The following is a 57,150-nucleotide window of genomic DNA, read 5'->3' as shown; positions in this document are numbered from 1 at the left end:
GGATCCCTGCTAGGCAGCATGGGCTCCATCACCCACCACACATGTCAGGAGCCCAGACCTGTTCCCAGGAGAATCTCAGAGGCCCGGCACCCTCTGGCCCAGCAAGGTCAGGGGCCGTGCCCTGGGGTCTGGCTAGCTCTGCCAACACATCAGGGCCACCGTGGGGCGGAGAGGGATCGGGGCAGAACCCGAGGGCCTGTGTCATTTGCCGAGCAGCGCCGCGGCTCCTCCCAGCCCACCTTGGGCCCACTCATCACCAATGTTGGCTTCCCCAGGTGGCGCCGAGCGGCCCACCTGGGGTCTCCGGGGACCGCGGCCCCATGGTCTTCTGTGGGAACCCATGCGGTCCCAAGGAGACAGTGAGCTCAGGGATGGGGTGGGCAAGGGCTGTAGACGGAAGAAGGGGAATCCAGGGGGTACTGTTGGCTCGGGGAAGCGGCCCTTCCTCAGGCTCCCCGTGGATGGGGGGCTCCCGGTGGGAGAGGGGGCTGGGAGGGCCCAACAGGGGGGGCTTCACTGGAAGGGGCCACAATCAAGCTGGACAGGGGACTCGAGCGGCGCCGTCTAAACCCCAGCTCTTTGTGCAGAGGAGAGCGGGGGCGGCAACATCAGCACCATCGGACAGATGTCCGAGGCGGGCTGGGGGGTGAGCAGGCAGCTCCTCGGATGCGCTGTGCACCTTTGAACGTCATACCTGTGGGTTATACCCGACGGGATTTCTGTCACCAAATGAACAAACCCTTCTCCACGCGTTCCCGACAAGGAAGAAGAGAGAGATGAGACCTACCACCGGCCTAGTGGCCTGTCCGGGCTGTGCTTCACTGCCGGACCAGTGACAACACGAGCCCAGGACGCTCAAGGACCGTGGGGCGGCCAAACCTCAGTACTCAGCAAGTGACACGCAGCGCTCTGACACTGAGTTCTCGGCTTTTCTAGAAATGGTGCTGCTTTTGCTCTCCCATGGGAACAAAAATGCTCAGGACATACTTTAAAGACAGGGGGGTTGGGGGCTCCTAGCTGGCTCAGTCGATAGATCACACGACTGACTCTTGACGTCAGGGTTGTGAGTTCAAGCCCCGCATTGGGTGTGGAGCCTACTTAAAAAAAAACAACAACAACAAAAAGACCAGGGGTGCCTGGGGGGCTCATTCGGTTGAGCATCCGATTCTTGAATAACCTGTGGTTCATCCAAACGACAGACTATTACTCAGCACTAAAAAGCAATGTGCTACCGAGCCAGGAAAGGACCTAGAGGAACCTTAAATGCTGAGGAACCTTATTACTGAGTGAAAGAAGCTGGTCTGCAAAGGCTCCAGGCTGTGTGACTCCAAGTGCCAGGCACCCTGGGAAAAGGCAGAGCTGTGGGGACAGGACAAGGACCCAGGGCTGCCGGGGTGGGGGAGGGACGAGCAGGCGAACCGTCCCCGCACGAGGCTTCCGACAGCACCGTGGCGGGTACGTGGGCAGGCTGTGCGCGAGGGGCGGGCACGCGGACAAGCTCCGGACCTTCCCGGCAGTTTTGCTGCGATCCTGCAACTGCTCTAAGATGTAAAAAGTTGATTAAAAAAGTGCTCAGAACGTTCACTCCAAACCCATGGCCCAGCTTTCCGGTACGTGATGACCAGAGCATAAGCTTTGCTGCCCGGGACCTGAAGCCTGGAGCTTCAACTCCGCACTTCAAAAAAAGGCCAAAAGATCCGGGGCGCCTGGGTGGCTCAACTGGTGAAGCGTCCGACTTCGGCTCAGGTCATGATCTCACGGTTCGTGGGTTCAAGTCCCACGTGGGGCTCTGAGCTTCCGACTCTCTGTCTCCCTCTCTCTGCCCCTCCCCCGCTCACGCTCTGTCTCTGTCTCTCTTTCACAAATAAATAGAAATGTAAAAAAAAAAAAAAAAAGCCAAAATATCTGACAGCACGGGCAAGATGTGCACACAGACGCTCCCCGTGGCTGCCATCAGAGTGGCTGGGACCTCCAGAGCCTCCCTCCCAGCTGTCCTGCTCCCACCACCGGCCCTCGTGCCCAAATTCCAGCTACCAAGCCTCCGTGTCCCCTGAGCACACACAGCAGCCACCCCTGTCTTTCTGTCGTGTGGACACCTGCTCGTGGCATCACTCAGCTCACACAGCCAAGTTGTCCCCTCTTCAGAGGGGCCTTCACTGACCCCCCAAAAAAGGCTAAATTCACTGAACATTTAGTCGCTGTTTCCGCACTACAAGAAGCTAGATTCTCAGTGGTTTGTTTTTTTTTTTTAATGTTTATTTATTTTTGAGAGATAGAGACAGAGCACGAGCAGGAAAGGGGCAGAGAGAGAGGGAGACACAGAGTGTGAAGCAGGTTCCAGGCTCTGAGCTGTCAGCACGGACCCTGACGCGGAGCTCAAACTCATGAACCACGAGATCATGACCTGAGCTGAAGTCAGATACTCAACCGACTGAGCCACCCAGGCGCCCTCTCGGTGTTTTTTTAATTGTGACAAGTGAGTGGAGGCTTGAGAACAGAAGACGTCAGCATCGAGCAGCCTTGCGCCAAGCAGTTGGGGAGTCTGTGTCTGGAATTTGGAACGTGTCCCACGTCAGGCTCCCAGGGGTCCCGGCTACCGTCCCAGCCACGAAGCAGCCGCCCAGCCTGGCCTCTGTTCCCCAGCGTGGCCACGCGGCCCGAGTCTCCCGCTGTGGGCAGCAGAGCCCGACTGCAAAGCAAAGGAAGCCGATTTTGCTGTGATCTCTCCAGCTCTGTAGGCCCCTCCGGGCGGGGAGCGGTTAAGAACTGTCAAGGGGAGGCTTGCAGGGCCCAGGCACGGGGGCTGCCCCTGAGCAGACCCCCCACCCCGCTTCTTCTGCCTCTGCCTGTGCTTCAGGCCCGCCTGCACAGAGAACTCAGGGCCGGGCTCCACCCGCAGGGAGCTAGCGAAATGGGGGACTCAGTGGCCAGAGGGGCTTCACCCAGGCTCAGACACAGCGCCTGCTGCTCCGTCCGGGCCCCTGGCCGGGCCACACCGGCCACAGCTCTCTCCCGGGCAGGGCCACTGAGGCCCCCCGTGCTCTGCGGGGCCAGGGGGCCGCAGGGGCAGGGGGACGTGGGACAGCCATGGACGCTGGCCCTGGGATGCTGCCCTACTTGGACTCCATGGCCACTATCAGGCCATGTCCCAGCCTGCCGGGCACTCTCGCTGCTGCCATGCCTGTCCCTCTCCAGCATCTCTCGTTGCATTTTGGCCTGATTTCCAGGCATCTCCATGCTGGCAGCCGGAAACCCCAGCGAGGTCTGTGCGGTGTCCGGTCTTCAGGAAGGGAGTCGACTTCTGCCGAAGCCCACAGCGGTGCCCCCTCACTCACCGCACCTGCCACAGGGTGCCTGGGAGGCTGCCTGCCGCCCGCACAGGTGTGCTGGCCGTCCCTGAGCGCCCAGGGCCGCCCCGCGGCGCTGGCCACGCCGAACCTGGTCTTCCCAAAATGCTCAGGGTTTCGCGTGCGGCAAGCTGGACCCCTTCGGTTAGGGTGCGGGGGGTTGTGCCCCAGCCACCGACTGAGCGGTTGAGGAACGCGGCTTGGTTCACTGTTACTACTTGCTGAGCCATGAACTTTGGCTGAAGCACGGTCCGCTTGTGGTAAATGAAACTGTTCCGAGCAGAGGATTTCCTTCCAGCTCCCTGGGGTCGCAGGGCGGTGGGAGCTGACCCATCTTCCCTGCACCCCCAAGCCGGAGGCCCATGTCCCCTTGCTCCCTGGTCCAGGGTCAGCAGAGCACGTGGCGGCCACCTGGGAGGGACGAAGCAGAACCCTTCCCAAGGGCGCACGCGGGGTCGCCTTCCTCCTGAGTGTCAGTGGACTGGAAGGTTTACCTTGCGAGGCCTTCCTCCCCCAGCCTGCAGCATCCAGACACCATCTCGGAGGACTCACGACCTGCAAACCAACACGAATCCTTTCTTTCATGATAATATTAACTCTTCCAGAAAAATCATAAACAGGCACATCAGGTCAGAGGACCGCTACGAGTCTACTTGTAAAGGGGGTGTGTGTTCACGGAGAACGCTGCCCACGAGAGACTCCAGAGGCTGCTGAGAGCCTGGGAGGACTGCGGGGGCCACGGAGACCCGTGCTGGGGACACCACCCCAGCGACAGCCAGGCCTCCCACTCTGGACTCATCCCGCCACCATTCTCTCTACAGGCACCCTGAGGCCACGCGCGTCTCCCCGTGGTTTTCCTGACAAGAGCATTTAGCAGAATCTATAACCGCGAGGAAACAGCCAATACACGTTGAAAGACAGCCTATAAAACCACTGGCCCGGAATCTTCAAAAAGATGGTGTCAGGGGCACCCAGGGTGGCTCAGCGAGTCGAGTGTCCAACTCTTGATTTCGGCTCGGGTCATGATCTCACGGTTCGTGGGTTTGAGCCCCGAGTCAGGCCCTGTGCTGACAGTGTGGAGCCTGCTTGGGATTCTCTCTCTCTCCCTCTGTCTCTGCCCCTCCCCAACTCACTCTCTACTTGTCTTTCATCAAAAAAGATTTTTTGGGGGCGCCTGGGTGGCGCAGTCGGTTAAGCGTCCGACTTCAGCCAGGTCACGATCTCGCGGTCCGTGAGTTCGAGCCCCACGTCAGGCTCTGGGCTGATGGCTCGGAGCCTGGAGCCTGTTTCCGATTCTGTGTCTCCTTCTCTCTCTGCCCCTCCCCCGTTCATGCTCTCTCTCTGTCTCAAAAATAAATAAAAAACGTTGAAAAAAAAATTAAAAAAAAAATTTTTTGAACAATAAAAAGTACGTAAATAAAGAAATAATAAGATGTGGGGGGGGGGAGGGGCGGGAAATGGACACTATTCCAGAATAACTGGGAGACACGAGAGACCACTGCAATGCATAATCCCCATCAGATCCTGGTGCAAACGTTTTAAAAGATTTTAAGTCTATTTTGGGATACGGGGGGAAAATGGAATAAGGACCGTGTGTGAAGTGATCATTCTTAAATCCCCTTGTGTTCAGGTTCTATGGGAGAATGGCGTTGTTCATAGGAGATGCCCATGGAAGTGTCTGGGGCAAATTGTCATATCTGCAGAATTAGTCCATATCATTAATTATTACTGGTGTGGGGAAAGAGAACAAATAGGGCAAAATATTAACAATTCTTGAATCTAGGTGTCTGAGTGTTCATTGTGTTGTCTTGCAATTCTTCCATAAATTTGAAATTTTTTTAGTGTTTTTATTTATTTTTGAGAGAGAGAGAGAGAGACAGAGCATGAGCGGAGGAGGGGCAGAGAGAAGAGGGAGACACACAGTCTGAAGCAGGCTCCAGCCTGTGAGCTGTCTGCCCAGAGCCTGATGCGGGGCTCGAACTTGTGAACCGCAAGATCGTGACCTGAGCGGAAGTCGGACGCTCTACCAACTGAGTCACCCAGACGCCCCAAGTTTTTAATTTATTTTTGAGAGAGAGAGAGAGCATGGGAAGGGGGGGAGGGGGGCAGAGAGAGAGGGAGGCACAGAATCTGAAGCAGCCTCCAGGCAACTAGCTGTCAGCATAGTCCGATGCGTGGCTCGAACCCACGAACCGCAAGATCGTGACCTGAGCGGAAGTCGGACGGTCAACTGAGTCCCCCAGGCACCCCAAATTTTATAATTTTCTAAATAAAAAGTCAAGAGAAGTAGGCACACATACAGGAGACGTTCATGGTCAGGCAACAGAATTACGGGTGATTTTTCTTTGTCTTTTCCTGTATTGACTGGGCCTGCAAGGTACTACTTTTACAGTTGGAAAGTTGTTTTCCATCTTCAAAAGCATTTCACACATTATGAATACTTCTGCCCCAAAATAGGAGAGCCGAGTTTTCTCTAGTTTACAGGTTGAGGAAGGACAAGCAAGGAGCTCCGTGATGAACCCCCAAATGTAACAAAAACTGCACCAGGGTCAGCCCCAGCACCTCCAGGAGATCAGGCTGAGTAGGAGCTCAGGGACACTCTCAGCAGGGTCCGCCCTGACGCCACCTCAGCTCTGAGCCAAGCCTCCCTCCAGGGGGACGCGGGAGGGGGGGGGGGCAGCCCGCGGAGCCCCCGCCCCCAACCCCCCTCCCTCGCCCCTCCTCCCTCTGCGTTGCGGTCCCGCCTCCCGGAGATCCTCCCCAGCAGGTGGTCCCGGAGGCTTCCAAGCCCACCTCCGCTCTCGGCTCTACCCTCCTCCCTCCCCACCTCCCTCCCCTCCCCCGCGGGCCCTGGAGCCAGCTGACCGACAGACAGACGCAGGTGCTCCGGAGGCGGGGCAGCGCCAGCAGCCAAGGAGTTAACGGAGGGTGCTAGCGGGGGCTTGGCGGGGACGCAGGGGTCAGATGACCCTCTGGGATGGGGACGGGCACGCCCGGGCTGCTATTCCGGGGCTCAAATCGTGACCACCTATTTATAGTGCTGGGGGGGGGGAGCCTTGGCCCGCCCCACACGGGCAGCAGCGAGGCTGTCCTGCGGCAATGTCAAGGCGGCCGCGGCGGCGGCGGCGGCGGCGTCACGGCTGCTGCAGGCTGCCGGCACCTGTCACGGCTTCCGGAGGAGACAGAGGGGCCGCAGCCCCGCAGGGACCCCAGCGCCAGCGGGCACTGTGCGAGGCGAGGACGACGTGGCCGGCCAGATGGGCAGCACCATGGAGCCCCCCGGGGGCGGGTACCTGCACCTCGGCGCTGTGACGTCCCCCGTGGGCACGGCCCGCGTACTGCAGCTGGCCTTTGGCTGCACCACCTTCAGCCTGGTGGCCCACCGGGGCGGCTTCGCGGGCGTCCAGGGCACCTTCTGCGTGGCCGCTTGGGGCTTCTGCTTTGCCCTCTCGGGCCTCGTGGTGGCCTGTGAGTTCACCCGGCTCCACAGCTGCCTGCACCTCTCCTGGGGCAACTTCACGGCGGCCTTCGCCATGCTGGCCACGCTGCTGTCGGCCACGGCCGCCGTCATCTACCCGCTGTACTTCACCCGGCTGGAGTGCCCGCCCGAGCCCGCGGGCTGCGCCGCCCGGGACTTCCGCCTGGCAGCCAGCGTCTTCGCCGGGCTCCTCTTCCTGGCCTACGCCGCGGAGGTAGCCCTGACCCGGGCCCGGCCGGGCCAGGTGGCCAGCTACATGGCCACGGTGTCAGGGCTCCTCAAGATCGTCCAGGCCTTCGTGGCCTGCATCATCTTTGGGGCACTGGTCTACGACAGCCGCTACGGGCGCTACGTGGCCACCCAGTGGTGCGTGGCCGTCTACAGCCTGTGCTTCCTGGCCACGGTGGCCGTGGTGGTCCTGAGCGTGACGGGCCACACGGGGGGCCTGGGCTGTCCCTTCGACCGTCTGGTGGTGGTCTACACCTTCCTGGCCGTGCTCCTCTACCTCAGTGCCGCGGTCATCTGGCCCGTCTTCTGTTTCGACCCCAAGTACGGTGAGCCCGGACGGCCCCCTGACTGCCCCAGAGGCGGCTGCTTCTGGGACAGCCAGCTGGTGGTGGCCACCTTCACCTACGTCAACCTGCTCCTCTACGTCGCCGACCTCGCCTACTCCCAGAGGATCCGCTTCGTGCCCCCCCTGTAGCCCTGTGGGCAGCAGTCCACCCACCTGTGCTCCCCAGGGACTCCCGGCACCTCGGGGGGTGGCCCGGATGAACCCAGACCCCCAAGGAGCAGGCTGGAGGGAGGCAGGCAGGACAGGTGCTCCTGGACCTCGGGCAGTGCTCTGCAGCTAGGCTTGGGGAGGAGGGAGGGAAGACAGACGGGCTGGCAGCCCTGAGCAGGACATAGGCGAGGATCCTCCCCGAGATAGCTCCCAGCCCTCTCTGTCTCTTTCTATCTCCATCTCTCTCCCTGTCTCCGTCTCTCCGTTTCCTGGCTTTCCCTGGCTCAGTGCTACCCACTGTGACACAAGAAGCCTTTGAAGTGGGCGCTGTGGTGACCCACTTTAGAGATGGGGACACTGAGGCTAGGATCTTGGAGGCAGCCTCACGTGCACGTCAGCGTCTGGAGCTCACACTCAGGCTGTGTGACCTAAGCAGAGTTGGAAAGGGGACAGTTCCTGCAGGTCTGGGAAGGGGATGGAAAGGAGCCCAGGAGAGGGCCAGAGCTGGACCAGCAGAGGGACAAGGGGACCTGGCTCCTGTAGACTTGAGGGAAGGGTCCCCAGAGCCCTGGAAGGAGGCTGTCTCCGCAGGGCCCTGCTGGGGAGTCAGTGTGCGCCAGCTCAAAGAGAAGGAGCCAGGACTTGGGGCCCCACCTTGCCCACCTCCACGCGGTCATAACAAGGACAAGGGCCACGGTGTGGTCACACAAGGCAGCCTCAGAGGCACCACAGTGAGCACAGAATGCTGGGGGGCGGGGGGCGGGGAGGTGGGTCCCCACCCAGGGAGGGGGTGCCCGCCAGGCGCTCACCATCAGCCCCGGGCATCAGCTTCTGCAGAGCTTGCGGGGGGGGGGGTGCCCAGGGAGGCTAGTCTGGAACCGCTGGGGGAGGGCCCAGCCCCTCGGCCACAGCACCTGGGCCCCGGGTCCCTCCCTGGTACTCCCAGGCCCGTGACCTCCACTCAAGTATCCGCTCACCTGGCCGCTGACCACCAGAGCCCATCGGGACTGTCACCCTCCACGCTCTAGCCAGCTTCTCCTGCTCAAGAGCCCAGACGGGGCCACCCCAGAGTACAGCAGCCCCTTGGCCCAGCGAGGGGTCTAGGGCCTCGAGCAGGAAATAAACGCCAATGTTGACCCGCATCCTGGCTCTGGTTAGCAGTCTCTGCCCAGGGGACAATGGCCAAGGGCACCTCCTGGGCCATCCCTCCAACGTGAGTCGGAAGAAGGGCTGAAACTAGGCTGGACTGAGGGAGGACGTGGCCGGGGGACAGCCTCTTGGGGAAGAAGCAGGCAGTGTCCTCCTCCTCAGTGGGCAGTGGGAGGGGTGAGGGTGCCGCCAAGATCGTCTCCCCCCTCCCGGTGGGGCTCCGGGTCACACCGCCCACACTGCTGCCAGGGGCTGCCAGGGGCACAGCCTGGGGCAGAGGGGCGGCTGTGCCGGGGCAGCCGAGCCCGAGCAGCTTTTAGGCGGGCTTCCCAGGGTTCCCTTGCGCTGGCGCCGGCAGAGTGTGAGACAGACGGCTGACAGGACAGGGGTCCTTCACCTGGAGGGGCGGGTGTTAGGGCTCAACGGGGATCCTCAAAGGGGCCAGGAGCCTCTGTGTCCTGGAGTGTCCTGACGGCCCCCACGGGCTGAGGGAGAGTGAGGGAGAGTGGGGGCTAGATGGTACCCTCTAGGGTACATCTCCGGGTGACAAAGGAACGTGGGGGCCACGTCCTTCCTGGCCCACAGGGAGGCCCGGACACCGACCAGTCTTCCCTCCCTTTCTAGCCACACTTCAGAAATGGTCATCTGTCGCCAACTCCCCAATCTCCTCACTGCCCAGGGGCCTTGTGCCCCCAGGGCACCACCCACCCTCAATTGCAAAGGTCCTGAGAGGGAGACAGAGGCGGGGAGGGATCCAGGACTCAGCATAAGCATGGCGGGGTCCCCCAGGAGGAGCCTTGGGATGTTCTCCCAAGAGTCGCCCCTGGGGCAAGAGGACTTTCTCATTTTGGAGGAGGGAGTTATTTGTTTTTACCACTTGAAAAACAGTACTTTCCAAAGGAGGGGGTTCTGTCCTTTGATTATACAGTCAGGCAAAACTCAGCGGGACTGCTGGGTTTTCTGTGTATGGGTTTGAGTCTGGGCCACCCCCAGACAGTCCACGGGGCACAAGAGGAGTGGGTTCAAGGGGCAGATGTCGGTGGGCGGGAGTCAGGGTCACATGGGTCCTGAGGTAGGGGTTCCGAGGGGTCAGAGGTGTGGTGGGCATGGAGCCTGGGGGCGCCGACTGGGGAAGGGTTCCTTACGACGGCCCCTCCCTCAGAGGGTGAGGGCTAAATGCCCAGATGCAGGCGTGCGGAGGAGGCCAGGAAGTCCACCTCGCACACACGGTCAGCACACAGTGGTCTGGTGGCGTTATCGTCAGTCATCGCTCTGTCAACAAGAACTCACAGCCCTGCTTCCGAGGCACGACATCAGGTGAGGCTGAAATCAGGTTTTAGAGCAATCTGTCACCATTGAAGATACAGAACTGAAAAAATAGAGCAGCTCACCCCTTCCCCGGGGCTGGGGGCAAGGACGGATTGTCAATGATTATAACTTCTTTTATTCGTTCATTTTTTTAGAGGGAGAGAAAGCTGGGGAGGGGGGCAGAGACAGAGAGAGGGAGAGAGAGAATCTTAGGCAGGCTCCATGCTCAGTGGGGAACCTGATGTGGGGCTCAATCCCTAGGATCATGACCTGAGCTGAAATCAAGAGTCGGACGCTCACCCGACTGAGCCACCCAGACGCCCCAACGATGATGACTTCTTACTTTGCCCTTAACTCTGCTGCTGACTGAGACCCTGGACTATCCTGAAACCCAAATGCAAACTCAATTCGGACGAGTTCTGAGCGAGTCCTCAGGGGAAAAATGACTCGTTCTTCCAAATGCAGGGCCAAAGATGTCAGGATTTCAGGTGACCAGATGTCAGGAGACATGGGGGTGCTCCATGGGAGCTGGGGGAACACTATGGGATCTCATCTTCTATTTACTGGTTTATCACCACCCACCCGAAGCACCTGTGAAGCACCTGTTTGGAGCGGTTTACATGGTAACTGGTCTATGGCTTCTGTCACCCCAGAGCCCTAGAGAAGACTCCCAGAGAAAACCCCAGTTGGGAAGAAGAGGGTCTGGATGTCAAAGGGGATTGACCTAGACCTCCCAGGTGCCCCTTAATTTTAAGAGCCCAAAAAGGCTTAGGCTATCCTTTCCAGTTTCCAAGCTTCTTGGTACATAGAGAAATTTTTGCCCTTTTTTTTTAAGTTTATTTATTTTGAGAGAGAGAGAGAGAGAGAGAGAGAGAGAGAGAGAGAGAGAATGAGCAGGGGAGGGGCAAAGAGAGGGGGGACAGTGGATCAGAAGCGGGCTCTGGGTTGCCAGCAGAGAGCCTGATACCGGCCTCGAACCCACAAACCACGAGACCATGACCTGAGCCATAGTCAGACATTTAACCAAGCTCCCCTACAATAAAAATATTTTAAAGCGACAAAATACACTATCAAAATTGTATGCTTTAAATGTTTCCATCTTGCAAATTGTTTTCAACTCTCCCACAGAACAAAAAACAAAAACAAAAAACAAAAACCGGGACAAAAAAAATCCCTAAGCAAACAAGCAAAACTGTTACACGGTTGGGCGTCTCCAAACAGGATGATCCAGTAGCAGCGATCAGCCGCCGCGCCACTAGGACACCAGCCTGGCGTGCCCGAGCTCGCGTGGTCCACCCAGGCCCCGCGTGCAGAGCTTCCGGCCGGGCGGACCCGACGCCCCAGGCCCCACGCGCAATCGGGGGCGCGCAGACCCGGCGCGCGGGGACCTCGCGGGGTGGGCGGGGGCGGGGGCGCGGGGCAAGCGGCTGATGCAACCGCCCCTCGGCGCCTCCCGCGCCCCTCGATTGGCCGGCGTCTGGCGGCCGCGCTGCCGATTGGCTGCAGCTGCGGAGGCGGGGCCGGCGGGGCCCGGGTGCCGCGTGGCGGGCGCGGTTCTGGGGAGCCGGGAGACCTGTGCGGGGTAACTGGGTGAGCGCGCGCTGGGCTGGGGTCCTGCGGGGGCGGCGGTGCAGGGAGGGGCTGCGCATCCGCACACCTGCTCGAGGAAGGGGAGGGGTAGCTCGGACGTGGGGAGCTTCCGGGCCCGATCCGTCGCCCCCCGCCCCTCTCCGACCCCTTCCGGAGGTCGGCGCGCCCCTCCCTGTCTCCTTGGTCCGAGACCCGCGGGAGCAGGTCGGAAACGGCACCGTGGGCAGGGAGACTGGAGCAGTTACCACGTCGGGGCTGCCGGACAGCAGAGGGGAAAGTTGGACCAGCTGGGATGGAGGGGTGGGGAGGGGAATGGGCGCAGGGCCAGCGGCCCAGTGGCCAAGCCTGGCACTGCACACCTAACTTCTTCTTGCTCTGGATCCTGCCCCATCTCGCCCCGCAGCTGCCCCTGCGTATCCGGTGCCAGCTGCGAGGGCTGTGGGCGGGGCCTGCGTCCAGCATGAGCGTGGGCTTTATCGGGGCGGGCCAGCTGGCCTTCGCCTTGGCCAAGGGCTTCACAGCAGCAGGTAGGCTCCTCAGCCGGGAGGGCCCCTTGTGCAGGGGGCGGGTGAAGGCAGGGGTTTGAGTCCTGTGGGAAGTGGCAGCCTTGGGGTGTCTGGGGTGGCTCAGGGATTGCTGTTTTACTCTGAGCGGTGGGATTTCCACTTTCCTTCCTGGGAATGTGAGGGAGGGAGGCCGGGCCAGGCCTTGAGGAAGGAACTCTGTTCCCCGCAGGCATCCTGGCTGCCCACAAGATAATGGCCAGCTCCCCAGACATGGACCTGGCCACAGTTTCTGCCCTCAGGGTAGGTGCAGGGTGGAGGGGGTCAGGGAGGCAGTCGCTGAAGGGGCTAGTCAGTGTGTCTGGGGAGAGTGTGTGATAGCCTTGACCCTAAGGGCCAGGGGTGGAGGTCCCCGCGGGAGACACCATGCCACCACCACCCCCCCACCCCCCTCCCCCGCTCATGAGAGAAGAGCCTTGGGGGGAGCATGTCACAGACCCTGCCTCCTGGCCTGCTGATAGCCCCTCTTGCTTAGCTCTTGGGACCCAGGTGTCGCTGGTGGGGAGGGTGTGCTGGTCTGGAAAGGGGTTCGCCAAGGGGCCTCCACAGGGACTGCGGGGGCCAGAGGGCGGGGGCCAGGTCAGACACATCTGGGGACTGAATACGTTGGCTCCAGATCCAAGGGTGGGTGGGCTCCAGGCTCGAGACTTCCCACCTGGACACCTGGGGGATGGCAGCCCGAGGCAGGGTGGGTCAGGGCTGTGGCAGGGATGCGGCACCCCTCTTCTGTTTGCACAGGGGACCTGTTCCGGGGCCGAGTGCTTCTTCCACTTTGGGGCGGGAAGGGCGGCTGGGGGCCGGTAGAGCTCCACACCCTGAGCCCTCGATCCTGGCCGTCTGCATTTTCAGCAGCGTCTGTGCTGTTCTCTACGTGGGGCTTGGGGAGGACACTGGGTGGGGGGGGCAGGCTGAGCCCACGTCTGCACTCCCCGCAGAAGATGGGCGTGAACCTGACGTCCCACAACAAGGAGACCGTGAGGCACAGTGACGTGCTCTTCCTGGCCGTGAAGCCGCACATCATCCCCTTCATCCTGGACGAGATTGGCGCCGACGTTGAAGATCGGCACATCGTGGTGTCGTGCGCGGCTGGTGTCACCATCAGCTCCATCGAGAAGGTGGGCCTGTGGGTCCAGGCCGGTGGGATCTGCAGAGCGGGTGGAGGCAGATGCTGCCCGGTGGTCAGGAGCTCTGGCTGTGAAACGGGCGCACTGGCCCGGCCCCCGGGGAGAGTGGGGACACGCTACTTGCGTGAGCGCGTTCACACGCGTGCCCGGCACACCCTGCTGGGTGGGATGGACCCACAGCCGGTTTCTCCTCCAGAAGCTGACGGCGTTCCGGCCAGCCCCTAAAGTCATCCGCTGCATGACCAATACACCTGTCGTGGTGCGGGAGGGGGCCACCGTGTACGCCACGGGCACCCACGCCCAGGTGGAAGACGGCAGGCTCCTGGAGCAGCTCATGAGTAGTGTGGGCTTCTGCACCGAGGTGGAGGAGGACCTAATCGATGCTGTCACGGGGCTCAGTGGCAGCGGCCCAGCCTATGTGAGGCCTGGGGATGGGTGGCAGCTGGTGGCGGTGGGCAGTGCGGGGACCTCAGGGCACATCCTCCCTACTCCTCCCTGCTCGGTTGCCATGGGCAGAGCTGCTGGACCCACCGTCGCCTGGAGGAGGAGGAAAGGCCTAGGGCGGAGGTTCAGGCGCCTTCTCCCTGCAGGCATTCACAGCCCTGGAGGCCCTGGCCGACGGCGGCGTGAAGATGGGGCTTCCGCGGCGCCTGGCCATCCGCCTCGGGGCCCAGGCTCTGCTGGTCAGTGTTTTCCTTGACGCTTTGTGGGGGCCACTCCTTGCCAGGCCCGATGCTGTCGCCCCCAGGCGGGTGGGTGGAGAGTGGACGTGCAGGGGGGCCGGGGGCAGGGGTGCCCCCCGCGGCAGCCAGCTGTCTCTCCGGCTGCAGGGAGCCTCCAAGATGCTCCTGGACTCGGAAAAGCACCCTGGCCAGCTCAAGGACAACGTCTGCTCTCCCGGTGGGGCCACCATCCATGCCCTGCACGTGCTGGAGAGCGGGGGTTTCCGTTCGCTCCTCATCAATGCCGTGGAGGCCTCCTGCACCCGCACACGGTGGGCCCCCCCGCCGCCGCCACCTACTCGGGGCTGCGCGCCCCGGCACAGGAGCCCCCGCACGCTGTGCTCAGCCATCGCTCAGCGGATGCTTATCGAGGCCTGGCGGCGGTGCCCCTCACCATCCGTTGTCCTGTGAGGACGGGCTGCCCTCGGCGCCTGGACTCTGCTCCCCACAGTCTCCCCACTGCGGCCCTCAGACCGGGGGGCGGGGGGGATCACATCCAAGCCGGGGAGGCAGGCCTGGGGGAACCGGAGGGGATCCCTGGGGGTCTGACAACACCTTCCTCCTGAGCTCCTCCTCCTGGGGAGATTAAGCAAGTTAGACGGCAGGACGGGCCCAGGATGTGCCTCTGTGCGCTGGCACCGGCTCGGTGAGACCAGGAAGGAAATCAGAGAGGAGGGCGGCAGGGTTAGTATCTTGGCTTGGAGCCATTGTCCCTAGTCTGGATATGCCGGATGGACAGGCATCCCTCTCACATCCCTGCCGGCCGCGGCCGAAACCCAGAACTTCTCCAGGTGCCACAACACGACGGCAGAGCTGGGATGCAGCCCCCCCGCCCCAGCCTTCAGGGGATACAGATGAGGCACACGTCCCACACTTGGGGCACGATGGGCTGGGGTCTGGGTGCTGTTAGTGGATCCGGTGACCCTGAGCTGATCTGAAGGAGGGGTGAGGGAGGCAGATGGCCATCTGGCGGAGGGGTGGCTGGTGGAGGGAACCATGGGTGCGAAGGCCGTGAGGTGGGTGTGACTGTCCAGCAGAGCCGGGGAGGCAGGCGCTCGTCTTCCCCGGGGGACGGTCGGGCTCAGGAGGGAGACAGAGCCTCGGACTTAACCCTCCCCACTGTCTCCTCAGGGAGCTGCAGTCCATGGCTGACCAGGAGAAGGTCTCACCGGCCTCCATCAAGAAGACCATCTTGGACAAGGTGAAGCTGGAGTCTGCTCCAGGGTCCTCGCTGGCCCCTTCCGGCCACTCCAAGCTGCCGCCCCACAGCCTGGCCCCGGCAGGCAAGAGGAACTGAGGTGCCGGACAAGCCCGCGCTGCTCTCCTCTCCTCTTCCCTCCTGGGCCTGGAACCCTGAGGCTGTGTGTTCTTAGCCCCAGGCCTCAGTGTGTCACCGCAGGGGCCTGCCACCCACGACTCTGGTCAGCTCGGGGGTCAGCTGGGGTTGTAACCCGGGATGGGGCACATCACTTCCCAGTGGGAATCTCCAGTCACTGAGGGCTTCCTCCCCAGAACAGAGCTGGATTCTCCAACCTCAGCCTACCTTTCCTTTGCCCCCACACCGGGTCAGGATCACTTCCTCTGGAGCTCAGGAGGCCTGAGCTAACTCCCCATGGTCAGCTGGCTTGGGGCCTGGCCCCTTGCTGAGTACAAAGGTCAAGTCCCCCTCCCCTGCCCCGCACCCCCGACTCCCGTGAAGGCCCAGCCGAGGAGAGAACTTCGTCCCACCCCTGCCCCTTCCCGACCTCCACTTGGGGGGATGCCTCGTCCTCCGTGTGAGAAGGACCAGAGGGTTCAGTCCAGGGAGCAGGACCACTGCCCCTTATCTCCGTTTGGCATTTGAGAAAAGGGCTCTTCGATAGTCCCGACCGTTAAGGCCCCTGTCTCCCATTCCTGACCCAACTTACAAGCCTGTCACTTCTCTCCTGACCTTTTAGGTTAAATACATTAGTTTCCAAGTCAGTGCCTTGATTCTACCTCTGTCACCACGTGTGGAGGGAAGGCCCCAGCTGCCCTAGAGGGTCCTTGTTGGGTGTAGTCTTAGAGGCCATCAGCAGCCCACAGGTCCTGGAGCCCTATTTTTGCACGGCGTTCTGGCTCGGGCGGGGGGTGGGGGGGCTGGGTCTCCCAGTCAGCGGTGGTGGAGGGAGCTTCTGGGGAAGAGTGTACTGCTTTGGGCCCCCATCACGAGGGTTGTGGCCAGAGGCTGGCACCGAAGGCTGGGCTTGGCGGGCCCTGCTCTGGGAGGGGCGCCGGCCTCTGCACCCTCCACATCTCCCAGCGTAGCAGGGGGCACATGTCTCAACCCACGCTGGCAGGGGCAGGTGAGGAAGGAGCCCCCTGCGGAGGTATGTCGGGCTCTCCAGAGAAACAGGACTAGTAGATGTATATACATCTGGGCCTGGAACGCCTGTGGGTCCCTCCTAAGGTGTGAGCCCCATCATAGGCCCTGTGTGTGCAGGGGTGGGCAGTGAGCGCCCAGAGTCACCCCTTCCCTGACAGCACCTTGCCACCCTCCCCCGGGGAAAAAGACGTTCTCAGAAGAGGTGGTGCCACAGGCCTGCCCAGGACCAAAGCTGGTCCCCAGCTAATCCCTTCAAGTCAAGGCCAGTCTCACTGGGCGTCTGCTGTGTGTTAGACACCGGCCGATAACGACGAGGGGCAGTGCTGCCCCCCACCCCCCGCCCCGTGCTGTGGGCCCGAGGAAAGTGAGCTGGTGAGTCTGAAGAGGGGAAGAGGCACATCACGGCCTAGGAGGAGGCACAGGGTTCCAGACGAGCTTTGCAGGGAGGCTTTACTCTGACCCACGAAGAATGTGCTGGGTTCCAGCAGGCAGGACTCGTGAGCCTTCCATCTGTGGTTCTCCATCAAACCAAAAGTTCCACAGGTGGGGAAGCAGGAAGGGCAAATGAGCCCGAGGGAGGGGAGTGGCCCGGGCAGGAAGGCTGCGGAGGCGGGTGAGGCCCCGAGGGTCCTGTGGGGACGCGTGTCCAGGGAAGCCGTTGTAAGCGGGAGCACACTGTGGAGGGGAGCGGGGACGTGTCGTACATGCGTCAGAGCAGGTCAGGGAGGCGGACGGGCTTCAAGGGCCAGGGGCCCACAAGTGCCGGGTGGGAAGCATTGCGGTCCTGCAATGAGTCCAAGCAGGAGCCTTGACAGGGGTCTCAGTGGGTGAAGGTCAGTCTGGCGTGCCTTCCTGGCCCCCGTCACTGCTAGCTCTGACACCCACCACGCCCTGGGCCTCCCCAGATGGGGCAGAGGCTGGAATGAGTTTACTGTCCTTTGCCCAATGGGCCAGGTGAGCCCTGGTGGCAGAGCCACCTCCCTCTGCTTGACCCAGCTTCTGCCTCAGTTTCCTAACTGCAACTCTGCCCTGGGCTCCTTCCTGCCCGGATGGGGCCTTTGCCCTGCTCCTCTCTGCCCGTCCTTTCCTGCACCAGGCTGACCCCTGTCCAACTGGGCTCAGGCTCCAGAACAAACAGGTCAGCAGCCCTTGGCCAGGCAGAGAAGGGAGACGTCCATCCTAGGAGGGCCCTGGTGAGGGCCCATCTCCCTACCTGGACACCAGTGGCAGCAGGGCCGGTCAGTCTGGGTTTGGACACCAGCCACATCCCATATGCCCGGGGCCTCCTCCAAGTGTCAGGTTGGGGCCTGCTGAACTCCAGAAGAAGCCAGTGGGGTCTCAGATCTGCCCACGGAGGGTTCAACCTGGAGGGGGGCTGTGGGGCTGGAGGACATGGGGTGTGGGGGGGGGGGTGCCAGCATTCAGCTGCTGTAGGAGGCAATGTACTGAGGCCCAGAGAGGGCCAGGCCAGGCCAGGCCAGACCAGAGAGCCAGGTCTAAGCGTCTGCCCCCTAGCGGCAGATCTGGAAGCTGGTCAAGGTGGTGCCGCGTGGACCAGCAGGGACGCTGGAACCTGGGCCTGTTCCTTTGCAGTATCACTCCCCGGCAAGGCTGTAGTGCTATTTCTGGGGGACAAATGTCCTGCACCGTGGGTGGCAGTCAGCCAGACTTCTGACAGGCGGGAGCAAGCACGCACTCTCTTGGGGCCTTTAGCTGGACCCTAGTACAGGTGCTGGGGGCTTGGCTATCTTGATCGTTTCAACAGGGCACCTCCTCTCCCTCGGTGGCCTCTCCCAGACATGCAAACAAACCCCCTATCGGTTATTCTGCAGGTGGTCAGGACACTTTTCCACATACTCTCCCATATTCCTGAAGAGTCTGGGAGGGGGGCAGCAAAGAGTCTGGGTTGTCTCCCGGAGCATTGACCTCCCAGGGCCGTAGAGCTGACCCCCATCCCATGGCCAGAGGGCTGACCTCAGGGCCCAGGGCCATCTCTGTGGGAAGCATCCCTGACATCCACACTGTCACTGGCCTCCAGATGAGTTGGGCCCCGATTCGCTTCCCGACCTCTCTGATGGCCCTGGGTGGGCGCATCCCCATGCCTGCTTGTCCCTCTTCCAAGACAGAAGAGGTGGCTGGGTGTGTTCCCAGTGGGGAGGAGGAGGAGGGGACTCCTTGCTCACTTGGTGAGAAGGAGCAGAACGCGAATGACTGATAAATCAGCCTCTCAGTCACCTCCCACATGTCAATGGCAGCCAGACTCCCTCCCATGAGGACTGGGGAGTCAGGGGTGTGGGAAGACGAGTGGGGATTAGCCAGCGAGCTTCCACCCATGGTGACCCCCAGCCCCAGGCCAATCACCGGTGTTTCCTGATGGCATCGTGGTTCTGGCGTGAGCTGGGTGGCACCAAGTCAACCCCATGTGGCCTGCCAGGGCCCTGCTGCGTGGACTGGCTCTTAAGGTCCAACAGTAGCTCAGACCCCACATCCCTGCCAAGTGGGACCAGGAGAATGGGACTGACATCCTGTGGTGAGGAGGCTGGAGGAGCTGGAGCCCACAGGACTGCATTCTTATCCTCAGGGGCAAGCCTTTGTTGTTCTGTAGATTGAGTTGACTTTAAGTCACACCCCTGGGGCACCTGGCTCGCTCAGTCAGTACAGCATGCAATCTTGGGGTTGTGAGTTCGAGCTCCACAATGGGTGTAAAGATTAAAAATATAATCTCAAGGTCCTGGAGTATGTGAGATTCCAGTGGAGCCCAGTACAATGTCACGCCCTGCCCTTAAAGAGCAGCTTGGATTAAGACAACCACGCCCAAACCTGCAACGCTGGTGACAAGGCACTGTGGGATTCAGAGAGGTTACTGGAGGCAGGCAGGGGGTGCTGTGGTGCCCTTCTGCCCCCAGCTTTGGGGGCCTCCTCGAGTGGCCTTCATCAGTGGCACCGAGTTCCCGTGAAGCCCCAGCCACCTGTCCCTCACTCCTCCCTCTGCCAGCTGAATCCCACTGACCCGCCTGGCGGGGTGAGTCACCCTTCCTGACTCTACACACGAGAAAGGAAATCCAGAACTTGGAAGTGGAAATGGGATGGATCCCTCCAATTTCCCCTCTTGCCCTGGGTTGCCTCGTTCTCTGGGAATTTTGAACAGCAGCGAGAAGTCCTTAGAGAAAAGGCAGGCGCAGCCACGGACTCCTGTGAGCTGAGCTCCAGGCAGATGTGGATGGAACGGGAAAGGAGCAGTTGGTGCACCAACTACTCCACACTTGTTTACGGCGCACCCACTCCTGGGCTGCCTGACTGCCCGTCGCTCGGTGTGGGGTCTCGGGCGTTGGGTGAAGCCAGACCACCCTCCCCGCAGGATCCTGGAGGCGGCCTTGAACACGCCTCAGTTTGCCTCCTGGACAAGACTGTCGGGTCCTCCGTGAACCAGGCCGCGGCTACCTGGCAGGGCGGAGGTCGGCTCGCAATTAGGCGAGGTCATGCCTGCAAGTGCCCGCCAGGCAGCCTGGGAAGCCCCGCGAGGACCCTCCTGGCGATGCCCCGGGACCGCAGGTCCGCACGGGTCCCCCGGGCCAGGAAGGCGGCGGGACAGTCCCACGAGGCTCCCCGCTCGAAGGCCGGAGCCTGGCCCGCGGAGGTGCGCGCGCCCGGGGCCAGTCCCGCGAGACCCCGCCGGGGCAGGACGGCGGCGGCATCGCCGGGGCGACAGCTCCGGGCGCGCAGGCGCAGTGCAGGCGCGTCCCGCCGCGGCGGCCGCCGCCGCCGCTGCCGCCGCCGCCGCCGCCGCCGCCGCCGCTCCTTCCCCTTTAAGCCCCGGCCGGCCGCGTCGCCGCTTCATGAATGGAGCCCACGTGACCAAACATCATGTGACGTCTGTGGAGCGGCGGCGGCGGCGGCGGCGGCGGATCCCGAGCCTGATCCGGCCCGGCCTTCCCAGCGCGCTCGGCCCGGCCCGCGCAGGCGGCGAGCCCCCACCCCGGGCCCGGAGCCCCCGCGCGGCCTCGGAGCGCCCCCCGCCCCGCCCGCCCCGGCCTCGGCCCGCCCGGGCCCGCAGTGTGGTGGGTGAGTGCGGCGGCGGGCCGGGCGGGAGGCTCCGGGCCCGGGGTGGGGGCGGGCGGGGCGGAGGCTCCTCCTGGAGGGCCGAGGGCGGCGCGGGCCGCGCGCTCCCGGCTTCGGGTTTGCCCCGCGCCCTGCTGGCGGCCCGTGCCTCGATTTCCCCGCGGCTCGGAAGCTGCTCCCGGCCCTCGCGCCGGGGCTGCTGGGGGTGGGCCGCGGGGGCCGGAGGAGGGCGGGGCGGGGCGTACGCGGGGCTTGCTCGGCGGAGCCCGGGGCGTCCCGGTGGGAGGGGCGGCCGCGGTGGCGGGAGGAAAGGGTGGGGTCGAGCGGGGCGCCTAGGGCTCCGCGGAAGAGCCTCTGGGCCCCGGTTCTCGCTGCTGATTCATCAGGTGTCTGTGTCCGCCCGCCCGGGCGCGGGGGTCCTCGGCGGGCCGGGGCGGGTGGGGGGTAGGGGGCGGCACGTGGCGGGGCCGGGAAGACCCTGCCCGCGGCGGCTTCGCTCCGTCACACGCGTGCCAGAGCCCAGAGGGAGACTTGCTGAGTCATCAGCATGAGGTCACTCGATGCTCATTCTGATGTCTGGGGGGGATTTGAGCAAGGGGCCTGGGGTCTAAGGGGCCGGGAGATAGGCGCAGGAGGGAAACTGGGGAAGGGCCCAGGCCCAGGGACTGGGGCACCGGTTCAAGTTTGGGCTGGCATGCGAGTTGAAGGAGGAGTGGGTGAGGAGACGGTGGAGGGGCCTCGGGATAGGTTTTCTTCCCCCGGCAGAATGTGAAGCCCCTGGCCTGCCCGTCCCCTCCCCTCCCAGGCATTCTCTTCTCAGGCAGCTGGTCCCTGACCAGCGTCTGGGACAGTTCCCCAAACTGGGAAATAGTTCTCTGAGTGAGAGGAGGGGAGGAGCTTAGGGGGGCCGTGCTTGCCAGGCTGGGAAGCAGGCTTTCCCTGTGACTGGTCTGGTTGGCTAGGCTGGGCAGCCCCTGGGCGGGGAAGAAAGAGAGGAATACACCCTGGCCAGAGAGGGAGTCAGTGGGAGAAAGAGGGGTGCCTTTACTCAAGTCCTGGAGGGCAGTGGACAGGGCAGGGACAAGCAGGTGCAGCTGTACCAGGAAACTGCCAATGAGAGGAAGCGGCAGGACTTTGACATCTGGGGAGTGAGGTGTCTGGTGAGCAGGCCCTGCCCCTTTGCACAGCCTGGCTTTGGGGTTTGGGTCAAAGCTGCAGGTGGTGGTGGCTTTGAGGGTGCCCAGCCTTTGGGGCACAGCAGGCGGGCTGGTGTGGAAGGCATGGAGTGGAAGAAGGCGGTTCCTAGTCACCCCCAAATAGTCCTACTTGAGATTGGGGCTCAGTGTCGAGCAGGTGTTAGTAAAGATTGTGGCCCTGATGGATGTTGGGCCTCTTGGGGGGGGGGGGGACAGCCTGAGGGTGGTGTGGCCTGGGCCACCTTTCCTAAATGTATGGGTGCTTCCTGGCCTCCAGGAGGGGGGGTGTTTTGTCTAGATCAGAGCTGAACCTAGGGGTTCATGGCTAGGTCGGGCCGCCTTGTGGTTTGTTTTCAGGGACACCCCCTGCCCCCAACACACACACACACACACACACACAGAGGCAGCTTTGTGTAACACTTCAGCTCATCTTTTGGCTGGAATTTCTTCCTACCTTAGGAAAATGCAAATTCCTGAAGGGGTATTTCTGTAAGTCTTGTCATTATTTATGCTTAGGTGGAAATGAAGTTTGAAACTTTTTTCAGAATCGCTTTCAGTGGCTGAGAGATTGTGGAGAAGGTGGTTCTGAAGGGCAGGGTGGGAGTAAGGCTAGGCTAGGTTGGGGCCACGCCTGTTGGGGACATTTGGACACTAGAGTTTGCAGGCCACCAAAAGGAGCAGGGGCGGGCTGTCTTGCCTCCTGCCAAGGGTCCACATCCTAGAGTTCGGGCCCGGGTAAAGGGGACGGAACTCTCGGAACCTGTTTTCCCATCCCAACCGGCTCTCAGCCTGAGTGGGTGGCTCGGGTACCTTGGTGGTCTCAGACCCTGGGGACTGCCCGTGCCCTCTCCCCAGGGCGGCCCGGCCTCTGGGGGAGTTGAGTTGGGAAGGATGACCAGGCCCCAGCTCTGGACCGGCCCTTGATGGGGAGGAGAGGAAGCTTCTCCTCAGTCCCGTCTCTGGGATACTCCCTGTCTGGCTTCTGGAGGTGGCCTGAGCTATCCCTAGCCATCTATGTCCAAAGGCTGTCTCTGTCACATCTGTGTGTGTCCCCCGGTGGACGGAGGCCGGGCCAGAGGGCCGAGGCCCCGGCTTTGCAGAGGCCTGCCCCTCCCCCACAGCACGCACACGCACACGCACCTTTGACTGGGAGGCGAGCGGCTGTGCTTGTGCTGAGTTCAGGCCTTCTGCGGAGGGCGAAATCTGTCGAGGAGGCACATTTCAGCTCCCAGCCGCCACGCTCGGCACTTTTCTGTGTGATCTCTTCAGGAAGTCACCGTCGTGCTCAGCATTTGGAGGGGAGGGAGCGCGGCGAGTGGGAAGAGCTGGTGGCAGGCCTTTTCCTTCAGGCTGACAGTGGTTGGACCCAGGGCGGTGTCCTTGCACCCTGATTCAGACTCAAGACTGGGGGCGCCCCTCTAGCTCTGCCATGAGGGCTCGGCTTCCAGGGTGGGTTGGGGGCCCTGAGGCTCTTCTGACCTCCAGTTCCTATCTTTTCCATCCTCTGCTCTGGAACATCCCGGGAGACGCCAGCCTCGGGGCCTGAGAGCCCGGATGCCCTGGCTGTGATGAGGCACCACCTGGGGCAAGGCTGGGTGAGGCGGGGGCTCCACCCTGGAGCCAACTGCACCTCCACCCCCCTCCCAGCCCATGCTTTATCTCCCCAGTGGGGTAAGAGACCTCTCCTGCAGCAGGGAAACTGCAGTCTGGCTTAGTCCTCCGGCCACGTCTGACGTCTTTTTCTGCGTCTAACCTGGAGAGCAGGGGGCTAGGGGTGGGGGGGTGGGGGGGGGTTGGCTGAGCCAGAATTGCCAGGATTAGGTGCACATAAATGTCCTTGGCAGGGCTTCAGGAAGCAGAAAGTGAGGGCAGAGTGTGGGAGGGGCAACTGAGTGGGTGCCGGGGGGGGGGGGGCTTCGGTCCAGCCCCCCAGCCCTCTTGTTTTTGTCCCCTGCACTGTGGGCAGTGAGCTCAGGTGGGGGGGCTGGAAGGGGCTGAGCAGGCCCCTGCGTGGCTAACCGGGCGCTCTTATGAAACAGCGAGGATGGGGTGGGGCAGGGGCGCAAGATGCTGCAATCTGAGGCCACAGGAAGGTTGCTTCATCGGCAGCGGAGGTGGGCTGTGTGCGGCCCGCGCCGGAGTGCCTGCCACCTGGAGGGGTGGGGGGCTCCCACCAGTGCTGGAAAGAGTTGAGCTGTTCAGAGTGAAAAGTCTGTGGGCGATTCGGGGCTCTCCTGCATTTTCCTCTTGGCCTGAGTCCCCACTGGCTCCTAAGCCTTCGTGGGGGCAGGGCCAGCTGAGGGGAGGTGGCTGCAGCAGGTAGGACCCTGGAGTGCACGTGTGCGGGGTCGCCGGCCCCAGCCCTACCTGCCGTTGGCCAGGCTGGCCTTCCTGGCCCAGCGGTGCTCTGCTCAGGCTCCGGGTCCCCTGGGGCTGTGTTGGCTGGCTGGCAGCCTTGGGGAGTACCAGGCCAGGCAGGTGAGGGAGCGGGAGCGGGAGCAATGTGCTGAGTCAGCGTGACTGGGCAGGAACAGCCGTGCTCTGGGGCGCACACTGGGGTTATTTTTAAAGCTCCCGGCTTCCTTCTAGGCTGGCCCCTCCTGCATCCGTCTCAACTCTTCCCAAGCCCCTTTTCCTGGTCTCTGCCTTTCTAACAGCGCCTCGGTTCCCCTTTCCCGCCTCAGACCTGCTGGGTTCTCTAGGGACAAGGGGGACGGGGAACAGCCTAGCCAAAGGGTGGCGGGTGGTCTTCGGGGTATTGGGGACGGTCAGCTGAGAGGCGAGGCTGGGGTGGGGGGGGAGGCTGGGCCTCTCCCCCAGGCTCTGTATGGACTGGGGAGGGAAAGCGGGGTGTTCTCCAGGGTCCTGACCTCTGCTCCCTGTTTTGCAGAGTGCCTGCGTGCTGTGCCCCCGGGTTATGACGACCCCCAATAAAGGAAACAAGGCCTTGAAGGTGAGCAGCGGGGTGGATGGAGTCTTGAGGCAGGGGTGCCTCCAGGGTGGGCGGTCCCCCGCTCAGCCTTGACCCCGTGCACTGCCCTGCCCCCAGGTGAAGCGGGAGCCAGGTGAGAATGGCACCAGCCTGACTGATGAGGAGCTGGTGACCATGTCGGTGCGGGAGCTGAACCAGCACCTGCGGGGCCTGTCCAAGGAGGAGATCATCCAGCTGAAGCAGCGCCGGCGCACGCTCAAGAACCGCGGCTACGCCGCCAGCTGCCGCGTGAAGCGGGTGACCCAGAAGGAGGAGCTGGAGAAGCAGAAGGCGGAGCTGCAGCAGGAGGTGGAGAAGCTGGCCTCGGAGAACGCCAGCATGAAGCTGGAGCTCGACGCGCTGCGCTCCAAGTACGAGGCCCTGCAGAACTTCGCCAGGACGGTGGCCCGCAGTCCCGTGGCACCGGCCCGGGGCCCCCTCGCGGCCGGCTTGGGGCCCCTCGTCCCTGGCAAGGTGGCTGCCACCAGCGTCATCACGATAGTAAAGTCCAAGACGGACGCCCGATCGTAGGGACGCGCGCTTGCCCGGGCGGGTCTGCAAGGGGCCATTAGGCGCATGGCGAGTTTGGCAGCCCTGTCCCCTTCTTCCTCCTCTCCTCCTCTTCCTCTCCTGCCTCCTCCCTTCCCTGCAAAGCACAACCTGCACCCCGGGGGCGCCGGGCTGAGCCCCTTTGATCTCGTCGTTGTCATCGTGTGTTTTGTACGTTGGGATTGGTCAGTTCGGCGGTGACGTGGGGTTGCCTCGGCCCCCTTTGTACCAAGGCCGTGCAGGCTGGGAGTCCAGAGTTGGCCCTGTGGCAACAGAGAAAGATCGGATGAGCTCTCTGGGGCTCGCGGTTCTGAGTAGGGAGGGCTGCTGTCCGCTCCTGGGTGGCCCACAGGCCCCGACAGCTGCTGCCTGGCAGGGGGCTGTGATTCACTCTCAGCGCGGCCAGCAGGCATAGATGGGCTCTGCTCCTAAGAGTAGGGCGTCCTTGGGGGCCCTGGATGGGCCTGGATGGGCGGGCCACCAGCCTGGGCGCTACGGCCGCTGGGAGGGACGGGGCGTTATGTGGCTTTGGGCCAGGGCCCACGGCGCTCAAGCCTGACGCATTGCACTGAACAAGACCAAATCACTGGTTGTGAACATTCGTGAAGGGTGTGTCCAGTGTCCTGCGACGGGTCCCGTGTCACTGTTTACATGACCTATCTGTGTGGTTACGTGGCCCTTTATTTAAAAGAGAGGAGTTCCTTTTACGAAGTTATTAAATTATATGTTTAAAAGCTAAAGGAGAAAAAGAGCTGCAGAGTATTTATAAAACTGTCTTTTTAAAAAAAAAAAAAACAAGCAAGAACATTTGACCATATATATGGAAAAGGGAAGAAAGTATAATAGAAACTTTGCTAGTTTAACAAAAGAAAAAAAAAACAGACAAAAAAAATCCCTTTCTTGTAAACTTATGGACAAGTCTTTGTGGCTGTTGGAGTTTAGTTTTTATATACACAGAGTTATCAGACGTTATTTATAAAACTTAGTTTTAAAAAAGACAAAAAAAAAAAAAAAAGAAAAGCCAAGCTGTGGGCGACCACAAGGCGCATCCTGGCGCGCTCTTTGCTATCTCTCTTGCAATTGTACCGAAAGTGACTTACTCCTTTGCCCTTCCTGCTTCCGTCTCTTGCCGGTGCCGTGGTGTCGTCCGTGCCTGGTGAGGTCTTGTGCAGCGTCACGTGCTGGTGCTTCTGGTGACCTTTGACCTGTGGGTGTCACTTCTTGTGTCTGTTATTCCTGTGTTTGTTTTTTGGATTTGGTTGTGTGTTTGCTTCTGCCAGCTTGCCGGCCCGGACTGGGGCGCTGGGCGACTCCCGCTCCGGCAGAACGCGGGAATCTCCCCAGCAGCCCAGCCCCCCGCCTCTGCCTCGGTGCCTGACCCGGGACCCCAGAGGAGCAGACTGGGGGCTCTGCCGCTCCCACCCCTGCACAGCCTTGGCTTCGCATGTCTGTCCTAGGCTTGGGCTGATCCAATGGCCGGGTAGGTAAAACTGGGGGCCATCCCAGACGGCGCCCCTTGCCTCCATGCCCACCGCCTCTGGCCAGGGGTGGCAGATTTGCAGGGACCAAGGAGTCACTAGGGTACCCCCGGGTGTCTTCCTTCTGGCCTCTGGTCAACGTGCTTGGGCTCTGGCCTCCGACCCCAGCTTTGTTCCTGTGGGCTGCACGGGGGCCTCATCGGGACCCGTGGAGCCCACGTGGGGGTCGCGAGGCCTGCTGCCCACGTGTCCTGGCAGTGCTGCTGTGCTGTGAAGTGGAGCTTCCCAGGCAAAACCAGGTGGTTTGAGGACTCACCTGGGGCGGCCCCTTCACCCTGCCCATGAGCCTGGGGGCGGCGGGGGGGGTCTCCGCCGGTGCCAGACAAGGGCTCCAGTACCCAGGGCCGGGTCCTATCTCTCACCTCGCCCTGACTGGGCTCTGGGCCTTCTTTCGCCTCTGGGATCTGTGTCTTCCAGGGATGCGCTGCTCAGCTCAAGGGGTGCTCCTCTGCGGGGCTGAGCCTACCTTCCCGTGGCCCCTCGGCAGAGGCAGCCAGTCTTCCAGACTGGGCTTGGGAAGCTCCTCGGAGGCCTCCTGCGGTGCCTGCCCTCAAGAGGCTACTGCCCCATCTCTGGCCACATGGGCCTTGGCTCCTCTGGGGGCCCCGAACCCCTGCAAAGCACAGAAGTGTGAGCTGGCGAAAAGAAACACTGTGCGGCCTCGCAGGGTGTGACCTCGTGGGCTGCACAGAGGATTTTCATCCCAGAGTCTGACCCCAGTGTGCCCGTGGGGTAGGAGCAGGGGCATGCTGTCGATTTCTGTCGTGTTAATGGGCTTGGCCCTAGAGGCTCAGTCATTCCCGGTTGTACCCGGGTCGGCCTGCGATGGAGATTTTGACTGTTGGCTCTCAATACTTAGTGGCTTCCTGCCCCTCCTTGCTGTCTGGCTTTGTCTACCTAGGGTCTAGATGAAAGTTGTTGACGTTGGTTGTAGCAGCAGTGAGCTGGAATCGCGTCATAAGAGTCACTGAAGAGGGGTCACGTCCATGTTCTCCATATCCGCTTACGGTCCCGACACTTTTGTCCTTGCTGGGAGGTAGTTGTCCATCTGCAGGCTGGAGACGTGGAGAGGAGAGAAAGGAGGTGGGTTTGGAAGTCCAGAGGCGGGTTGGAGGGTGGACACAGACGGAAGAGAAATTGCAGGTCCTTGGTTTAGGTATTGGAAGAAGCTTCTGGAATTACTGAGGCCATGCTGCCCTTCGGAGTTTTTGGATTTGGAGCAGCTGTTCCTCGGGTCTGGGAGTACATCCTGTTCCCATCAAGCCAGCCCCACGGGGCCGCTCTGCACTCTGCCCTTTCCCCCTTCCCCTTGGTTTCTTGACAGTAGAGCCTGTGTCCACATGTGACTGGTTGGTGTCTTTCTGATTCTTGTCAATTCAGTTTTCCTACTGTGAGGGTGTTGTGTTCTTTTTATCCTCGACTTTTCTGACCCAGCGAATAGAGGGCTTTGGCCGAGGCCAAATCTCCCAAATTGGTCCGCTAAGTAAACCATGACGTGTACCTTCCTTCCCATCGGGCCTGAGCCCTACTCCCCCCTCATCCCGACACGGACACTCAGATTTCAGAGGAGAACCCTGTGGGAACAGGTCAGCTCCTGCCCTGAGTGTGGCCCCAGGGAGACTTCCCTATGGCCCTGGCTGCTGTTCTGGGCGGCACCGCTGTTTGTAAAGGTGGAAAGACACGGCTGCTCGGCCGTGTGGTGTACTGGTTTCTGCCGGATACCAGGTCTCCCCGGAGGCTTTTCTGCCCTTGGTCCAGGCTTCAGGTCTGTGTGCACAACCCTGTCCGTCAGCAACAGCTTCTATGGTCAGTTCCTGGGCCCACAGCTCTGATCAGCTGTAGCCTGCTTTCGGATGGCTGGTCAAGCCCCCTCCTGTCCCTGTGGCCTCCCTTTCAGAGGTGGCCAGTTGGCTAAAGCTCCCATCCACAGCTGGGAAGCCCAAGCCACAGCCTGCAGCACCGTTTCCGCTCTGGGATCTTGTAAGTTACTTTTTTAGGCTGTGGTTTGGTGAAAGGAACCAACACAGTAACGATTTTTTTTTTCCCCAGAAGCCACTGAATAATTCTTTTTGGCGCGTTTTTGCCTTCCTGTTGGCTGTCTAGTTTTGGAGCAGGTGGGGAGAGTGGAGGACACACAGAGGCAGGGGTGTGCCCTGGAGACTGATGGCCTGTCCTGCTTCTGGCCTGTGTGTGTTGCGCGTGGGCTGTACCTTTGGGCCGGTCACGCACATTTCCACCCCACGCTGGAACAGCAGCCTTGGTACGTGGGTGTCTGGTGAGCTGGAGTGTTAGAAGAGTGTGCCCCTGATGGACTGCGAGGGGGCGGCCCCTCCAGCACCCTCGTGTCCCAGCCCCTTCCTTCTCCCCATCCCCTCAATTTGCTACTCCCTGAAGCCTTTAACCAAACGGGAGTGGGTACAGAAAGCCTTCTCCTGGCATCTTAGGGCAACAGGACAAGGGCTGCCCAGTGCGTCCAGCTCTGGTGCTCTCCTGGCGCTGAGAGGCTGGGTCCAAGCGGAGTTGATCAGACCCCGCCTGTCCTGCCTAGAGCTGAAACCAGGGGGAGGTGGTGGTACCCTGGGACCTGCCGGGGCAGGCAGGGGTTGTGGAAGATCCAGGTGAGGAGGGGCCTCCCTGGGGCGGGCTGTGGCCTCAGCGCTCACCCCGCCCTGTGCAGTATTTATTGCTAAATTATTGTCCAGGGGGGGCGGCACTGGGCCGGACCCCGGGTATTTATTGCTGTACATAGTGTATGTTTGTGATATATAAGGTTTTCTTTATTTTGTATATGATCAATAAACACCTTTTAAAGAGACCGTCAGGTGCTTCCTTTGCGCGCCGCGCGGGCGGGGCCGGAAGGGCGGGGCGGGCCTTGCGCGCATGCGCCGGTGCACGGCCTGCCGGGAGGCGGAAGCGGAAGCGCGGGTCTCCCGGGAGCGATGGCAGCCGGGGGTCCCAGCCGCTCGGAGCGCAAGGCGGCGGAGCGGGTCCGGAGGCTGCGGGAGGAGCAGCAGCGGGAGCGCCTCCGTCAGGTACGCCGCCGCCCGCCCCGCGCCGCGCCCCCGCCCCGCGCCGCCCTCACCGCCTGCCCCGCGCCCGCAGGTGTCGCGCATCCTGAGGAAGGCGGCAGCGGAGCGCAGCGCCGAGGAGGGCCGGCTCCTGGCCGAGAGCGAGGACCTGGTGACCGAGCTGCAGGGCCGGAGCAGGCGGCGCGAGGGCCTGAAGCGGCGGCAGGAGGAGGCGAGTCCCGGGGCTCGGTCGGCGCGGGGCTCGGTCGGCGGGCCGCCGGGGCCGGACCTCTAGCCGGGCGGGGGCGGGGGCGGGGGCGGGGCTTACGGCCGGCCTCGGCGTCTCGGCAGGTGTGCGACGACCCGGAGGAGCTGCGGAGGAAAGTGCGGGAGCTGGCCGGCGCCGTCCGGAACGCCAAGTACCTGGTCGTCTACACGGGCGCCGGCATCAGCACGGTACGGCGGCGAGGCGTGGGCGGCCGCGCCCCGGCGTCGGCTCCCAGGTCCGGGAGAAACCCGGAGCGCCGGGGGCGGGTGTGGGGCGCCCCCTTCTGGGTGACTGACCCCAGGACCGCGGAGAGCCCAGTCGAGAAGCTCGAAAGGACTCAAACTTCGTTGAGGGCATAAATACGTGTAAACACTGGCAGTTTTTGTGATACCCCGTTCGAGGCAAGAAGGGAAGAGGGTGAAACAGGACATAATACGTTAGTGCCTGCAGGCACCTCCTCGTTTCAAGTCCGGGAGGTTAACTCACTGTCCCAAGGTTATGTGGGTAGAGTGAAGCCCCAGACCGTCTCCTGATTCCGCGTTCGTTGTTATTTTCTGAATGTTGAAGGAAAGTAAGTAGAACGCGAGGTAGTTAGAATTAGAGTACACCAGGTAAAGAAGAGAAAGGCGTTGGGTTTGGGGACATTTTATTGAGAAGCTATCTCGGGCCATTGAACACGGCTAGCTTTGAGAGTGTTACCTGTCCACCTAATGGGTGCCTGTCGAGTGTGACCCACGTGTGGGCCCGGCAGAGGTGAACACTGAGGATTTCTGGCCTCGGGGAGGCCGCAGGTGATGAGGGGATGGCAGTAGCTGGCCGGGCCGGGTTGCCAGAGCAGACATGCAGACACGCCCTCCGCGGTCTCAGAGAGCTGGGACATCCATCCAGCTTGCTTTCTGTGCGAGGCGGCATTGAGGCCGGGCCTTGAAGGTTGAGTAAGGTTTTACAGGAGAGGGCCAAGGGAAGATCCAGCGAGATCGTGTAAGGGGCGCTGACCGTCCTAACTTGCAGACCCTGGTGGTCGGGTCTCCGTCCTCCAGTCATTCTTGTCGTCTCTGAAAGTCCTGCTCTTTAGTTTGCTCTGAGCATCACTGTTTGAGGTTTCTCTTTTCAGTGTGATTCAGAACCACACTGCTTGGGGTGGGCATTTTTCTGAGCCTAAGCCGCAGGGAGGAGACAGGGCTCCCCAGAAGGGATGTCACTCACAGCCTAGGGAATGTAAGACTCCTTGCTCCGAGCACACCTTCTGTCTTCTCTCGTGGTGGTTTCGTTTCTCTGCATTGAGAAGTAGGGACATTCAGGGTGTTTAGCTCGTCTGGAGAGATTGGCTCTCTTCTTTGTCAAGGGAAGTCAGGAAACACCGTATCGGGTGTCAGAACTGGGACAGACCAGCACTCCTACCTAGGGTGCCACCATTTGCTAAGTGTTTCCTGAGCACTGGCTCGGCCCTGGGGACTCACAGATCAGCCTGACCCGTCCTCTCCCTTGGTTTGGAGGACAGATGGGGCTGCAGAGCCCAGTTTGTGCTCGTGCTGGAGAGGCTCCCGGAGGAGGCAGGAGTCCTTGGAAGCCGGAGGGAGGAGCTAGACCGGGTTGGGGCAGGGGTCCGGGCAGAGGGAAGGAGCCACTCCATCTGGGTTCAGGCAGGTTGGACTAGGAAATGCTGAGCCTGTGGAATGAACGGAGGCCAGGGCACAGACGAGTCTGGAACACATCAAGAGAAAAACGTTGAGTTTTCGTTTGGGGGAATTTTGCCAGTTCCCGTAGTGATGCATTTTCACTGGCCTCGTCCTTCTGAACATGCAGGCAGCCTCTATCCCAGATTACCGGGGCCCTAATGGAGTGTGGACGCTGCTTCAGAAAGGGAGAAGCGTTAGGTAAGCAGCCTGATGCAGCCTTCCCAGCCAGTTGAGCAGAGGCAGCTTGGGCCTGACCTCACAGCTCCCCACGCCTTTGCTTCCCTTCCACCTGGCAGTGCTGCTGACCTGAGTGAGGCCGAGCCAACCCTCACCCACATGAGCATCGCCCGCTTACACGAGCAAAAGCTGGTAAGAGCCCGGTGTGGCTAGCTAGTATACTTGCCGGGTCCCTGGCACAGGACCTGGAGGGCCACCTTTGTGCCCACATGGCAACTGCATCATACCTCTGTCCCAGGGACCCCTGGGATAAGTGCCCACAGAGTGTTTTAGACTCTGGTGCTGCTTTTTCGAGAGAAGGGTAGTCTCTCGCGTGAATCGTAGGGCGGCCTCAGGCCAAGAGCCGCTGGTGGCTTTTCCGCCCTGTGTTTCTCTCACATTGTCCCCACAGTTCTCAGAAGCCACCTAGGTACAGGGGAGGCTTGTGGGAACTCTAAAGACCCTCTGCCGAGCACTTTCAACCAAGTAGGGAAGGGTCAGTCCTCTTGGTCCTTCAGCGACCTGAAACATAATGACCCAAGAGAGTGTCACTTCGGGCCCCAGCCCCTTCCCTGCCGAGGGCAAACAGCTGCACTCCCAGCTCACCAAGTGCTTCCGGGTTGGTCGGGGGCAGCTTGGGTTCCCCCCCACCCCCCACCCCCCACCCCCCACCCCCCTAGACCTGCTGCTGGGACCGGCCTGCCGCTCCGGTTTTGCCTGTGAGGCTCCACACGGGGTCGGAGCTGCCCTGGTTTGGGGACTCTGGGCAGGGTCAAGGACTGCTTTCACTACTGAGCACAGCCCCTCACAGGCCACCTGCTGACTTGCCCTTACTTGCCCCGCAGGTGCAGCACGTGGTGTCTCAGAACTGTGACGGGCTCCACCTGCGGAGCGGGCTGCCGCGGACGGCCATCTCGGAGCTCCACGGGAACATGTACATTGAAGTGAGCGGTCCCTCTGGGATTCGCGGGCCTGTGCGGGCCAGCGGCTCCTGCTCACGGCGCCCTCTCCTCCTCAGGTCTGTACAGCCTGCACACCCAACAGGGAATACGTGAGGGTGTTTGATGTGACTGAGCGCACCGCCCTGCACCGGCACCAGACGGGCCGGGCCTGCCACAAGTGTGGGGCCCAGCTCCGGGACACCATTGTGCACTTTGGGGAGCGGGGCACGCTGGGGCAGCCTCTGAACTGGGAGGCAGCCACTGAGGCTGCCAGCAAGGCAGACACGATCCTGTGTTTAGGTTCCAGCTTAAAGGTACGTGAACAGCGCCGCGGACGGGACCGGAGGGGAGGGGAGAACTGCCAGTCCCTGGCCAGTTCAGTGTTAGAAGCTAGCTTCCTGTAGCTTCGTTCGCTGTTGTGCATGTGGTCTTTCTGTCCGTCTGTCCGTTCCTGCAGGTTCTAAAGAAGTATCCACGCCTCTGGTGCATGACCAAGCCCCCCAGCAGGCGGCCCAAGCTCTACATTGTAAACTTGCAGGTAACTTGAGCACCCAGAGACACTTCCTTAGACCTGGGCCTTAGAACAGGAGAACCAGAGAGTTCCTGGATGTTCGTGTCCTGGGTCACAGAGATATGGCAAGAAAGGGCCATTGGGAAGAAGTGAGGTATCCTCACTCGCCTTCCCCTGTCCCCAGTGGACCCCGAAGGATGACTGGGCTGCCCTGAAGCTTCATGGGAAGTGTGATGACGTCATGCAGCTCCTCATGGACGAGCTGGGCCTGGAGATCCCCCCCTACAGCAGGTGAGGGGGGCACGGGTGCATCCCCCCCCTTCCCTGCCCTGTGTGGATGGACCGCGTCTGTCTTTTCTCGTGAACTGAGTGTAGAGAATGCTCTGAGTTGTCGCAGATGGTGTCTGAGGCGTGACCCCAGCTTGGTGGCCTCTGCCAGCAAGGGGGAGTGGCAGAGGCATCAGCTGAGGCCCCCTGGCTGGTGTGACTCCCCATGGGGAGAGAGAATGTGCCAGTGTGTGCCTGGAGAGCCCCCCCTCCTACCTCCGACAGCCTGGACGCGAAGGTGCCTTGAAGGGACGTGGTCTCGGCATCTCCAAACAGGATCTCGGTGCACTCGGTTCGGGGAGCTGGCGTACTTTGGGGAAGCTTAAACTGTACCTTAATACAGAATTTGTGATAATTTAGACGTGGTGTATGTATTGAGTAAAAAGTTTACACTTTCTTTCTCTGTGAATTTTCAGGGTCTTATAGGGGAAATCAATAACTTCTTTTAATCAAAGGGTTCAAGAATTAAGGATCCCTTCACCTTCTGGGCCTGGCAATTCTTGTATGTTATGTTTGTGCTGTTCTGTAATGTGGGCCTATTGTGTACTGTATTTTTTTTTTTTTTTACATTAACTTAGCTCATTTTCTTTATCAGTGCTTATCTGTATCTTAAGTTTATGATATGTGGTTCTACATCTCCGTCAGACACATGATCTCTTCACGGTGTAGTCTGTAGGCCGCGCCTCCCTAGTCAGCTGGCCTTTCCCGCCCCCCCCCCCCCCCCATCAGGTCTGGCAGTCTGGGAAGAGGGAGAGGGTCTGGCCCACCCACCCCTGACCATACAATTGAAAGGTGGGACCCAGAGTTGCTAGTGACCAACCTTGGGCGCGCACAGCCTGCTCGATCACCAGCAAGGACACTGAGTTCTCGGGGGCCGAGCTGGTCTGAATCACTCAGGAACCTTAGCCGTCCGGCAGCTGCTCCGTAGCTCGGGTGTGATGGAACTGCCGCTAGGCAGAGCCTGGCCACAGTTCAGACCCCAGGGGAGGGCAGCAGGGTGACCGCAGTCAGCTTTCCCGCCCTGGGGCAGGTTGTGACTGAGGGGCTCCCAGGCACGTCTGACCCAGCTTTCCCTTTTCGGTAGGTGGCAGGACCCGATCTTCGCCCTGGCGACCCCGCTGCGTGCGGATGAAGAAGGCACCCACAGTCGGAAGTCGCTGTGCAGGAGCCGCGAGGAGCCCCCGCCCGGAGAGCGAGCTGCGCCACTTAGCTCCGCCCCGGTGCTGGGAGGCTGGTTTGGCAGGGGCTGCACTAAACGCACAAAAAGGAAGAAAGTAACGTAACCCGGTGCTTGACGGGAACAGTTGGCACTTTGCAGAGGACGGAACGCCTGTTCGTGGGGGGCCCGGCCAGGACTGCCCCGGGGTCCAGCGAGAACCCTCTGGCCGGAAGCCCCCTTGCACCGCTGTGGGCGTCTCCGGGAGGACGCCTCGCCTGTGCAGCCTCTGCATAAAGCGGCGGCGGCCGTGCCGTTCTTTGGGGACAGAGCTCGGGTCGTTGCACAGCTGGCCGGCCGAGAGGAAGCGCGGCTGCCTTACCTCATTCACCAGGCTAGTCTCAGGGGCCTCAACCCTCTTTCTACTACTTCGTACTGAAACCTGTTAACTTTATAGGAACCTCTTTCCATGTGGGGTTTGCGGCAGAGGGGTGGTTTTGGGCCTCGGCTCTCAGCAGCCCTTTTTATTGTTATTAAACATCTCAGCACTGTCCCTCGAGTGTCCTGTGACTGTCCAGCTGGCGCGTGGTGGGGGGCGGGCGCCCCGCCGGGCTCGTGGGGCTGGGGGACGGGCCAGGACGGGGCGGGGACGCTGGGCCCCACGTGGCCCTGCCCCGCCTCTTCGGCCAGGTGCGCTTACGCTATTGGCCGCGCGGGGGAGACGGACTTTCCGGAGGCGGCCGGGCGGGGCGGGGGCAGGGCTCGGCGGTGGCGGCTCACGCCATTGGCCACGCGCCGAGGGGCGGGGCTCGGTTCCGGGGCGGCCCCGTAGCTCACGCCATTGGCCGCGCGCTGTGGGCGGCGGGCGGGGCGCCGGGGGGCGGGACGGGTGCTCGCCATTGGCCGCGCGCGGCGGGTGAGGCCCGCGTGACGCCGCGTGCGCCGGGTGGGGCGGGGCCGGCGGGCGGCGGCCGCTGGGAGTCGGGGAACCGGCCGGGCCGCGCCGCCGCTGCGGGGCCATGATCCGGAACGGGCACGGGGCGACCCGGGGCGCCGAGCCGCCGGGGCCGGGGGGCAGGCGCGCCGTGCGAGTGTGGTGCGACGGCTGGTGAGCGCGGGCGGCCGGGGCGGGGGCGGCTGGGCTGGGGCCGCCGCCCGGAGACGTGCCTGTGGCCCGGCCTGCGCCCGGTGTCCGGGGCGGCCGTGGATCGCGAGGGGCGGGCAGCGAGTCGGGGCCGACCCGCGCCCGCCCCGCCGCGGACGGCTGTGGGCCACAGCCCCCCGGCGCTGCCGCTCCCGCCGCTAAGCCGCCCGCCCGAATCTTGGCCGGTGGCAGCGCGGGGCGAGGGTGTCCGGTCCCCGCGACAGGAATCACGTTGGTGTTGTGAGGTGCGCCCCCCTCGAAAGGAGCCGTGTGCTGCCCAGGTCGCCTATCGCTAGATCGGAGAGATTCCCCTGGGTTGTCTGGGCAGGGATCGGGGCAGGACTTGCTGGTGTCCCAGACCCCCAGTGAGGCCCCCAGGTCCCCGGTGCCATCCCAGGAGGGTTACAGTGCCCCCTCCCTTCTCTCTTCTGGCCAGCCAGACAGCTGGACTTGTTTCAAGATAAGTTTGGGGCTGTCAACAGATAAGAGGAAGACTGACCTCTACTGAGGGCTTGCCACCTAGAGTGCTTTCTCCCACCTTTACTTAATGGAATCCGAGAGAGGGCAGTCCCCATCCCTGCTAGCTTAGAGCTTCCAAGGAGAGCAAGAGGGGCTGCCGTGACTTTGCAGCTGCACCACAGTCACCCGGGGCAGAGGGAGCTTGGCTTCTGTTGGTGGACTCTGACCTTGGCCCTGGCCGGGCCGGGCCCCTGCCCCAGCAGGCTACCCATGGCCACACGGGCCACAGTAGCTAGGACACAGCCTGCACCCCTGGCCCAGCCCGTGCAGTGAGCTTAAGGACCAGTCGTGCCTCTGGATTTGGACTTTTCTTCCCTCACCCCAGGGCCGGAGCCATGTGACCCCACAGGCTTCTGTGCCGGGACTGGTGCACTGTGGCAGGAGTAGCAGGTGGCATGGAGTGGAAAAGGGTCACCTGGAGAAGCGGGGGCAGTGTCACCTACTCAGGAGACAACACGAAGCTAGAAAGAAACAAAACTCCTGTGGGGCTAACTTGGGGCCCCCAGAGAAACGTGCGGGTTCCCCTCGGCCCACGCGGGGAGCCCGTGAGTCTTCAGCTGAGAAGTTACTCTTAACCAGGCCTAGATCAAAGGATAAGAGCTCTACAACCAGAGGCCAGGGAGGTGGTGGTTGGCCCCAGAGAGCAGAGGCTCGCTGAGTTTCCGGAGGCCAGGGGGGGAACAAGCAGGATTTCCGAAGCTAGCAGTTGCCTTTGCTCACTTTTGGACTTTGTTTTGTGTTGGCCCCAAGACTGTCCACCTGCCTCAGAGTGGAACAGAGTCCAGCCCGCTCCTAAGTTACTGTCAGTTTAAAGCTTAAAGGGCCTGCCTGCCACAGTTGGCGTTTGGATAGCGGAGGGGCTGAGAGCAAAGGGCAGAGCTCCGTGGCAGGTCTGGGGCGCACAGTATGTGCCGTGTGCTCGCCGGCCCTGGGGACCAGCGGGCCTTGTCCCTGGGCACAGTCCGGCCCCTGTCATGCTTGCCCAATGTGGCCCAGGGTGCGGTGGTGTGGAGAGCCGGGTACCCGCCTCCCCCTGAAAGCCCAGGCTCAGCCCAGACCCCGGGGAGCAGCTCCCAGTGGCGGCTTGTCAGAGGCCGCACCCCCCACACCTCCGCTTCCAGCTGCTCACTGCGTGTCCTCAGCACAGGGACTCAGCACCCTGTCCTTTTCACAGCTACGACATGGTGCATTACGGCCACTCTAACCAGCTGCGCCAGGCACGGGCCATGGGCGACTACCTCATCGTGGGTGTGCACACCGATGGTAAGCTGGGGCCGCCGCCTTTCACTAACTCTGCAGGGCCCTGCAAGGGGTGAGACCAGACCCAAGGCCGTCTTTCTGAAGATCACAGCTCAGCATGCTCACCCCGACTCCAGACCCAGGCTTAGCGCCCCCAGGGCTTTCCCGCTGTGCGTCTCACATTGAGCAGTGCAGCCAACGGACCAAGCCTCCGGCTCTGCCGCCCGCTCCACACACACATCCGCATCGACCTGCTTCCCAGGGCCTTCGAGGACTGAGCACCCACTTGTCCAAGGGAGCGCTTGACTACCTGGAACCCGATGAAGGGACCGTGTAGTTGTCCAGCAAACACATCGTGAGCACCTGCGCTGGCCCGTAGAGGACAGAGCGGTGTCCGCTTGGGTGTGTTCCTGCCCTGTGGGCCGAGGGCGCAGTGACAGAGACAGCTGCCCGCGACGGAGCTCACGCGTGGTCAGAGACTGCTCGGTGCCGGGCGGGGGCTCCTGTGGCCCAGCCCCCCCAGAGCTCACGGGTCTCATCCTTGTCCTTTCTCCGGCTCTAGAGGAGATTTCCAAGCACAAGGGGCCCCCGGTGTTCACTCAGGAGGAGAGATACAAGATGGTACGGGCCATCAAGTGGGTGGACGAGGTGGTGCCAGCCGCTCCCTACGTCACCACGCTGGAGACGCTGGACAAGTACAGCTGCGACTTCTGTGTCCATGGCGGTGAGCGGGCGGGGCTGGGGCTCTGGGACCTCCGCACGCTTGGGGCAGCAGCACCGAGCCCTCGGGGGATCTGGGAAAGCCCTGGCTCCTTCCCCACCGGCGAGTCCCTGCGTGCCAGGTGGGCCTGGGAGGAGGGTTGGGGGTCCTGAAAGTCCGCGTGGCTCTGGGTTGAGGATCCTCGTTCCCGCGCGTGTGTTGCCCCTTAGATGACATCACGCTGACCGTAGACGGCAGGGACACCTACGAGGAAGTGAAGCAGGCTGGGAGGTACAGGTGAGCCGCAGCAAGGGTCCCGCCTTCTCGAGGAGTGGGGCTCGAAGCTTCCCCCCGGGCTCTGGCTGCCCGCGAGGAAATTGGCCGTGGCCCGCGTCTAGCGGGCAGGGCCGCAGCGTGGGGGGCTGGCGTGTCGTAGGCCTGCGGCGCCCCACGCGGCGGCTACAGTAGGCGCACGGGGCCGTGACCGGGGAGCGGGTTCTGTCGCCGGTGACTAACCCAGAAGGCCGGCGCGGCCCGGCACGCCCTTGGCAGAGGACGCGCCGCAGGGCGAGACCTGAGAGTCCGGGGTGCGGCGGGGGCCGGAGCTGCCGCCTCCCCGAGGCTGGCCTGCCCACCCAGCGCCTCACGCTTGGGGTTTAGCAACATTTTTCCTCTATTCTGTCATTTCCTTCAGTTGATAAAAGCACCGCGGCCTTCCCGCTCTCTGGTCTGCACGCGGCACGGCGGGGGGCTGGGGTGAGCCGGAGGTGGGGCCTCTCGACCGTGTCCAGGACGCGAGCCCTGACCCCACCTCTGTCCCCAGAGAGTGCAGGCGCACCCAGGGCGTGTCCACCACAGACCTCGTCGGCCGTATGTTGCTGGTGACCAAGGCGCATCACAGCTGTGAGGTGAGTCTGTGGGGGACCTGGGTGGCATCCTCAACCTCCCAGGGCTGAGGACACCGCTGGGAGCGAGGGAGCACCCAGCCTGCCGTGTCCTGACCCCTGTGTGAGGGACAGTGAGTCTTGGGGGTCCTGGGGTTGGTCGTGTCTGGAGGGCGAGGCCCCTCAACATCCTGCATCCTTCTGTTCAGGAGATGTCCTCCGAGTACCGGGAATACGCAGACAGCTTTGGCAAGGTGAGCACTGACGTCCCCCCGCCGGGCCGCCCCTGGGGAAAGGCCGGCCAGGCCCCTCACCCAGCCCCCTGCCTTCTGCGCCCTGGCTGGGCACTGACCACCGGGCCTGGCAAACTGGCCGGTCACAGCGGCCCCTGTCTGGTGGCCTCTAACTGGACGGCCTGGTCCTCTCTCCCTTTGTAACCCCCTCACCTGACACCTGGGAAGGAAGAAGACGCTTTCCTCCGAAGGCTCCTCCCAGGTGACCAGAAGGTGGCCTCAGGGTGCTGGATCCCCACAGGGGCCGCGTCTACCTGCGGGCCAGTTGTCAGGCCCTGGCCTTGTTGGCCGCAGTGCCTGTCGTGACCATGGGGTGGAGCCGTGTCCTGCTGGTCACAGGGACCTTACCCAGCCTGGCCCTGGAATGGACTGGGCGTGGCCCGCCGGGCCCCCACCGTCCGGCACACAGACGGTCGAGCGAGCTGGCAGGCTGCGGCTGGGGCTCGGGTTCTGGTCCACGGTCCCTGCTGCCTGCTCCCAGAACAGCCGGGCAGGCAGGTGTGGGCAGCCCCAGACTCAGAGGAGGGGCTCGGGGGTGGGGACAGGTGAAGGACGTGCCTGCGAGGCGTGTCACCGACCAGACCCCTCTCGGCTTACAGTGCCCGGGGGGACGGAACCCCTGGACGGGGGTGTCACAGTTCCTGCAGACGTCCCAGAAGATCATCCAGTTTGCTTCTGGGAAAGAACCCCAGCCAGGGGAGACGGTCATCTACGTGGCTGGCGCCTTTGACCTTTTCCGTATCCTCTGGGACCTAGTGGGAAGGTCGCCCCCGTCCTGGGCCTTCTCTTTGCATAGCCACGTCTGTACCACCGGGCCCCGGGACCCAGAGGGGCCTCACTGACTCCACGGGCCCCCAGACTGGGGTGGAGCGTGAGGGAGCCGGCCGGAGCCCCCGGTTCTGTTACCTGCTCCTTAACTGCGGCATGGACATCGGCCACGTGGACTTCCTGGAGAAGGTGCACGGCCTGGCAGAGAGGCCCTACGTCATCGCTGGCCTGCACTTTGACCAGGTCTCACTCCCTGGACAGCGGATAGGGTGTGGGGCCCGCGGGGGTTCCTGGGGTGGAGGTTGGGTCGGGGGGCCCACAGGAGGTGAGGCCTTGGATGCTGGTGGAGGCGGAGGACACAAACCGGGGCCTCTTCTGGGGACCGGGGCGGCCCCACCCACAAGGGACCGTTGGGGGATCACAGCCCTCACCCGCCCTGGGTTGCCTGCTCACCCGACCTCGCTCTGGCCCTAGGAGGTCAACCACTACAAGGGGAAGAACTACCCCATCATGAACCTGCACGAGCGGACCCTCAGCGTGCTGGCCTGCCGGGTACGTGCCGAGGCGGGTGGCCTGGGTGGTGTCTCCTTCCCAGGCTCATGGTCCCAGGGCATCCAGGAGGCTTGGGCTTCCGGCCGGCCAGCCCCACCATGCTGCCGCCCCAGGCCCTGCTTCCTTAGCGGCGAGAGCCCTCTCCCGGCACCCTCTGGCCGGGCAGGCTCCTAGCTAACCACCTGTGCTCCGTGTCTGCGTAGTACGTGTCGGAAGTGGTGATCGGGGCCCCATATTCGGTCACAGCGGAGCTCCTGGACCACTTTAAGGTGAGGCTGCTGGCGGGCCAGGTCGCAGGGGAGGCCAGGCTGAGAACACGGCTGCAGCCTCTCCCTAGGAGGGCCCTGAGTGCCGGCGGGGGGGGACGGGGGTGGGGGTGGGGGCGGGCTCCCTGATCCCTGCTCCCTCCCCAGGTGGACCTGGTGTGTCACGGGAAGACGGAGATCGTGCCCGACAAGGACGGCTCAGACCCTTACCAGGTGGGTAGTGCTGGGACCCAGGCCGGGTGAGGACTGCCAGTCCAGTGGCACCCCGCTATGACGAGGCAGGTCGCTAACAGGCAGGACTGACGGCACCCGTTCTGGTCTTCCTGAGGGCCCCCCGGGCCCGGGCAGCTGGGCAGTGTCCTCAGGTTCCAGAGGAGGGTCCTCATCTTCTCCCCTCCCCGTTGGCCCCCAGGAGCCCAAGAGAAGGGGCATCTTCTGTCAGATCGACAGCGGGAACGACCTTACCACGGACCTCATCGTCCAGCGCATCATCAAGAACAGGTGGGGGGGGGGGCCCGGGGTGGGGGGGGGGGCGCAGAGAGCCATGAGGCCCAGGCCCGGGCACGCGGCTCACCCTGGCCTGGCCCCCAGGCTAGAATACGAGGCCCGGAACCAGAAGAAGGAGGCCAAGGAGTTGGCTTTCCTGGAGGCCAGGCGTCGGCAGGAGGTGCCTCCCGAGAGGGAGAGTGACTGTGACTTCTGACCAGAGGAAGGTCACCGGAGCGCCCGGGTGCCGGCCCTCCCCCTGCTCTGCTCCCTGCGCCTTGAGGGCTTGGCTCCCGCGGTTTTAACAAAGCCTCCAGTGTTCCCTCTGACTGGCCCCGTCTGTCTCGGAAGGGCCAGAGCGGAGGACGCTGCCTCCCACCCCTCCGGCCAGGTGCCCTTCCCGCTGAGCCGCACAGAGAGGGGCCTGCAGCGCGGTGGGGCGGCCCAGCGAACAGGGTGAGCAGAGGGCACCTGCGGCTGGAGGGGTGCTGCCCTGTGTGCCGGTGGAGGCCCAGCTCAGCTCTCCCTGCCCCCGAAGCTCCGCAGACCCAGGACGGCCCTGCTGCCCAGCTCGAGGCGGTGCCCGTTCCGCCCTTTGGATCATTGAAGCCAGCTTCAGGGGAGCAGAGAGCCAAGGGGGGCACCCCCTTTCCGTCTCAGGGCGCAGACCATGCCGTCTCCCGCGTGGATACCTGTTGACCCGTGGCACGTCCCTGGTGCGCTGGGCCTGGCTGTTGGGTACTGTGCCCCCCGCTTCCCTGGCCGGCCTCGCTGCTCCCCCACAGACTGTTCTTGATTTTGTACCTGACTGGCTGGCGCACAACCCAATAAACCCGGTGGGAGGTACTCTGTGTTGGGCTCTTGGCCCCGCTCCCCCGCCCCACCATCCACGTACTGAGGGTGCAGCAGGCAATGTGGCAGCGAGGAACCTTCCCCCCTCCCTAGTCTAGAACCCCAAGATGCTTCAGGCTGAATCCTGTGAAGGGAGGTCCAGATCAGCCTCCCTGGGGCCAGGGGGGACAGGAATCCACCGGGACTCCCGGCAAGTGTGGGGGAGGCCGCTGCAGACCCGGCCGCACCCTCCTCGAGGGTGGGGACCACGTGCTTCGCTGTGGGTCAGAGGAGAGGTGAACGCAGGGCTCCCAGGCCTCAGGAGGGGCCGCCTGGGCCGCGCGCAGCTCTGGTGCCGCGGCCTCTGAGCAGCCCAGACCAGCCCCGAGATGCTGCGCCGCTGGCGGCCTCCCACCTGCTGCCTGGCCTGTTTGCTCGTTCCTTCAACCCAAGGACCCACTGCCCTGTGCTCAGTACTTTGAGGTGTTTGGGGAACCACCCAGGAGCCGCCCCTCCAGCAAGGGACAGCTTTGTCCTCGAGAAAGCCAGGAAGCAAGGCAGAGCCAGAGTGGGCATCCCTGAGGCAGGAGGGTACCACCCCCCCCCCCCGCCGTCCCCCCTGGGATAGGGCGGTCACAGAGGAATTCTCTGACCAGGACACTGGAACTGGCTTAGACGACTCAGGCAGCACCTCCCAGGGGAACCCGGGAGCTGTGTGGACAAAGGCAGGGAGGTGAAGGGGCTGGAGAGGCAGGACGCAGAGACCACCTCCGGGGACGGGAGTGGGAGCGGGGCGTGGGGCTAGGCTTCCAGTGCCCCCAGGAGGGCGGTGTGGATTTGGGGATGGTGCCTCTGTGCGGGCTATCTCACGACAGCCTGGTGGCCCAGAGCCGGGTGGGGGCCGGGAGCGTCTGGAGACAGGCCAGGTCTGCAGGTCGCGCGGCGGCTACACAAGCCTACCCGCCCGCCCCTCTACCCCCACTCAGAGTCCGGCTGCGCTTCTCATTTATTCATTTAGCCGTTTACTGCGGGCACAGAGGGGGCACTGGGGGCACCGGCCAGGGCCAGATGAGGTCCAGGTCTCCGCGGTGGTCGGGGCTTAGGCGCTGCGACAGTCAGCAGCGCGGAGCGACAGGAACACGTCCGCCCGGCACTGGAAGGTGGCCCGGCCCTCGGGGAGCCTCTGGCAGCTCTGCAGATTCGGGGTCACGTCCTTGACACACACGGTCTGGGGGCGGGAAGAGGCTGAGGGAGCGACCGACGCCCCCGCCGCCCGCGCCCCGCCCCCGACCCCCACGCCCCCCGCCCCCCCGCGCCCCCTCCGGCGGCCACACTCACGAGGCTCCGCAGGCTGGGTCGCGGCTCCGCGAAGGCGCCGGCCCGGCCCCGGGGTCCCGCGCCCACGGGGGGCACGGAGCGGCGCGCGTACGGGGACCTGCGGAAGCCGGACAGCAGTCCCGCGGCGCGGCCCACCGAGTAGTAGCTGGGCCCCGCCGCCTGCTTGTACCACGCGAGGCCGGGCGGCGCCAGCAGCAGGCACAGCGCCAGGGCGGCGGCCACCAGCGGCGCGGACCGGGCCATGGGGACGCGGGGCGGCGGCGGGCGGCGGGGCTCGGAGCCCCAGCCGCGGCCGCCTTATATCTGTGGCCGGCGGGGCGCGGGGGCGGGCGCGGAGCACCTGGCGGGCCCCGCCTCGCGGAGCGAGCAGCCGTGCTGGGCAGCGCCTCCGCGCCTGCCGGGGATCGGGGCCCCATCCTCCCCCACCCCTGCCCGCTCCCTCTGCCCACGGTCCTGCCTGGGTAGAGCCTCAGCCGGAGCAGGGGCAAGCGGGACTGCACTGAACCTCCAACCGGCCGGAGGGCGCGAGGCCCTAAGAGTTCTACCCCTTGGAGGTCCTCAGTGCTCAAGGCTGGGGAGAGAGCCACCGAGCCCTAGGGACACTTTATCCTGCCCTAAAGAGGCACTGATCCCAGGGCCAGGGCTCCCTGAGGGGATCAAAGCCTGGGTGGGCCTGGGTGCCCCACACCCACGGGGGAAGTTTCTACTAACACGGCTGCTACTACTGAGGTCCTTTAGGAAGAGGTGGGCGGCAAGGCCAGGCCTGACCTCGGGGAAACCAGACCCAGGGACAGCTGACCAGAATCCGCAGGCCCTTCCCACCCAGCTCTGCCCCAGCCGTGGGTGGCCTCGGGAGCCTCAGGCCTCTCGGTGAACCCCAGTGTTCAACAGGAGATGAATCAGACCCAGTCCCTGCCTCAAGCCACAGACAGATGGGAAAACAGCCGCCCCGCCGCCGCCGGAGGGCAAGCAGAGTGGCTCACTGGAGGGAGAGAGTTTGCAAAGGCAGGTGGGATGAGCGGGTGCCTCCCGGAGGAGGGAGAGCAGCCCGAGGTTAGGGAGTCCTGAGCAGAGACACACGGCTGGATGTGAGCAGGGCCTGGTGGGCAGCTACGTGTTCAGCCTGAGGCCCAGCGGGCCCGGGGAGGACCAGGCTGGAGCCCACTGCAGAAAAGTCCCAAGTGGCAGGTAAGTGGGAACAGCCTGGAGGAGGGGCTGTGACCTTGGGCAAGTTGGCAAGCCCTCGGCGGCGGCGAGGTTGGGAAACCTGGGAGGCTGCACTCAGGGCCCGGCGCTCCAGCGTACAGACACGTCCCCGTGCCTCGTGTGCACTTCCTGTCACAGGAGAAAATTCCCCAGGCAGGGGAGGTGGGCTGGGGGCAAGCCAGGGCGAGGTCAGGAGACTGCCCAGGAGGGCCCTCCGCGGTGCCGCAGACCACCCCTCCTCCTGACTCCCCGGATACGAATCCAGACACTTTGTAGACACGAAGCCCCCTGCCCGGACCCCAGCGGCCAGATGTAACTTTGTTTGCAGGGGCTGTGGGGTGCACCCAAGAGGCTGCGCCCAGGCATCCCTCCCACTCAGTCCCTAAACATCCCGGTCACGTGTCCTCCCCAGGACAGGTATCAGCCTGGAGGTCCTGGCAGCTAGGTTTCTGGACAAGAGGCATGTGACCTTCAGCTTGGGTAAGGGTGGTGGTCCCCAGGGCCTCTTCTTTCCCTCTGGGTACAACATCCAGATGGGAAGTAGGGTGTCACGCAGGTGACCAGGAGGCCAGCCCCTCTGTGTGAACCACCAGTCTTCTGTCCTGGGAGCTGAGGACAAGTAGTGTCACAAGTGCTCAGCGACTAGCCACCCACTAGGCAGATGGACACCCACGAGGCACAGGGCAGGGACCCCAGTGGGGGGTGGGGAGGGTCCACTGAGAACAGACTGGAAGGAGCCAGGGCCAAGTGACTCCCTGAAGCTCCCAGAGACATGCAGCCTACAGCAGGCTCTGTCCAGAAGCGGTCAAGACTCCCAGGGCTGGGACACAGTCCTCAGGGCCCCCCACCTCCCTCCCCAGCAGCTGTGGATTAACAGAGGTGTCCAAAGGAGCTTCCCAAAGGCTGTCCGTCCTCAAATAGAGGATCTCAGACACCCAGGGACACAGATGCCCTTGACATGACCTACACTGGGTAGGTCACAGCCCCGACGAGCTGGCCTCCAACTGGATCACCAGCACCTACTCAGGTACAGCGTTTCAGGAGGGACCGCGGGCAGCTGTGCAGTCAGAGGCCCACAAACTAGTCTGTGGGGTGGCTGGCAGCTTCGAGCAGGTGAGGGGCCAGATGACAGGCCACAGGCCTCCACTCCACCGTTCTTTTGTCCCCCCTGCTGGCACACAACGCGCACCCCAGGGCCTTTGCACCACCAGGCCTTTCAAGACCCCAGTCACTCTTGCCCCAGGCTCTCCTGGCTGATCCTGCACTCCTTCTCCTCCCGGGGTGGTGACTCAGGGCCTGGGTGGCATCATCCGGATGTTTATTCATGAGTTTTCCTATCAAGGGATGCCCAGCGGGGCTGCAGCAGCGCCGAGCAAACAGGAGGCCTCCAGCAAGGCTCAGGCAATTCAATGAGTTTTATTTATTGGATAAAAGCGTCAACGCGTGATGAAAAACAAACGCAGCTCCAGTCCTCGTGTCAACCCTGTCACAGCCCAGAGGGGCCGCGTCACTCCTTGAACTTCCATTCCTGGCGGCACATGGGGCAGTGCTGCTGCACCTGCTGTGCGTTGAGCCACTTGAGGATGCAGTGCATGTGGAAGCAGTGGGAGCACTGGCCCCACACCAGGGGACAGTCGTCGCCTGGCACCTTGCCTGTGGGAGGGACAAGAGGACCATGCACGTCACATGGGGCGGGGGGGCGGCTAGGGATGTCAGGCAGCCGTGGCAGCCCCAGGGGAGAGGGGGGGTCTGTGTCCCGAGCCTGTCACACGCTGGGTTTCAGGAAAGCCCGAAATCAGGAGCGTTAACGCGCCTCTGCGGAGTGTCCCCCAACAAAGGTCAGCAGTGACCCCCACGGGAATCACCCTCCCCTCCCCTGCGGGGGCTCAGTTCCAGGGAGCGCTCTGGCCTAGCCCGCAGACCATCTACAGACGCACCACAGTTCTGCCACGTAACCTGCCACCGGAGATCACAGCAGGAACGCATCAAGGTTACCCGTCCCCCCAGCCCCCAGCCCCCAGAGCCACCCATCTGAAGAGTGAGCTGTTTCTCCTGATCAAGAGAAGAGCTGGGGCCTTGGGACTGGGACAGAGGTTCCTCTCCCAGGGGGCAGTGACCCAGTGCAGGAAGAGGGGGTGGGGGGGACCCTGTGGCGTTTACCGCCCTGCCTGTCAGCAGCTGGGAGTGAGCACAGTGCTGCCACCCACCCCTTTTTCATTTCTGGTCCGAAAGGGCCCCGCCTCCAAGGCCAGGCGCCAGCCGCTGGCTTTTGCCGGGACAAGCCCCCTCCACCTACCTTCACTGAGAGGACGTCCACACTGCCCCAAATCAGGACAAAAACGGGTCCCTCTGATTTCCCAGAATCAAGAAAATCCCATCACACAGCTGGTGCCAACAGAGGAGGACGACCTCCGCAGGCCCGGGTTGAGGTCCCCCCCAGGCCTTGAGAGCCGTGGCCTCTTATCCCCACCCCTCCTGGGGTGGCCGTCCCCCCACCTAACTGCCCTGGGGGTCCTCTACGCGTACCGAATGCTGTGTCCACGTGTCACTGGTGCACAAACGCAGGGGACCAGACGGACACACTGGGGCCAGGACACACAAGACATCCTGTCGTGGCAACAGCTGTTTCCACGCGTATCCTAAACGCAAGTCTGGGGGCTCTCTGAGCACAGACCCTGCCTTTCGACTCCTGTGACCATGGCCCTTCCTCCCGCCACCAAACAGAGGTGCTCAACCCTGCAAAATCACAGCACTCCCACCGGGCTCTGTTCCCGCTGACCTGGGGCTGGGGGCCTGGCGGTGCTCTGTGGCCTGTCACCCCCGCTGGCGGACAGGAGGCCAGGGCACACGGTGTATCAGGGCGGCGGCCACTTGCGGAGCAGTACCCCAGCCAGGCAGCTGGTGTGGGTGCCAGGCCAGGAACCTTCCAGGTCTACTGTCAGCGTCAGCTCCCCTGTCCCTGCGCAGCCCCCGCCCCACAGTGGCGCGTGCACCCCACCAAGTCAGAAAGAGCCACCGCTATGCCTTTTTCACCTGTCTGGGGCAAAAACTCCTTTTTCTAACAAAACATCACTCCCTTTCTGAAATTTTTATGACAAAACCAGAAAATCATACCCTTAGCAATTATGGAATTATTGAACTCGCTCTGGCCCCCCAGGCACGGGAGGGATGGGTGCCGGGGGGTGAGCAGGACCCTGTGCCAGGAGCCCATGTGGTGTGACACCTGATGGAGACTACATCCCACCCCACCCCCACCCCTAAGGCCTTCCCAAGCCCAGCAGAAGTCAGCTTGGAATCACCCCTATGAAATTAGAGTCGCTTTGGAAAAGAGGGTCCAAGACAGTGGGCAGGAGCTAGCTCTCCGGGGGGGGGGGAGGGAGGGGGGAACGGGCCACGCCGTCCACGTGAGGCAGGGCCGTCCACGTGAGGCAGGGCGAGGGCAGGAGCCGCTTCCAGAACTCCGTACTGTCCCCACAGGCAGGCAGCCTGCTTCAGGCTCTGACGGGCACCTGAGCACAAGGTCGGTGACTCACCCAAGGGCTGGCTGGTGTCTTGATGGAAATCCTTTGTAATGAAAAGCCCCCGCAAGGAGACCTTTACTACCAAAGCCCTCAGGGACAGGGAGCAGATTTAAGACAGCCTCAGTCACCCTGGGTTCTTCACAAGAGGTCAATTTTAGCAAGAGAAACCCCGCCTCACTTAATCTGTACAAAGAGCACCATAGGCTTGTCAAACACTCTGCACGTTACAACCGGCTCTCACACTCAACCTCGAGTCTGAACACCAGACTCTAGATCCCCCACTCTGGGGCGCCTGGGGGGCTCAGTCATTTGGGCTGCTTGGGTCACGGTCTCAGGATTTGTGGGTTCTACCCCCCACGTCGGGCTCTGCGCTGCCTGCTTAGGATTCTGTCCCTGTCTGCCCCTCCCTTGCTCGTGTGTGCTCTCGCTCTCGATCTCAAAATAAATAAACTTTAAATCCCCTACTCTCTGCAGCAACAGACCCACTTCCACAAAACCTGAGCACCCCCTTAAACGCAGAGATGCCCGACTACAGGCCCAGTGGAACCTGCCCTCTGTGGGCTGTGTGGGAGTGCCACCTGTCAGACACAGGCTCACTCTACCACACCCAGTCGAGGGCAATGTTCCAGACTTTTCTTTTCAGAAGGTAACAGTCTGTTGCTTAGGAGGAAGCTGCAAACGCATGCCCTTTCAGGCTCCCGTAGCCCTCTAAGAATGATTGAAATAAGGGCACCTGGGTGGCTCAGGTGGGTAGGTGTCTGACTTCAGCTCAGGTGGTCATCTTGCGGTTCGTGAGTTCGAGCCCCCCGTCGGGCTCTGTGCTGACAGCTCAGAGCCTGGAGCCTGCTTCCCGCTTCCCATTCTGTGTCTCCCTCTCTCTCTACCCCTTCCCTGCTTACACTCTGTCTCTCTCTCTCAAAAATAAATAAATATTAATGGGGCGCCTGGGTGGCGCAGTCGGTTAAGCGTCCGACTTCAGCCAGGTCACGATCTCGCGGTCCGTGGGTTCGAGCCCCGCGTCAGGCTCTGGGCTGATGGCTCAGAGCCTGGAGCCTGTTTCCGATTCTGTGTCTCCCTCTCTCTCTGCCCCTCCCCCGTTCATGCTCTTGTCTCCCTCTGTCCCAAAAATAAATGTTGAAAAAAAAAATTAAAAAAAAAATAATAAAAAATAAATAAATAAACATTAAAAAAAATCAATAAAAAAAACACCACAAAGAAGAAATCTGATAAAACCTGGCAGTGGACACGGTGTGAAAAACATGACTTTGCTAAAGGGTCAGCTGCCTCGGAAAGGTTAAGAGAAGGGGGGAACAGGGGCTTGTTGCAGATTCAACAGCCAAGGCAGAGCAAAGCAAGCAAGCACTCACCGATCCTGCTCACACCATCAAGGACAGAGACGACGACAGACAGCAGGAAAAATCTGAGCAAGGACTAAGCACAGGGGTAACGCTAAGGACTTATCACCACGTCTGACGCGACAGCACTGCCGGTAAAAAACCCAAGTCACAGCTAGAGACTCTGCAGGAGTCCAGTGAAACATCCTATTTATCTGTTACCATAACACACTTGAAAACCCTGAGGCAAAATGGCAACTTTCCTCAGGCATCGTTATCCTACATCCCGGGTGCATCCTGGATGCGGGGAAGGGCTATCCTTATAATATTCCACTTTTTGTTTGCTTGAGAATCTTTAAAGACTTTTAACACGTCTTTGTACTCCGTGTATTTTTGTTTTTTTAAACATTTTTTTTAACGTTTTTTATTTATTTAAAAAAATTTTTTTTTCAACGTTTATTTATTTTTGGGACAGAGAGAGACAGAGCTTGAACGGGGGAGGGGCAGAGAGAGAGGGAGACACAGAATCGGAAACAGGCTCCAGGCTCCGAGCCATCAGCCCAGAGCCTGACGCGGGGCTCGAACTCACGGACCTGGCTGAAGTCGGACGCTTAACCGACTGCGCCACCCAGGCGCCCCTTTTATTTATTTTTGAGACAGGGAAAGACAGAGCATGAACGGGGGAGGGTCAGAGAGAGGGAGACACAGAATGTGAAACAGGCTCCAGGCTCTGAGCTGTCAGCACAGAGCCCGACGCGGGGCTCGAACCCATGGACCGCGAGATCATGACCCGAGCCGAAGTCGGACGCTTAACCGACTGAGCCACCCAGGCGCCCCTTAAACATTATTTAAGTAGGGGAGCCTGGGTGGCTCAGTCGGTTAAGCGTCTGATTTCAGCTCAGGTTGTGATCTCCTGGTTCATGAGTTGGACCTCTGAGTCGGCCCTCATTGGGCTCTCGGGCTCTCTGCTGTCAGTGCGGAGCCTGCTGGGAATCCTCTGCCCCCGTCTCTCCCTGCCCCTCCCCTGCTTGCTGGTGCACATGCGCACGCATGCACATGCTCTCTCCCTCTCAAAAATAAATATTTTTAAAGTTTACTTATTTTGAGAAAGAGAATACATGAGCAGGTGAGGGGCAGAGAGAGAGAGAGAGAGAGAGAGAGAGAGAGAGATCGAGAATCCCAAGCAGGCTCCAAGCTGAGAATTCGGAGCCCAACTTGGGACTCCAATCCATGAACCATGAGGTCACAACCTGAGCCCAAATCAAGAGTCAGACTCTTAACTGACCGAGCCACCCAGGCGCCCCCTTGCCCCATGTATTTCATAGCTGAGTTTGATCACAATAAAAGGCTACAACCCTTTTTCTTACAAAACTTGTGATGGGGTCTCTATACAAACATGTGACCAAACCACTTGGCTTTCTTCTGCCAACTTTTCTTCTTGAGGACAGGGGCCCCAAACCCCAGGCACTTTGTGCAGGTTATTTCCGGGGAGACGCCAAGACCAGGCCAGCAGGCAAAGCTCAAGAGGGAGGGAACACAGGGGACACTCACAGTCCGGGCAGCAGCCATTAAAGGCCATCCGACAGATGCCACAGTTCTCGTCGTTGGCCACCCACAGCCAAGTGGCCACGCCATTCCAGCACTTAATCTTCACCTTCATGGCGGTGGAGCCTGCGAGCAGAGGAAAAGAGATCGGCTGGCTACATTCAGCCTGCTCAGCTACAGCATCTAGGCCCCCAGGGATCAAGAGGGTCAGGAACCGATGCCCAGGCTGAGAAATCCAGAGGGGTGAGTGAGCACAAATCTGCCTGCAAGGTGGCAGGGGCAGGACCGGGACCTGCTCGGGAGGACCAAGCGCCCTAAGAGCTAGGCTCCCTACATTTTCAGAGCATCCGCAGTCTACCCTGCGTCCACCAAAGGGTGCATGGGCATTCAACAATATTTGCAAAAACGTGCCATACAGTGCCTTTCAAAGGCATAAAACTAACTTGGGGTTAACAAATGAAGACCCAGACCCGGCCAACGAGGAGGTCATGCCAGGGAACAACCACTCAGCCCGCGGTCCCGGTCGCGGGCTCGGTCGCCAGCTAGGCAAGCTGCGTGCCGCCTCCTCCCCCGCCGCCGCCGCCACCGCCACCAAAAGGGGACCTGGTTGCTGGGTAGGGGGATGCGGGCCGGGACCCGGGGCTCAGGCTCGGTGAGAAGGTGGGGCGCGGAGAAGGACGCAGAGGCGGACGTGGGAGACGGTGGGGCGCGGGGAGAGGGGAACGCGCGGGAAAAGGGTGAGGGCGCAGAAAAGGAGGAACGCGGGTTGAGAGCGCGGAGAAGGGATGGGGGTCGAGCGCGGAGACAGGGCGCAGGGAAGCGGTAGGAGCAGGTAGAAGGTGTGAGGCGCGGCGAAGGGGTGCGGGGCAGGAGTGCGGGGGCGGGGAGAGGGCGCGCGGAAGAGGCGGGAGCGCGGGGAGAGGGTGTGGGCGGGGTGAAAGGTGCGGGTTCAAGGCTCGGAGTGGGGAGGGGCGGGGGAGGGGCGGCGCGCCAGGCCCGCCCCAACGGCCGCGCTCCGCCCCGCGCTGTCGCACCTCCGCCGGCCTAACCGCGCGCTGCCCCGCCCGCCTTCCGTTGGCAGCGCCCGCGCGGGAAGGTATAAAAACGACCGCGGCCACTGCCCGGCACCTCACAGCTGCGCCCGCCGAAGTCGCGCCTCGGCGCGCACGCGCCGCCCCGCCCCCGCAGCCCGCCCACAGCCCGCCCGCAGCCAATCCCCGGCCTCTCCGAGGACTCGGCACCGGAAGACACCGCGCGGCCCCGGAAGTGACGCCCCGGCGTGCTGACGCGCGGGCTCGAGCCAAGGCCGATTCCGCGCCCGCCATGGCCGACAAAATGGACATGTCTCTGGACGACATCATTAAGCTGAACCGGAGCCAGCGAGGCGGCCGCGGCGGAGGCCGGGGCCGCGGCAGGGCCGGCTCCCAGGGCGGCCGCGGCGGCGGGGCGCAGGCCGCCGCGCGAGTGAACCGAGGCGGCGGGCCCATCCGGAACCGGCCGGCCATCGCTCGAGGCGCGGCGGGCGGCGGCGGCAGGAACCGGCCGGCGCCCTACAGCAGGGTGAGTGCGGAGGCGGCGGGCCTCGGTGGGGAGCGGGCCGGCGGGGCGGCGCGCGGCGGGGAGGGCCGCAGGCCGCGCCGGGCCGGTGGGCGCGGGCGCCGACCGGGCGGGGAGGCCGCGCGCCGGCCGGGCCCGGGAGGCGGAGACCTTCCCGGCCTTTGTCTCGGCCGGGCGCCGGGCCTCGTGGCGGCGGGGCCGAGGGGGCGTTGGGCGCGGCCGCGCCGGCGGCGGGAAGTTAGCTGGAGGGAACCGAGGAGCTGCGGGGCCCGGGGCTCCCGGGGGCTCGGCTGCGGCCTGACGCGGCGTGGGCGGGAAGGGCAGGGCCGCGCGGGTCCGTGTGCGTTTCCCTCCGGGCCCCGAGTGTCGTGCCCGGACTGTGAGGGCGGAGGAGAGTCCTGGAGAGCCGCTCACGGGTCCGGGTCCGTTCTCGTGTTTTCTTTCCCCTTCAGCCGAAACAACTTCCTGACAAGTGGCAACACGACCTCTTCGACAGCGGTTTCGGGGGCGGCGCAGGCGTCGAGACGGGAGGGAAACTGCTGGTGTCAAATCTGGATTTTGGAGTATCGGACGCTGACATTCAGGTAAGGCACGGGAGCTTCTTGGCGCGCAGTTGACCCCTCACGGACTCGGTCCCGTTCGGGACGTGGTCTTGAATCTCCTGCACCGTAGACCAGTGAGCCCTCCCCGGCCCCCGTGAGGAGCTGCGGGGACGCAGAGCAGAGGTCACACTAGTCGCCAGCCCCGCGAGTAGGCCAGTGTGTTGGAAGCCAGGCCCCCAGCCCGGCGCGAGGAGCTGCCGCCCTTGTAAGACGTTCTGTCAGTGAGGATCCCCTGCCAGAGCTCCCAGCCAGGCCGGAGAGGTGGCTCTCCCGTGTGTCTCGCGTTACTGACTCAGCCTCAGCCGGGATGTTTCTTTGGTTTCTTTTGTATTTGTTGGGAGGAGAGGACCTTTTTTCGTGGAAACAGGTAGACAAGACAGACACAGGATGGTGCCGGGCAGCTTTCCTGCTCCGTTTGCCTTGAGCTGCAAGCTCCGCGTCTCGCGGAACTTGCCTCCGGCTGCCCCCCCGTCTTTCTAGTGACGTGATTTCAAACCCATCCTTGTCTGAAGCTGTGTTTTCTTTTCGTTTGCTTTCCTTTCCCTTTTTTTCTTTTCGATTGAATTCCAAAGGCGCATAAACTTATTTTCTGGTTAAGCAAAGCTACCTTGAGGATCGGTCCCAGAGATGGCTGGGTCAGGGTGCCGGGCCTTCCTGGGTTCAGTTTCCCAGAGCCCCGCTGTTTGTTTGACTACCATGGGAGGACAGAGCAAGGCCGGTGAGCACTCACGGTGTCTCAACACTTTTTTTAAGGTGGTTTCTGGCATCCACTGGAAACCGCTTTTGGTGAACTCCACTTCCCGCTGTGTGCCTGCGGCCGGAGTAGCCCCACACTCTGGGTTCCCTCTCCAACTCCCAGCCTGCCTGAGGTCAGGGCAGTTTCCATGGCAGCGCTTGACTTCAGCCTTTGCGGCAGGCTTGAGTAGGAGGAGAGGGAAAGGTGAGCCAGAAATCTGCCCTGGGGGAGGGGCTGGGTCAGGGCTCCCGCATCAACGGGCCCTGTGAGCTGGTCCACATGACGGATAGCGTCCCTTGCTCTGTGATCTTGGCCTTTGCTGTTTCTTGGTACAGTCCTTGGGTGTGTTGGAAATTTTCCTCTGTTGAAGAAGATAGCGACTTAATCTCGTGCCCTTCACTGGTGGGCTTTGCGGTCCTTTACCTGCCTCCTGGTACCGGTGTCAGGTCCCCACGCTGGCAGGAGCCCTCAGGCCCAGCTGCTCCCGGAAGTTGCTGTCCCGTCCGCCCCTCCCTTCCCCCCCAGTTTGCACTGCCCTGCCCCCATACGTGTCTGCCTCCCAGGGAAAGACCCCCCTCCCCCACCCCGCCCCCCAGAAGTTCACACTCCCAGGGACGGCCCTGGGCCCCCAGGAAGGGGAGCCGCTTTGCTAACAGCTGCACTTTCCGGCCCCCAGGAGCTCTTCGCTGAGTTCGGAACTCTGAAGAAGGCGGCCGTACACTACGATCGCTCAGGGCGCAGTTTAGGAACAGCCGACGTGCACTTTGAACGGAAGGCAGATGCCCTGAAAGCGATGAAGCAGTACAACGGCGTCCCCCTGGATGGTGCGTCCGAGGTTGGACCCAGAGCGGTAGAGGGGCCGCATCTAGTTGTGGAGTCTGGGGCTGGCAGCTGTCCGTGCAGGAATGTGGCTTACCCCCGTGGCTGAGGACACTTTGCATTCGCCCCTTTGTCTCTCTCTTCCATTCTGCCACCTCTCATGCTGCCCCACACATCCGGACCAACCTCTTGTGAACCCCCATCCAGCAAGCTACATCCCTCCCCTCCTTCAGCTCCTTCCGGAAGATTCACTTCTGTGAAGCCTTCTCAGAGCCGCCATAGTACACCTCTGAGTGCGGGGCTGTAGTCGTAAAGACAAAGGTACCGGTCCTTCTTCCGTCAGGTCACCCACACCTTTCCACCCACGAGCACCCCGGACACCTGAGCAGACACCCACCTGACCTGGACTCGGAAGGAGCGAGGAGGTCCTGGCGGGCTTGACGTCGGCACCGCCCCGCCCTCCTACCGGTGTCCCTCGGCCGCTCCCCTCGCGGGCAGCGCTTGAGACACACGGCCCCTTTCCAGCGCTTGCATGGAGACCGGGGTGCGGTGCCCCCGCGGGTGCACCTCAGAGCCCTCTAACTGGAGCGCGCCCTCTTGTGTGCTTTGCCGCAGGCCGCCCCATGAACATTCAGCTCGTCACGTCACAGATTGACACACAGCGGAGACCCGCACAGAGGTGAGTTGGGGGCCTGTGGCACGTGGCCGCTCGTCCCGCGGGCCTGTGCAGGTCACGTGAGTGAGGTCCGTTTTCCTTGCCAGCGTAAACAGAGGCGGGATGACCAGAAACCGCGGTTCCGGAGGCTTCGGGGGCGGTGGCGGCACCCGGAGAGGCGCTCGCGGAGGAAGCCGGGGCAGGGGCAGAGGCACCGGCAGGAGTTCGAAGCAGCAGCTCTCCGCCGAGGAGTTGGACGCCCAGCTGGACGCTTATAATGCCAGAGTAAGGCCCGGGGCCCGGGGGGGGGGGGGGGGGGGGGCGGGGGCGGGGCCGCAGACTGCCTGGGTGGCGGGGGGGGGCTCGTTGGAGTGAGAAGTTTTTGTGTGTTTCAGATGGACACCAGTTAAACAGACCGGCAGATCCTCGAGCGGAGCAGGACCCGGACGTCCCCTCCGTGCTCCCTGGCGGGAGGGGGGTGGAGGACCGGGGCTGTGCAGCCAATGACGGATTTGTTTCTTTTATGTTTTAAAATAGGATTTAAAAACTCATGTAAAGGTTTTTTGTTCTTTTTTTCTTTTTTTTTCTTTTTTTTTTTTTCTTTTTTTTTTTTTAATTCTGAAACAGACCTGTTTTGTACCGAGTTATTTTTGGGATAAATTTTACCGGTTGCTGTTGTGGAGAAGGTGGCGTTTTCACCTTTGCCATAATAAAATAGAAACGTGTGTAGAACTGGAACCATTTGATCTGTCCCGCTGTCGGAGTCCTTGCTCGGGCTGGAACTTTGGTGTCGCGACCGGATGAGAGCGTGTGGGGAACAGTCCCACGGACACCTGGAGCCCTGGCTCGGCCGCCAGAGTCCGTGCTCCGGGCGGGTGCTGGGCGGGAGGACCTGGGAGCAGCCGCCTCTGCCACCTGCACCGGACGTCAGGGGCGGACCGCGGGCCCCACGCTGTTGCCCCGGCTGGGCCGTTCCCTTCCTTCTGGTGCTCTGGTTCTCAGAAGCCCGGGTTCAGCAGCGACTGCGGCATGACCTCTTCGTGGCTTTCTCTGTCCTTCATGTGAAGGGACGAGCCAGAAAGCGTTCTCATAAGAGGACCGGGACGTGCCTGGTGAGAGAGCTTGGGGAGCTGTGGCAGAGTCCACTTTGACGTGCAGAGAACTGGAGGGACTGGAAGAACAGGTGCCCCGTTTGGATCCCCCTCTGGGACAGAACGGAGCAAGCCGGTGACGTCACTGGTCTCTACTCCCTGTACCTTGCGGCTCGGGAGAGGCCCGGGTCCCAGTGGGAGGCAGGGCATGGAGACCTGTCTGGAGTCTTCAGGATTTTCCACCTTCCTCTCTGGCGCCTGTGGATGACCCGGTTCTACCCCAAAGCCAGTGCGAC

General features: G+C 62.4%; 8 protein-coding genes and 1 long non-coding RNA gene across 23 annotated transcripts; 6 read left to right on the top strand and 3 right to left on the bottom strand.

Annotated features, from left to right (window-relative positions):
• Nucleotides 1-6,395: 6,395 nt before the first annotated feature.
• Nucleotides 6,396-8,691, top strand: MYADML2 (myeloid associated differentiation marker like 2). The gene has a single exon (XM_006940673.3). It carries the CDS (start codon nucleotides 6,605-6,607, stop codon nucleotides 7,526-7,528), a length of 924 nt encoding a protein of 307 aa, XP_006940735.1. The 5' UTR covers nucleotides 6,396-6,604; the 3' UTR covers nucleotides 7,529-8,691.
• A 3,309-nt stretch (nucleotides 8,692-12,000) lies between these two features.
• PYCR1 (pyrroline-5-carboxylate reductase 1) lies at nucleotides 12,001-15,967 on the top strand. Of its 2 annotated transcripts, XM_003997277.6 has the most exons (7): nucleotides 12,001-12,123; nucleotides 12,332-12,402; nucleotides 13,095-13,274; nucleotides 13,480-13,701; nucleotides 13,874-13,966; nucleotides 14,114-14,277; nucleotides 15,137-15,967. In XM_003997277.6, the coding sequence occupies exons 1-7, from the start codon at nucleotides 12,057-12,059 to the stop codon at nucleotides 15,300-15,302; spliced, it is 963 nt and encodes a 320-aa protein (XP_003997326.5). In that variant the 5' UTR covers nucleotides 12,001-12,056; the 3' UTR covers nucleotides 15,303-15,967. The 2 variants fall into 2 exon arrangements, with proteins under 2 accessions (XP_003997326.5, XP_019673942.2); XM_019818383.3 differs by lacking the exon at nucleotides 13,874-13,966.
• A 4,370-nt stretch (nucleotides 15,968-20,337) lies between these two features.
• MAFG (MAF bZIP transcription factor G) lies at nucleotides 20,338-29,478 on the top strand. Of its 8 annotated transcripts, none has more exons than XM_045045230.1 (3): nucleotides 20,338-20,407; nucleotides 24,495-24,557; nucleotides 24,654-29,478. In XM_045045230.1, the coding sequence occupies exons 2-3, from the start codon at nucleotides 24,522-24,524 to the stop codon at nucleotides 25,104-25,106; spliced, it is 489 nt and encodes a 162-aa protein (XP_044901165.1). In that variant the 5' UTR covers nucleotides 20,338-20,407; nucleotides 24,495-24,521; the 3' UTR covers nucleotides 25,107-29,478. The 8 variants fall into 8 exon arrangements, with proteins under 8 accessions (XP_044901165.1, XP_023100096.1, XP_023100097.1 ...); XM_023244328.2 differs by having other exon boundaries at nucleotides 20,360-20,411; XM_023244329.2 differs by lacking the exon at nucleotides 20,338-20,407 and adding an exon at nucleotides 20,724-20,794.
• Nucleotides 29,479-29,532: 54 nt separating this feature from the next.
• SIRT7 (sirtuin 7) lies at nucleotides 29,533-35,321 on the top strand. Of its 2 annotated transcripts, XR_002738168.2 has the most exons (11): nucleotides 29,533-29,694; nucleotides 29,765-29,902; nucleotides 30,022-30,126; nucleotides 31,745-31,815; nucleotides 31,914-31,986; nucleotides 32,679-32,777; nucleotides 32,852-33,088; nucleotides 33,232-33,312; nucleotides 33,470-33,576; nucleotides 34,029-34,114; nucleotides 34,697-34,834. XR_002738168.2 is itself a non-coding variant. In XM_023244327.2 (10 exons), the coding sequence occupies exons 1-10, from the start codon at nucleotides 29,602-29,604 to the stop codon at nucleotides 34,893-34,895; spliced, it is 1,203 nt and encodes a 400-aa protein (XP_023100095.1). In that variant the 5' UTR covers nucleotides 29,533-29,601; the 3' UTR covers nucleotides 34,896-35,321. The 2 variants fall into 2 exon arrangements, 1 of the variants encoding a protein (XP_023100095.1); XM_023244327.2 differs by lacking the exon at nucleotides 34,029-34,114 and having other exon boundaries at nucleotides 34,697-35,321.
• LOC109494512 lies at nucleotides 30,568-32,858 on the bottom strand. The gene is made up of 2 exons (XR_006589926.1): nucleotides 32,668-32,858; nucleotides 30,568-32,355 (listed from the first exon to the last, which is right to left on the bottom strand). It is a non-coding gene; the product is annotated as an uncharacterized LOC109494512 (long non-coding RNA).
• Nucleotides 35,322-35,717: 396 nt separating the features above from the next.
• PCYT2 (phosphate cytidylyltransferase 2, ethanolamine) lies at nucleotides 35,718-42,465 on the top strand. Of its 4 annotated transcripts, none has more exons than XM_023244324.2 (13): nucleotides 35,718-35,876; nucleotides 37,606-37,694; nucleotides 38,233-38,394; nucleotides 38,601-38,667; nucleotides 39,194-39,278; nucleotides 39,464-39,508; nucleotides 40,147-40,285; nucleotides 40,476-40,558; nucleotides 40,790-40,867; nucleotides 41,071-41,136; nucleotides 41,281-41,346; nucleotides 41,546-41,634; nucleotides 41,725-42,465. In XM_023244324.2, exons 1-13 carry the CDS (start codon nucleotides 35,788-35,790, stop codon nucleotides 41,834-41,836), a joined length of 1,170 nt encoding a protein of 389 aa, XP_023100092.1. In that variant the 5' UTR covers nucleotides 35,718-35,787; the 3' UTR covers nucleotides 41,837-42,465. The 4 variants fall into 4 exon arrangements, with proteins under 4 accessions (XP_023100092.1, XP_006940729.1, XP_019673943.1 ...); XM_006940667.5 differs by lacking the exon at nucleotides 35,718-35,876 and adding an exon at nucleotides 35,936-36,157; XM_019818384.3 differs by lacking the exons at nucleotides 35,718-35,876; nucleotides 37,606-37,694 and adding an exon at nucleotides 37,708-38,072.
• Nucleotides 42,466-43,444: 979 nt separating this feature from the next.
• Nucleotides 43,445-44,155, bottom strand: NPB (neuropeptide B). Its single transcript, XM_023244325.2, has 2 exons — nucleotides 43,789-44,155; nucleotides 43,445-43,678 (listed from the first exon to the last, which is right to left on the bottom strand). Exons 1-2 carry the CDS (start codon nucleotides 44,029-44,031, stop codon nucleotides 43,550-43,552), a joined length of 372 nt encoding a protein of 123 aa, XP_023100093.2. The 5' UTR covers nucleotides 44,032-44,155; the 3' UTR covers nucleotides 43,445-43,549.
• Nucleotides 44,156-46,391: 2,236 nt separating this feature from the next.
• ANAPC11 (anaphase promoting complex subunit 11) lies at nucleotides 46,392-52,573 on the bottom strand. Of its 3 annotated transcripts, none has more exons than XM_023244326.2 (3): nucleotides 52,429-52,573; nucleotides 51,401-51,520; nucleotides 46,392-46,647 (listed from the first exon to the last, which is right to left on the bottom strand). In XM_023244326.2, the coding sequence occupies exons 2-3, from the start codon at nucleotides 51,507-51,509 to the stop codon at nucleotides 46,502-46,504; spliced, it is 255 nt and encodes an 84-aa protein (XP_023100094.1). In that variant the 5' UTR covers nucleotides 51,510-51,520; nucleotides 52,429-52,573; the 3' UTR covers nucleotides 46,392-46,501. The 3 variants fall into 3 exon arrangements, with proteins under 3 accessions (XP_023100094.1, XP_003997324.1, XP_006940728.1); XM_003997275.6 differs by lacking the exon at nucleotides 52,429-52,573 and adding an exon at nucleotides 51,838-52,300; XM_006940666.5 differs by lacking the exon at nucleotides 52,429-52,573 and adding an exon at nucleotides 51,865-52,300.
• A 78-nt stretch (nucleotides 52,574-52,651) lies between these two features.
• Nucleotides 52,652-56,501, top strand: ALYREF (Aly/REF export factor). Its single transcript, XM_023243481.2, has 6 exons — nucleotides 52,652-52,954; nucleotides 53,404-53,535; nucleotides 54,966-55,113; nucleotides 55,724-55,787; nucleotides 55,871-56,048; nucleotides 56,159-56,501. Exons 1-6 carry the CDS (start codon nucleotides 52,718-52,720, stop codon nucleotides 56,171-56,173), a joined length of 774 nt encoding a protein of 257 aa, XP_023099249.2. The 5' UTR covers nucleotides 52,652-52,717; the 3' UTR covers nucleotides 56,174-56,501.
• Nucleotides 56,502-57,150: the final 649 nt, after the last annotated feature.

The sequence above is a fragment of the Felis catus genome, chromosome E1, assembly GCF_018350175.1.
Source record: "Felis catus isolate Fca126 chromosome E1, F.catus_Fca126_mat1.0, whole genome shotgun sequence".
Classification (NCBI taxonomy): domain Eukaryota; kingdom Metazoa; phylum Chordata; class Mammalia; order Carnivora; family Felidae; genus Felis; species Felis catus.
This window is presented reverse-complemented; position numbering and strand designations above follow the sequence as displayed.

Coding starts and splice junctions, on each gene's coding strand:
- MYADML2 (XM_006940673.3), top strand. CDS start 6,605: ATGGGCAGCACCATGGAGCCCCCCGGGGGCGGGTACCTGCACCTCGGC.
- PYCR1 (XM_003997277.6), top strand. CDS start 12,057: ATGAGCGTGGGCTTTATCGGGGCGGGCCAGCTGGCCTTCGCCTTGGCC. Junction 12,124..12,331: donor CAAGGGCTTCACAGCAGCAG/GTAGGCTCCTCA, acceptor TGTTCCCCGCAG/GCATCCTGGCTGCCCACAAG. Junction 14,278..15,136: donor GCCTCCTGCACCCGCACACG/GTGGGCCCCCCC, acceptor CTGTCTCCTCAG/GGAGCTGCAGTCCATGGCTG.
- MAFG (XM_019818385.3), top strand. CDS start 23,255: ATGCTTTATCTCCCCAGTGGG. Junction 23,276..24,494: donor TGCTTTATCTCCCCAGTGGG/GTAAGAGACCTC, acceptor CCTGTTTTGCAG/AGTGCCTGCGTGCTGTGCCC. Junction 24,558..24,653: donor AAGGAAACAAGGCCTTGAAG/GTGAGCAGCGGG, acceptor CCCTGCCCCCAG/GTGAAGCGGGAGCCAGGTGA.
- SIRT7 (XM_023244327.2), top strand. CDS start 29,602: ATGGCAGCCGGGGGTCCCAGCCGCTCGGAGCGCAAGGCGGCGGAGCGG. Junction 29,903..30,021: donor TGAAGCGGCGGCAGGAGGAG/GCGAGTCCCGGG, acceptor GCGTCTCGGCAG/GTGTGCGACGACCCGGAGGA. Junction 33,577..34,696: donor GAGATCCCCCCCTACAGCAG/GTGAGGGGGGCA, acceptor CCTTTTCGGTAG/GTGGCAGGACCCGATCTTCG.
- PCYT2 (XM_023244324.2), top strand. CDS start 35,788: ATGATCCGGAACGGGCACGGGGCGACCCGGGGCGCCGAGCCGCCGGGG. Junction 37,695..38,232: donor CGTGGGTGTGCACACCGATG/GTAAGCTGGGGC, acceptor CTCCGGCTCTAG/AGGAGATTTCCAAGCACAAG. Junction 41,635..41,724: donor CAGCGCATCATCAAGAACAG/GTGGGGGGGGGG, acceptor CCTGGCCCCCAG/GCTAGAATACGAGGCCCGGA.
- NPB (XM_023244325.2), bottom strand. CDS start 44,031: ATGGCCCGGTCCGCGCCGCTGGTGGCCGCCGCCCTGGCGCTGTGCCTG. Junction 43,679..43,788: donor GACCCAGCCTGCGGAGCCTC/GTGAGTGTGGCC, acceptor TCCCGCCCCCAG/ACCGTGTGTGTCAAGGACGT.
- ANAPC11 (XM_023244326.2), bottom strand. CDS start 51,509: ATGAAGGTGAAGATTAAGTGCTGGAATGGCGTGGCCACTTGGCTGTGG. Junction 46,648..51,400: donor TAATGGCTGCTGCCCGGACT/GTGAGTGTCCCC, acceptor TCCCTCCCACAG/GCAAGGTGCCAGGCGACGAC.
- ALYREF (XM_023243481.2), top strand. CDS start 52,718: ATGGCCGACAAAATGGACATGTCTCTGGACGACATCATTAAGCTGAAC. Junction 52,955..53,403: donor GGCCGGCGCCCTACAGCAGG/GTGAGTGCGGAG, acceptor TTTCCCCTTCAG/CCGAAACAACTTCCTGACAA. Junction 55,788..55,870: donor CAGCGGAGACCCGCACAGAG/GTGAGTTGGGGG, acceptor TTTCCTTGCCAG/CGTAAACAGAGGCGGGATGA.